The 72089-nt window shown below is 42.2% G+C and overlaps 1 protein-coding gene across 1 annotated transcript; it reads right to left on the bottom strand.

The window, feature by feature from the left end:
* Positions 1-26812: 26812 nt before the first annotated feature.
* LOC127578999 (bactericidal permeability-increasing protein-like) lies at positions 26813-71669 on the bottom strand. The gene is made up of 16 exons (XM_052031620.1): positions 71285-71669; positions 70806-70947; positions 63914-64022; positions 54911-55039; positions 51731-51883; positions 49621-49684; positions 46914-46974; positions 46730-46821; positions 42326-42502; positions 39974-40033; positions 38365-38532; positions 37609-37676; positions 35902-35944; positions 35604-35667; positions 33528-33604; positions 26813-29244 (listed from the first exon to the last, which is right to left on the bottom strand). Exons 2-16 carry the CDS (start codon positions 70912-70914, stop codon positions 29203-29205), a joined length of 1416 nt encoding a protein of 471 aa, XP_051887580.1. The 5' UTR covers positions 70915-70947; positions 71285-71669; the 3' UTR covers positions 26813-29202.
* Between the last annotated feature and the right edge of the window lie 420 nt (positions 71670-72089).

The raw sequence follows: 72089 nt of genomic DNA, 5'->3' as shown, positions 1-72089 counted from the left end.
CTCCTGGGAATCTCTGACCTATGAACGTTCAAAGTGGAGGAGGAGCATTTGGGATGGTTCTGAGGCATCTGGTTTCCTTGGACTGGGTGCTTCTCATAACGAGTATCGGCACCTCCTGCACGATCTGTGGTCGGGTCTGCAGGTCTCCCATTGACTTCATCAGTCTCCTCAGAGCCCACAGAACCTGTCTTGTAGCAAGATCTCATCCTCAATCCCGAGGGACTACGGAACAAGAAAGATGACTTAGAGAAAGATACATCTGATTGAACAGTGGAGCAGGTTTCCATGATCATTAGGCTCGCCCTTGTTCTGTCCCTTACATCCTCTTAGGTTAAATTCATATGGATGGATTTTTTTAGATTCACAGTTTTGGATAAAGTGTGCGATGGGAATGATCATCAGGAGTTCAGGTGGGGGAAGTGTGCATGAAGGCAGGGAGTATCAGTGGGCTTCAGGAGATATTTCATTCATCAGCTTTAAGGCACAGCTTTAAGGCACAGGTTACACCTGACCTCATGATTCTGTCTCCCAACCATCCACTTCCAACCCCAGACTCCAGAGCTCTTAATACAGTTTCTTACTCTGACGCAGTGTGCCAGGAATATGGATTCATATCTACTTAATTGTTTGCTCCACTGTAACTGTAAACGGCAGCGACCTTGACGAAAACATTGTCAGAATGAGGATTTGGTTGATGAAGCAGGAAATACTGGCACAGTACAAGGAGCAACAAGGAAGGTGACGGGAGATGCTGGGAATGCCAAAACTAATGCCTGGAGGTTAGATTTCATCCTTTTTTGTGGCCAAGATCCGTGCTGTACATGGTGCTAACGGGCAGTTGGATTTGTGAAGTTGGGCATCAATGTTAAAAACAGCAGGACAGTGTTTTCCAACCAATGACCTGTGCTGAAACAGGGCCCATGCAGTTCTCGTTGGAAGCTGCTCGAAAACCTGCACTGATCACCAGACGAACTGTAACACCTGAAAGAAAATTTTCAGTGGGGTCACTTTTACAACAACAACTCTTCAAATTGAAAACCACATTGGCCACTAAATGGACACATTGCTCACTGTACCCTAATGCCTGATGACTCCCTCTCTCTGCAACACACACAAAGTGCTGGAGGAACCCAGCAGGTCAGGCAGCATCTATGAAGGGAGATGGACAGTCGACGTTTCGGGTCGAGACCCTTCATCAGGACTGGGAAGGAAGAGGGCAGAAGCCAGAATAAGAAGGTCAGGGGATTCTCCAGATTCCAGCATCTGCAGAATCTCTATTCTCTCTCCCTCTTTCTCTCTCACTTGATACTTTCTCTGTGGGAGGCACGGAATTGTCAACTGTCAGCACTGGTGCAGGGTTTCCCCCCACAGATGCTGCTCGACCTGCTGAGTTCCTCCAGCAGATTGTTTGTTGCTCCAGATACCAGCTGGACATCTGTAACTCTCTGCCTCTGTCTCTCTCAGCCGTCGATTTTTCTGCCCTCCTTCTGTTTGCCCCTCCCATTCGTGCCATCTCTCCCCAATGTCTCTCTCATCCTGGTTTCACCCTTCATCTCCCGTTTTCTCGCTCAGAGTCTTCAATCTTCTCTGTTTTCCTCCTTCATTTCTCAGCAGCCTCTGCTGCTCAGTGTTGTACACTCTCTCTGTCTCGCTCTTCATTTCCCCCACCCCTTTGTACGCTTGTTTCTCTCCCTCTCTCTCTCTCTCTCTCACATTTTCCCCTTCCTTTGCTTTCTATCTCCTTAATGACGTCTCTCCCTGTCCGTCCTTCTCTCCGTCTCATTTTTTGTCTCCCCCACTCTGATTCTCTCCCTTTTTTTTGCTTTCTAGCTTCCTCTCTGTGAACCTTTACCACACCCAGTCCGTGAAACTGTATATCATCCGTGCCTCCGTAACTGTACCACAATCTCTCTGTACTTGTCATGTATGTCTTTGCCCTCTTCTCTCACTCTGTATTTGTGTGTGTGTGTGCGCGTGTGTATGTGTGTGTATGTGTTTGTGTGCATACGCATGTGTGCGCACATGTGTGTGTGCATATGCATGTGTGCATGTGTGCGTGTGTGTTGTCACGAACCAGCAACAAAAGAAACACACTGAGCATGATTTAGTGTTAAAAACTATTTTATTAATCACTACTTATGATAATACGTAAAATAAAAGTAAAAATGTTAGTATGTTAGAATTCAAAAATGTTAAACCTCGAACGTTAACCCCAAAACTAAACTCTTCGTGTGTGTGTGTGACAAAGTCCCAAACTCTTCGTGTGTGTGTGTGTGTGACAAAGTCCCAAACTCCAAGTTCCGGAATGGTTCTTAAAGTTCAGTTCCGCAAGCCATAAGGTGAAACATGAGCAAGGGCTTCTTCAACAACCACCGTTGTCTGAAGATAAGATGTAGATGTAGAAAAACATAGAGAGAGTACATACGAAATCCAAATGTTCCACGATAGAACCCAAACGATACTCCAGTGTTTACTCGGTAGTGACTTCCTCACCCCGAAAAGCATCCGAACCGTGGTCGTCCACACACAAATACCTGTTTCCCTCTACAGGTCAGCAACAAAGTGAACTCCACCGGATTACTTCCAACTTCCATACATGGATTTCTATGGCAAACACAGTTATTGTTTCTCATCCATCGATAGAGAAAACAAGCAGGCTGGTGTCTCTCTCCCTTCTCTCTCTCTCCTTCTTCTTCTTCTTACTTCTTCAACAACGTCATTACGTCCTTTATCTTCTATTGACGTAAGCACGCCCCACACACACAAATACACACACTCTCTATCTTAAAGGGACTTTCACTGAGTCCGTAACACCTCCCACCTAAAAAAAAAATTTTCCCAAGAAAATTTTAACCGCGCATAGAGTTAGTAATGTTAATAATTATCACGCTACACAACTACAGATACATGTTTCCCATTTAACATCGGGAAAGACAATCAGCAATCACATTATCTTTGCCTTTAATGTGAGTTATCATGAGATCAAACTCTTGCAAAATTAAACTCCAGTTTAACAGCCTTCTGTTCTTGTTTTTGACTCGGCTCAGAAACACCAATGGGTTATGATCTGTATACACAGTCAATGGTTTCTGAGCGGTGCAAACATATACACTGAAATGTTGCAAGGCTAAAACAAGCGACAGTAATTCTTTCTCTATGGTGGAATAATTCTTTTGATGCTCATTAAATTTCTTTGAAAAGTAAGCTACAGGATGGTCAATATCATCAAGGTCACCCTTCTGCAACAACACAGCTCCTGCAGCTTCATCACTGGCATCTACTGCTAATGAAAATGGCTTTTCAAAGTCAGGTGTTCTGAGCACAGGATGGTAGCATAAAATGGCTTTCAGCTTCTCAAATGCTTCTTGACAAGAATCTGTCCAAACAAACTTTACTCCCTTCTTCTGAAGATTAGTTAGGGGAAGAGCAATATCAGCAAAATTTTTACAAAATTTTCGGTAATATCCAACCATTCCCAAAAATCTTCTAACAGTCCTCGTACCTGTGGGAATAGGGAACTCAGATATTGCTTGAACTTTTGCCTGAACAGGAGCTTGCTTGCCTTGACCTACAACATAACCAAGATACGTCACAGTGGCATGGCCAAATTCACTTTTAGCCAAGTTAACTGTAAGGTTAGCCTTGGAAAGTCTTTCAAACAACCTTTCTAACGCAGAGATGTGATCTTCCCAAGTATCATTCCCAGTCACTAAGTCGTCAATGTAGGCATCTGTATGTTTTAACCCATGAATCACTGAATTAATCATTCTTTGAAATGTTGCCGGAGCATTTTTCATTCCAAATGGCAAAACATTGTATTCATACAATCCAGAAGGGGTTACAAAGGCTGAAATTTCCCTTCCTCTTTCTGTTAATGGAACACACCAGTACCCTTTTAATAGGTCAATCTTTGTAAGAAATTTTGCCTTTCCCACTCTGTCTATGCAATCATCCACCCTAGGAATAGGGTAAGCATCTGACTTTGTTACAGCATTCACTTTCCTGTAATCTGTGCAAAATCTAACAGTTCCATCAGGTTTAGGTACAATAACACAGGGCGAACTCCAATTTGAAGTAGAATGTATAATAATATCATTTTCCAACATGTATATTATTTCCTGATCAACAAGTTTACTTTTTTCCACATTCATTCGATATGGGTGTTGTTTGATTGGTTTTGCATCCCCAACATCAACATCATGGGTAATTATCGATGTTCTGTTTGGAACATCTGGGAACAGATTTTTAAATTTTAAAATTAATTCTCTCATCTGTTGTTTTTGTGAAACTTGTAAATGGTCCAATTTCGTTTCAAGGTTCTCCATGATATTTTGGTTTTTTAGTTTCGATGGAACAATATTTGGTCTAAATTGGCCTTCCTCAACATCAACATCAGGCATTCTAGAAACAACCTTTACACCATCCACCAAGGCCACAACTGAATCCCTCTCATAATAAGGTTTTAGCATGTTTACATGACAGAGTTGTGTTTTCTTGCGTCTATCTGGTGTTTTGATTATATATGTTAGATCAGTCACTCGAGATTCAATAACATAGGGTCCAGAAAAACGAGCTTGCAAGGGATTATTTTGGCTAGGGAAAAATACCAACACCTTTTGCCCCACTGCGAATGTCCTAGGCCGAGCACGTCTATCAAAATATGTCTTCATTCTTATCTGGCTTGTTTTCAAATTCTCTCTCGCTAGCTGGCAGACTCTCTCCAACCGAGTTTTAAATTTTTGGACATAGTCCAACAGACTCAAGTGAACTTCCTCATTAACCCATTGCTCTCTTAACAACTCCAAAGGTCCTCTCACCCTATGTCCAAATACAAGCTCAAACGGACTAAATCCTATTGACTCCTGGATCGATTCTCTAACGGCAAACAAAAGTAAATGGATACCTTCGTCCCAATCCTTGGTGTTTTCAAAGCAATAAGTCTTCAGCATATTTTTTGAGAGTAGAATGAAATCTCTCCAGAGCTCCTTGAGATTCTGGGTGATATGCAGATGATACAATCTGCTTTGCTCCCAGCTCATAGACTATTTGTTGAAAAATTTTTGACATAAAATTACTACCTTGATCAGATTGGATTTCTTTTGGCAAACCAAACAAGGTAAAAAATTTTACAAGAGCCTTTGACACCGTCTTGGCCTTAATATTTCTAAGGGGTATTGCCTCTGGAAATCTAGAAGTGGCACACATGATGGTTAACAAATACTGATTTCCAGTCTTAGACTTTGGTAAGGGGCCAACACAGTCCACAATCACCTTCGAAAAGGGTTCACCAAAAGCAGGAATTGGTTTCAAAGGAGCCACAGGGGGTTTTTGATTTGGTTTACCTACCATCTGACATGTGTGGCAGGTTCGACAAAACATCACCACATCTTTTCTCAAACCAGGCCAATAGAATTGTTTCAAGATCTTCCCTACAGTTTTATTCACACCAAAATGACCACCCAAAGGCATACTGTGGGCCAGGTTTAAAATCTCATCCCTATAAACTTTTGGAACAACAACCTGATGAATAACTTCCCATTCCTCAGTAACAGGAACATGAGGAGGTCTCCATTTCCTCATTAACACTCCATTTTTGACATAGTATCCAGTTGGCACTTTTTCAATCTCCTCACATGAGAGAGCTTTTTCTTTCAATTCTGTCAACTCAGGGTCCTTTGTCTGTTCCACCATAAAATCCTTCCTCGACAAAGACAAATCTTTAAATTCAGGCTCACTATAAGGATGTTGATCCTCCAGTGAAGACAGAAAAGTCTCAGATAAGGCATCATAATTTTCTTCCTGTTTAGGACTGTCACAAGGAACCACATCAGACTGCATCGGACTGTCTGTCTTGGCTAATTCTTTAGCTCTAGCTCGAGTCACCGCACATGATGGGTAAACATCTGAATCATCCTCAGACTCATCAATCCTTGGTTTGGTTGTTAACCGTACCACAGGATCACTTTCTCCATTTGCAAGGTCATTTCCCAATAACAAAGAAACTCCTTCCACTGGCAAACTAGGTCTTATCCCTATCTCGACTGGTCCTTCTACGAACTTTGACTTTAAAATCACCCTGTGAAAAGGGACAGACATGGTCTCACCTGTAACGCCTCGTACTAGATTTACTTCACCAGTGTCACTTTCTTCACCAAAATTTAAAACACTGTCCAGCAAGAGAGATTGACTAGCCCCAGTATCTCTAAGAATTTTCACTGGCACCTGGGGTGACTCATCATTCAGTGAAACAAAACCCTCTGATACATACGAACGGAATTCTTTTCTCACCTCCTCCAACTTTTCCGCTTTTCCCTCTTGCAAGGACTGATCTTTAACAGCATCTCCTAAACCTTTTTGATTTTTAATTGCCTGAAAGCAAGCATTGGGCCCAGCTTCCTTCTTTTTCTTCAAAAGGGCACAATTAGATATCACGTGGCCAGGTTTCCTACAGTAATAACAAATACGCTCAACAGGTTTCTCCAGCCCTGGCTTCTTTTCATCCTTTCCTTTTTGATTACCTCCCAATTTAATCTCCGGTTTACCTGGATTGTCTTTGTAACTCTTTTGAAAGGTTTTAGGTTGTCCCCATTTGGATTTATGGGTTAAAGCATAATCATCTGCCAACCTAGCAGTTTCTTGTAAAGTTTCCACTGCCTTTTCATTTAAATATGTTGTTAATTCAGCTGGAACACATCTTTTAAAGTCTTCCACCAGTATCAATTCTGTCAATTTATCAAAATCCCCATCTACATTTTTAGCCAGGCACCATCGTTCAAAACATATTCTCTTTCCATTGGCAAATTCCATATAAGTCTGATCTGCAGATTTCCTCAAGTCTCTGAATTTTTGTCTATAAGCCTCAGGGACCAATTCATAGGCCTTCAAAATAGCTTGTTTTACCTTGGTATAATCAGCTGCATCCTCAACAGACAAAGCAGAATAAGCTTTTTGAGCTTTACCTTTAATCACACTCTGTACCATAAGAGCCCATCCTTTCCTTGGCCAGTTTGAACTCACAGCAACCTTTTCAAAATGTTGGAAATACTGATCAACCTGATCTTCTTCAAACGGAGGGACTAATCGAACCTCCCTGCTGGCTGAAAAACCATCATCAGAATCAGATTCCACACTCTTTTGCATCATTTGTAAATCATGCTGCCTCTGTTTCTCCTTCTCCTCACTATCCAGCTCCATCCTCTTCAATTCCATCTGCTTCATTGCTAGATCAGCCTCTATCTTCATCCGAGTTAGCTCTCGTTCAGCCTCTATCTTTAACTGGGTTTGCTCTCATTCAGCCTCTAATTTCTTTTGTCCCAACTTGAACTTCAGTCGTGTTTGTTCTAACTCCATCTTTGCCAGCTGCACCTGTGCCTCAGAAATTGCTATTTCACTGCCAGGAAACTGTTTTAACACTTCCTTCTCAAACACCTTCTTTTCCACATAATGGCCAGCTATCAATCTCTGAATATCTGCCTTTCTCATAGACTGCTTTACTTCTGTAAGGTTTAGCCTTGTAGCAATCTTTATCAAATCATCCTTTTTCGCCACCTCCAATCCCTTTTGGGTTGGTGACTCCAAAAATGCCTTAATATCCATTGCTGCTGGTTTCCACACACACAAGCCAATTAAAAAGAATTTATCAGACCTCCCTCAAAAATCTTTGGATTGAATCTCGAACAAATCTCGTCAATCTGGGGTACAATCCCAGACGACACTCGTTAACCTTGGGAACTATCCCGGACGAATCTCGTTAACCTTGGGAACTATCCCGGACGAGCCCCCAATTTTGTCACGAACCAGCAACAAAAGAAACACACTGAGCATGATTTAGTGTTAAAAACTATTTTATTAATCACTACTTATGATAATACGTAAAATAAAAGTAAAAATGTTAGTATGTTAGAATTCAAAAATGTTAAACCTCGAACGTTAACCCCAAAACTAAACTCTTCGTGTGTGTGTGTGACAAAGTCCCAAACTCTTCGTGTGTGTGTGGGTGTGACAAAGTCCCAAACTCCAAGTCCAGGAATGGTTCTTAAAGTTCAGTTCCGCAAGCCATAAGGTGAAACATGAGCAAGGGCTTCTTCAACAACCACCGTTGTCTGAAGATAAGATGTAGATGTAGAAAAACATAGAGAGAGTACATACGAAATCCAAATGTTCCACGATAGAACCCAAACGATACTCCAGTGTTTACTCGGTAGTGACTTCCTCACCCCGAAAAGCATCCGAACCGTGGTCGTCCACACACAAATACCTGTTTCCCTCTACAGGTCAGCAACAAAGTGAACTCCACCGGATTACTTCCAACTTTTCCATACATGGATTTCTATGGCAAACACAGTTATTGTTTCTCATCCATCGATAGAGAAAACAAGCAGGCTGGTGTCTCTCTCCCTTCTCTCTCTCTCCTTCTTCTTCTTCTTACTTCTTCAACAACGTCATTACGTCCTTTATCTTCTATTGACGTAAGCACGCCCCACACACACAAATACACACACTCTCTATCTTAAAGGGACTTTCACTGAGTCCGTAACAGTGTGTGTGTGTGTGTGTGCGTGTATACAGCACAGGAACACACCCTAGAGAAACAAAGGACTGCAGATGCTGGAATCTAGATGAAAAACACGCTGATGCTGGAGGAACTCAGCAGGCCAGGCAGCATCCGTGGAGAAAAGCAGGCGGTCAACGTTTCAGGTCAGGAGCCTTCTTCAGGACTGAAAATAGGAAAAGGGGAAGCCCGATGTAATGGAGGGAAAAGCAGAGCAGTGAGAGGTGGACAAAAGAGGGGAGGTGGGGGGGCACAGGGTGGTGATGGGTAGATGCAGGTAAGAGATGGTGATGGGCAGGTGCTGGGGAGGAGGGGAGAGCAGATCCACCGGGGGATGGGTCAAGGGTAAGGAGAGAGAGGATAAAAAAGGCAAGGAAAGGGAAGAAGAGAAGAAGCGTGGTGGGGGCGTGAGGGGGGGGGGTGTGGGGAAGGGGGTGGGGATTACCTAAAGTGGGAGAATTCAATGTTCCTGCCGTTAGGCTGCAAGGTTCCAAGAGGGAAAATGAGGTGCTGTTCCTCCAGCTTGTGCTTGGAACTCTCCTGGCAGTGGAGGAGGCCGAGGACTGACATATCAATGTTGTACCGAACTAATTAAGCTAGTGACACCTAGTCCCCTCTGCCTGCACATGGTCCATCTCCCTCCATTCTCTGCACATTCATGTGCCTATCTAAGAGTAAGAGGCTCTATCGTATCTGCCTCCACCACCACCCAAGGCAACACATTCCAGGCACCCACCACTCTCTGTGTAAAAAACTTGCCCCACACATCTCCTTGGAATGTAGCCCCTCTCACCTTAAATGCATGTCCTCTGGTATTAGACATTTTGACCCTGGGAGAGAGATACCGGCTGTCTACTCTATCTGTGCCTCTCATAATTTTATAAACTTCTACCAGATCTCCCCTCAACCTCCGCCGCTCCAGAGAAAACAGCCCTAATTTGTCCAATCATAGCACATGCCCTCTAATCCAGGCAGCATCCTGGTAAACCTCTTCTGCACCCTCTCCAAAGCCTCCACATCCTTCCTACGATGGGGCGACCTGAACTGAATGCAATATGCCAGACACGGCCTAACTACAGTTTTATAAAGCTGCAACGTAACTTCCTGACTCATGAACTCAATGCCTCGACTAATAAAGGCAAGCATACCATATGACTTCTTTACCACCCTATCAACCTGTGTAGAAAAAAGAGGGGAGGTGGGGTGGGCACAAGGTGGTGATAGGTAGATGCAGGTAAGAGATAGTGATCTATGAACATGGACCCCAAGATCCCTCTGTACATCAATGCTGTTAAGGGTCCTGTCATTAACTGTGTACTGTCCCTTTACATTTGATCTCCCAAAGTGCAACACCTCACACTTGACGGATTAAACTCCATCTGCCATTTCTCCGCCCATATCTGCAAATGATCGATATCACACTGCATCCTTTGGCAACCTTCTACGCTATCCACAGCACCACCAATCCTTGTATCATCTGCAAACTTACCAACTCAATCATCCACATTTTCATCCAGGTCATTTATATATATATATATATCACAAACAGAGGTCCCAGTTCGGATTCCTGCGGAACACCACTAGTCATTGGTCAATACCTTCTGGTCTTCTACGGGCAAGCCAATTCCGAATCCAAATGGCCAAGTCCGATGCATCCTAATCTTCTGGATGAGCCTCCCATGAGGCACCTTGTTGAACGCCATACTGAAGTCCATGTAGACAACATCCACAGCTCTACCTTCATTGATCACTGTCACCTCCTTGAAAAACTCATTCAAGTAAGTAAGACCACACAAAGCCATGCTGACTATCCCTAATTAGGCCATGTTTTTCCAAATGCTCATAAATCCTATCCCTAAAAATCCTCTCCAGTAGCTTCCCCACCACTGACATGAGAGTCACCGGCCTATAGTTTCCAGGATTATCCCTACTTCCCTTCTTGAACAAAGGAGGAAATCTTCAAACCTTTCCTCTAGGCTTCCTCTGTTTTGGCAAGCTTGACCACTTGCACCCCTGTTACAGACCTTCTGTGTTTTCAGTTCCCCTTTCCACATCTCCAGAAGTGACTCCATACTTCTTGCCTCTATCTTCAGAAATTTTCACCAAACCCACATAGTGAGAGAGACTTCTGGAATCTCCATCATCTAAAACACAATTCTTAATGAAGACACATCACTTTGAAATGAAATGTCATCTGACCTGCAGTGCAAGCACGGTGAACGAAAGTAAAAGTTAGACTGAAGGGAGATGTGAACAAAAATAACACAAGCCTTTGTTATCGAAATATGCAAAGTATGGCCAAATGGCCGAAATATTGACAGGGAGAACATAATATATGAAAATAAAAGATAACAACAGAATGTAAAAGCTTCGAGAGGTATGTAAAGATAGGAAGATTATGAGGACAAAAGAAAAGAAGAATGGAAATTTGCATTTGTCAAAGAAGTAGAAAATACAAAAGCATTTTGGAAAGAATGGGGAACCAAGAATTTATTTAGAACAAAGAACTTTATGAAACGAGGATTTGCAGATAATTATTTCAGTAAGAAATGGAATTGAAACTTATCAAGTTCAAGTTTATTGACACGGGCACACACACACAAGGGTGTAAATGCCATTAAAATTAGCTTTCTGCAGCAGCGACACAGCACATTACAAACATGGCAAACATAAATTACATAAACTTAAATTATTCTTAACTTACACGACAAAATAAACAGGTCAACACTAGTGCAAGTTGAGACAAGGAGAAATCTAGTCCGAGGTAGTGTTAGGGATACTCATGCATCTTGAGGAACCTGACAGCAGTGGGGAAGAAACTGTTGTTGAACCTTGAGGTTGTGGGTCTTCAGGCTCCTGTACCTCCTGCCTGATGGCAGCAGATGGCAGCATTGAGAAGAAGGCATGGCACAGATGGTGGGGATCCTTGATGATGGATGTCATCTTCCTGAGACATCGCCTCTTGTAGATGTCCTCGATGGCGGGAAGAGCTGTACCTGTGATGGAGCTGGCTGAGTCCATCACCCTCTGCAGCCTCTTGCGATCCTGTGCGTTGGAGTATCCATACCAGGCCGTGATGTAACCAGTCTGAATGCTCTCCACAGTCTATCAGTGGAAGTTTGTCAGAGCTTTCGAAGACTTGCCGAATCTCCTTAAACTTCTAAATAAGTAGAGATGCTGGTGAAACAACAACAAGATGCTGGAGGAACTCAGCAGGCCGGGCAGCATCCGTGGAGAAAAGCAGGCGGTCAACGTTTCGGGTCAGGACCTTCTTCAGGACTGAAGATAGGAAAAGGGGAAGCCCAATATACAGGAGGGAACAGCAGAGCAGTGATAGGTGGACAAAAGAGGGGAGGTGGGGGGGCACAGGGTGGTGATGGGTAGATGCAGGTAAGAGATGGTGATAGGCAGGTGCGGGGGAGGAGGGGAGAGCAGATCCACCGGGGGATGGGTCGAGGGTGTGGAGGCAGGCACCTGTGGGGGAAGAGGAGGAGAAGAGAGGAAAAGGAGAGAAAATTGGTGAGGAGAAAAAGTACTTAGTAATAGTGATAGTGTGGGAGGGGGAGTTGAGGTGACTGGCAATGGGGAGATGCAGATCACAGTTATGGATGTAACTGTAAAGGTGTGCTACCAAACAGTCACCTAGTCTGCATTTGGTCTCACCAATGTCGAGGAAGCCACCCCGCCTCCCCTTTTTTTTTGTCCACCTATCACTGTTCTGCTTTTCCCTCCTATATACTGGGCTTCCCCTTTTCCTATCTTCAGTCCTGAAGAAGGCTCCTGACCCGAAACGTTGACCGCCTGCTTTTCTCCACGGATGCTGCCTGGCCTGCTGAGTTCCTCCAGCATCTTGTTGTTTTTTCATCTAGATTCCAGCATCTGCAGACCTTTGTTTCCCCAGAGATGCTGACAAAATTCATAGTTGAAGAAGATAGGATAGGCCCTCTGAGATGTTGACACCCAGGAACTTGAAGCTGCTCACCATTCCCACCACAGACCCTTCAATGAGGCTGGTCTGTGTTTGCCTGATTCCTCTTTCTAAAGTCCACAATCAGTTCCTTGGTCTTGCTGACGTTGAGCACAAGGTTGTTGTTATGACACCACTCAACCAGCTGACCCATCTCACCCTTGTACACCTCCTCGTCACCACGTGTGGTTCTGTTGGCACTTGAACTATGTGCCACACAGTCGTAAGTATAGAGAGAGTAGAGCAGAGGCTAAGCACGCAGCCCTGAGGTGTGCCTGTGTTGACGGTCAGTGAGGAGATGAGGTTTCTGATCCACACAGACTGTGGTCTCCCAGTGAGGAAGTCGAGGATCCAATTGCAGAGGGAGCTACAGAGGCCCAGGTCTTGGAACTTGACGATGAGTTTTGAGGGGATGTTGGTGTTGAGTGCTGAGCTGTAGTCAATGAACAACACCGTGATGTATGTGTTTCAGTTGTGCAGGTGGTCCAGAGCAGAGTGGAGAACCAGCGACATAGCATCTGCTGTAGGCAAAGGTGCTAAACAAATAGAAGCAGCTCCAGGTCCTTACTGAGGCAGGAGTTGATTCGAGCCATAACCAACCTGTCAAGGCACTTCATTACAGTGGATGTAAGTGTTACCGGATGGTAAATGACTGAGGCAGGTCACCATGCTCTTCTTGGGCTCTGGTACAATAGGTGCTATCTTGAAGCAGCTGGGAAGCTCAGATCGCAGAAGCGAGAAGTTGAAGACGACCCTGAACACTGCAGCCAGTTGGTCTGCACAGGTTTTCAGCACTCAGCCACGTCCACCGTCAGTACCTGACGGCGTGCGAGGGTTCACCCTCCTGGAGGGTGTTTTAACATCAGCCTCCGAGACTAGGATCACACGCACGCACACACACGAGCTCATTGGGTGCTATGTGGACTCATGCAGGTGTCTCATTTTTCTCTCTCTCAAAGCGTGCATAAAAGGCATTAAACTCGCCGGGGAGTGATGCGTCATTGCCGATTGCACTATTCGATTTTGTCTTGTAGGAGGTGATGGTGTGCAAGCCCCGCCACAGCTGTCTCCAGCTTCATCCGGAATTGCCTCTCTGCCCTGACGATAGCCTTCCAGAGGTCGTACCTGGACTTCTTGTGGGTCTCCGGATTGCCTTCACAATGGTCTCTATCCTGGGAGTTCAGACACATTGGTTCCAATGGTTCTAACCTTCCATTGATTATGGAAAATAATTCTTGAACTGAAAGGTGACAAATACAAGCCTGTCATTTAACAAAGTTGGGAGAGAGGGAAGGGAATCTGTGCATCAGTTAGCCTGACATCAGTGTGAGGGAAAATGCTGGAATTTATCATCATGGACCTTCGATCAGGACAATTAGAAAATCCAAAGTAAATGGACGTCAAACAGAAAACTGCAGATGCTGGAAATCTGAAATAAAAACAAAGTCAGACCTTTTGTGTCAGTCTCACACTGAATAACTTCCCTGAGAAAATCAGAACGTGATTGTGAAGACGCATCTGTTGTAGGTAAAGGAGGAGCAAGTGGATTTACAAATAGGGTTCAATAAGCTGTCATCCAGGAGGCTCTTATTCAAAATGTGGGTTCCTGGGATTGGACGTTATAGGTTATCTCTTGAGGACTGAATAACTGAATGTGGAGAGGAAGGGGATAAAAGGGTTCACCCTGGCGGTCTGTAGTCAGTGTGGTTGTCCAAATCCGTGTTCCCTTATGTAGAGAAACAAAGGGCTGCCAATGCTGGAATCTGGATGGCAAACACGATGATGCTGGAGGGACTCAGCAGGCCAGGCAGCGTCCGTGGAGAAAAGCAGGCTGTTAACATTTCGGGTCAGGACCCTTCTTCAGGACTGAAGATAGGAAAAGGGGAAGCCCAATATAAAGAAGGGAAAAGCAGAGCAGTGATAGATGCCCACCCCGCCTCCCCTCTTTTGTCCACCTATCACTGCTCTGCTTTTCCCTCCTATATACTGGGCTTCCCGTTTTCCTATCTTCAGTCCTGAAGAAGGGTCCTGACCCGAAACGTTGACCGCCTGCTTTTCTCCACGAATGCTGCCTGGCCTGCTGAGTTTCTCCAGCATCGCAGTGTGTTTCCTTATGTATGTTTGTGTTTGTCTGTGTCCCTGTGTCCATGTCTGCATAGCACGCATGCACATGTGCGTTTGTCTGAATGTGTGTCCATGTGTGTGTCTGTGTGTTCGTCTGTGTGTGTGTGTGTGTGTGCATCTTTGTGTGTGTGTGTGTGTGTGTGTGTGTGACTGTGTGTGTGTGTATATGTGTCTGTGTATGGGTGTGTGTTTGTGTGTTTGTGTGTCTGTGTGTCGGTGTGCATGTGTGTGTGCATGTGTGTGTGTGCATGTGTGTGTGTGCATGTGTGTGTGTGTGCGTGCATGCGCGTGCGTGCGTGCGTGTGTGCGTGCGTGTGTGTGTGTGCGTGTGTGTGTGTGCGTGCGTGCGTGTGTGTGTGCGTGTGCGTGCGTGTGCGTGTGTGTGCGTGCGTGTGTGCGTGTGTGTGTGTGCATGTGTGTGTGTGTGTGTGTGTGCATGTGTGTGTGTGTGTGCGTGTGCGTGTGTGTGTGTGTGTGTGTGTGTGTGTGTGTGTGGGTTTGTGCCCAGATCTGAAGGTTTCCTCTGCTCACCTCCACATTGACCCAACCCGCCCTCCCACTGATCACATCCCCACCCCTTACAGCCCTTCCTCCTGAGCCCACATTCCAGCTTCCAGTTCCCATTCCCTGCCACACCCTGACCCAGTTCCTGGCCACGTTGGCAATGATGTTCCATCCATATCCCTGATCCTGTCCACATCCCGACCATTTCCCACCCTCGCTGCAGCCCTTTTCCCCGGTGGGAGCCACACTTGGGTCTGGATTGGGCACCATCATTGGCTGCTGGTCTTAGGAATGAGAAACTCTCCCCATGGCAACCACAGGACATCCGTGTGACAGGCTGCCATGGACATGAGGGAGGGGAAGACATGTGAGAGGGGAATCGGCAACACCCTCTCCGTCTAGGCATCCGCAAGTGACGGTCGACCCCACCCAAGTCCTGGGCAACGAGCAGCCCCATATGGCTGCAAGGTGTGGAGCCATCAGCGGGCAGCAGTCCCTGCACAGAGAGGCTGTGAACAGGGACTGAACAGTGACAAGGTGCAGCTCCCATTGTCGGGAGCATCGAACACTGAAGCTGGCAGCCGCTATGTGCAAGGCCTCGAGTCACATTGTGGGTCTTTTTATTTCACTAGAAAGAAGGAAATAGGACCAGGAGTTGGCCGTTCATCCGTCAGTTACTTCACCATTCAACAACGTAATGGGCGATCTTTTAACAAAACGCTATTTTAGAACATGGAATATAGACACTACAGCACAGCACGGTCCCTTCGGCCCACAATGTTGCACCGACACTTTATCCTAAGATCTATCTCACCCTTCCCTCCCACATAGCCCTCCATTTCTCTATCATTCATGTGTCCATCTAAGGGTCTCTTAAATATCCCTAATGTATCTGCCCCCACACCTCTGCCGGCAGTGCGTTCCACACACCCACCACTCTCTGTGTAAAAAATTTACCCCTGACATCCCCCTTATACCTTCCTCCAATCACCTTAAAACTATGCCCCCTCATTTTAGCCATTGTCGCTCTGTGAAAAAGTCTCTGACTGTCCACTCGATCTATGCCTCTTATCATCTTGTACACCTCTATCAAGTCACCTCTCATCCTCCTTCTCTCCAAAGAGAAAAGCCCCAGCTCGCTCAACCTATCCTCATAAGACATGCTCTCCAATCCAGGCAGGATCCTCGTAAGTAAGTCTCCTCTGCACTGTCTCTAAAGCTTCCACATCCTTCCTGTAATTTTCCTGTTCTGTTCCCAAATCCTTTGATTCCTTCAATGTCCAGAAATCTATCATCTGCCCACAGATATGGGCAGAGAAGTGGCAGATGGAGTTTAATCCTGGCAAGTGTGACGTGTTGCACTTTGGGCAGTCAGATGAAAGGAGGAAGTACACAGTTAAATGGTATACCCCTTAATAGCACTGAAGTACAGAGGTAGCTTGGGGTCCAGGTCCATAGTTCACTGAAAGTGGCTGAGTAACTGGATAAGGTGGTAAAGAAGGCATATGGAATTGATGGGGTTTTGCGTACAAGAGTCAGGAAGTCATGCTGCAGCTGTATAAAACTTTAGTCAGACCACACTTGGGGTATTGTGTGCAGTTCTGGTTGTCCCGTTACAGGAAGGATGTGGAGACTATGGAGAGGGTGCTGAAGAGGTTCACCAGGATGCTGCCTGGATTAGAGGGTGTGAGCTATAAGGAGAGGTTGGACAAACTTGGGTTGTTCTCCCCAGAGCTTCGGAGGCTGAGGGGAGACCTGATGGAGGTTTTTAAAATTATGAGAGGCATAGATCGGGTAGACAGTCAGAATCTGTTCCCCAGGGTAGAAATGTCAAACACCAGAGGTGTTTTAAGGTTAGAGGGGGGACTTTAAAGGTGACGCGAAGGGCAGGTTTTTTACGCAGAGGGTGGTAGGTGCCTGGAATGGGTCACCAGGGGTAGCAGTGGAAGCAGGCAGCTTGGTGGAGTTTAAGAGGCTTTTAGACAGACCCATGAATATGAAGGGAATGGGGGGATGTGGATGATACACAGGAGGAGGACATTTAATATAAATGGGCATCAAGATCGGCACAAGATTGTGGGCCAAATGGCCTATCCAGTGCTGGACTGTTCGATGTTCTGTGTTCGATGATCTCTGTTTTGAATGCAAACAGTGACTGAACCTCCAATATGGAGACTTCCAAAGAGCGGGTGAAGAGGTTTCTCTGTCTCTCAGCCCTAGATGGCCTGGCTCTTGCTGAGGCTGTGACCACCGATTCTAGACTGCTTAGCCCAGGGGAAACATCCTGTCCACATCTCCCCTGTTGAGCCCTCTAAGAAGTTTGTATGTTTCGGTGAGGTCTCCTCTTCCTCGTCAAAACTCCAGAGAATGGAGGCCTAATCTACTCAACCTCTCCTCGCACACTTTCATAATGTTGACTCTGCTCGATCAAGTTGTTTCTTGATACGACATCCTCTCTAATAGATACCAGCATTTGCATTACCCATCCCCTGTGAAATATTTAGCTTCTGTGTGAGTGTTAAGCAAAGGTCATAGGTTGCAGCTCAAAATCTCAATTTATGCTGACAGGAGGATGGCTTGTGATGTCAGTCGGTAATCTGAGAGATCACGAGCCGCATTAAGGTGAATCACACAATTGAAATACACAGAGAGATTCCTTATGAGTACGATTTCATCTAAAAGTGATTGCTAGTGTTATCTAGCCTGGCTTTGAGTGTGATTTACATGTGGAAATGTGAACAAGTGGATCCAATTACTGCACTGATTATAAATGGCATGACTTTGATACATCATTGCACCAGACACCTGATGTTAGTTCATTACCTTTCATTCAGCTGAATAGTCTGCCTCTATTCCTTTGTTTCTAAACTTATTGAGGTTGCACTTTTTCATCAGCTCGTTTCAAAATGACTTAAAACATTGTCCGTTACTGCAGTCACTGTGGCTGCAGATTTCAGCTTTAAAAGGTGAGAACAGGAATATTTTAGTGTTCCCCGGGAGCTGGCTGCAAAATGTCACCACTCTCCAGTGCCATCACCTGATTATCCCATCACCTAACGCTACCGAGGACTAGATTTCTTTTTCTCTCTCTCTACTTGCACTAACATCATTATGTTTATTTTGTCATGTAAATTATGTATAATTTAAGTTTATTTTAACGTGGTTATCATATCGATAATGTTCTGTGTTGCTGCTGCAAAAAGCTAATTTTCATGGCATTTATACCCTCTGCCTCTAACAATAAACTTGAACTTCATGGCACCCTGGTGTGAACCGCACCATCAAATTGCAAAGAGATGCAGTCTTGTACCTCAGTTGCAATGTGTTACAACCCATCCATGTGCAGCTTAGACCAGGGAAACAGGTTCTACTGTAAGGAAGCTAACTGGTTGAAAGTCGTGTTGAGTAATCACCAAATTGGCTTATCGGTAGGCAGGTTTTTCTGCCTTCCTTTTGGTTGCTGGAAATGTGTCACTTGGAGGCTTCAGCCTGACTTCTGGGAACCATGTACAGAGGGGAGGGGAATGTTCTGCATAACAATGCTAGGCATGTTCTGCTTGAAGTTATTTTCTGTTTGTACATTAGACACACAAGTAGGTAAATACTGATACTGTGAGGTTTATCAATTAGAAGTATCAATGTTATTTATTTTTCAGGATATGGCTATCACTGGCAACGCCAACATTTATTTTCCATCTTTCATGGTGCTTTGAACCACAATATTGAACTGCTGCATTCTTTCTGGTGAAGATACTCCGACAGGGCTGGAGTGAAGGGATTCAGACCTGTTGATGATACACTTTTAAGTCAGGGTGGTGGACGGGAAGCTGTGGGTAGTGATATTCCCCTGCACCGGAAGCCCTCATCACTCTTGATGGTAGAGCTCGCGAGCTTGGGAGAGGTTGTAAAAGTAGCCTAAGCGAGTAACTGCGGTGCGTTTTGTAAACGGCACAATTGTCATGGAGCCCGTGATGTTCGATGGATTACCAGTCATGCTGTTGGCTTTGTTCTGCACGGGGTCAAGGTTTTTGAGTGACAAGTGACCCAGAGTGAGACCCTCAGTGGAGACCCAGACCCTCAGTGGAGAGTATTCCATCACACTCCTGATGGAAAGGCTTGGGAATGTCAAGGGGTGAGGCATTCACTCCAGGATGCCCAACCTCTGACCTGCAGAACTTATGTGACTGATCCAGCTGAATTCCTGCTCAGTGGTGATCCTCAAGGTGTTGACAGTGGGTGACATGGCCATGGTGATAACATTGAATAGAAAATTTGTGCCACAAAGTGCCAAGCAATAGGTGTATCGATCAAGAGAGATTCTAAACTCCTACCCTTGACATTTAACAGCGGAGTCAAATAAAGGCTCATCACACCTTACGCTCCAGCCACCGTGGACATACATTGTTGTGGATACTGCAGCAACAAACCCTTCCTTGTACTTTATTGATACCCACCCTGCCCTATCCAAATCTCCTTCCACATCCATTCTTCCTGCACCTTCTAAGCTAATCTATACACGATAATGCTCTCCCCTGCCTCCTGGTGAGCATCTAACATCTCACTAGCCTCCATTACAAATACATAGAATGTAGAGCAGAACAGCACAAGAACAGGCCCTTCAGCCCACCATGTCTGTGCCGACCATGATGCCAATTTAAACTGATCCCTTCTGCCTGCACCTGATCTATATCCCCCCTTCCCTGCCTGATCATGTGTCTGTCTGAATGCCTCTTAAATATTGCTGTTGTATCTGCTTCCACCTCTTCCCCTGGCAGTACAATCCAGGCACCCACCACTCTTGGTGTATAAAAAAAGACTTGCCTCCTAAATCTCCTTTAAACTTCCTCCTCCTCACCGTAAAGCTACGCCTTCACCCCCGGGGGAAAGAAAAACTCTGACTATCTACCCTGTCGACGCCTCTGATAATTTCATGCACCTCTGTCATGTTGTCCCTCTGCCTCCGACGCTCCAGCAAACTCAGCCTAAGTCTGTCCATCCTCTCCTTGTGGCTAATACGGCTAATACACCCCAATTTCAGAAACATCCTGGTAAACCTCTTCTGTTCTGTCTCCAAGGCCTCCACATCCTTCTTTTATGCGTGACCAGAACTACACACAATATCCCTAATGTGGCCTAACTAAAGTCTTATACAGCTGCTACATGACTTCCCGACTTTTATACACAACACTTCTACCAATGAAGGCAAGCATGCCCTATTGACTTGTATTGTCACTTTCAGGGAGCTATGGATTTGTACTCCAAGATCCCTCTGTTAATTAATGCCCCCAGAGGCCCTGCCATTTACTGTATACTTTTCTCTTACTTTTGGTCTCCCAAAGTACGACACCTCACACTTGTTTGGATTAAACTCCGTCGGCCATTCCTCTGACAGTATTTCCAACTGATCTATATCCTGTTGTATCCTTTCTCAGCCTTCCCCACGATCCTCAGCTCTGCCAATGTCTGTGTTGTCTGCAGACTTACTCATCAGCCCATTTTCATCCAAGTTATTTATGGATGTCACAAAGAACAGGGGTCCCAGAACTGATCCCTGCACAACACCACAAATCCCACCCCTCCACCACTACTCTCTGCCTTCCATGGCCAAGCCAATTTTGAATCCAATCTACCAAGTCACCGTGGATCCCATGTACCTTGCTGTGTCCTCTACAGTAAGTACCTCTCTGGGCTGGGATCTGAGGCAGCTCTAGGACCTGTTTTTATTAAATGCACACACACACATACACACGCACACACACATACGGACACACATACACACGCACACACACATACACACACACATACACATGCACACGTGCACGCATGCACGCACACACCCTGCTCTGCAATTCTCCCCAAATGAGTGTTCATCCTCCGTCAACCTCTGCTTGTTTCACCAGCTGTGCCAAGCATTTCCTGACTGGATGCTACCACAATTACACCAGTTGTTGTGGATTAACGCCATGTGGAGACTGGGGTGAGAAGTGTGCCAAGCCTCTGTTCTCTATCAAGCCAATCAAATGCAGAGGACTTCACCTGGAATGATTCCAAGAATCAGAATACAGGGCGTATCACATAGTTTTGATGCAAAGAGAATGATTGGCAATCCATTGGAGGAACCATGACTACATTTTGGTGAGGCGAGTGGACAGGTCACCACCGGTCCATTCCATTGTGTCATGTATAAGTTTGAGAAAATAAACCTCCAAGGATAATTCCCTGAAGAACCATCATCCTGAATGCCCTTATTTGTACAAGAATTCTGTCTCTGATGTCTGCTCTAAGGTGTGAGCAGGAATAGGTCACTTGGCCCTTTGAGCCCGTTCTTCCATTCACCAAGATCCTGGCTGATCTTTTTCCCTCAGTGCCATGTTCCTGAACTCTCTCCATATCACTTGATTCCCTTAATGGCCAGAAATCTATAGATCTCAGACTTAAGTGAACATAATGGCTGAGCCTCCGGAGCTTTCCAGGGTTCACTACTCTGCATGGAGAAATTTCTGGTCTAAACACTCTTATTATGAACTTTGTTCTGAGACAGTGATCTCTGGTTCTAGACTGCTCAGCCAAGGGAGACAGGAGGCCAGCATCGAGTCTATCGAGCCGTGTAAAAAATGTTTATGTTTCAATTAGGTCTCTTCTCATTCCTCTAGAGGACATAGAGCTCATTTATCCAATCTGCTTTCAGGTGGCAAACTGACCATCCCTGGAATAAGTCTGGCAAATTTTCATTGGTATTGGTATTTGTATATTATTGTCACTTGTACCGAGGTACAGTGAAAAGCTTGCCTTACAAACCAATGGTACAGGTCAATTCATTACACAGTGCAGTTACATTGAGTCAGTACAGAGTGCATTGATGTAGTACAGGTAAAAACAATAACAGTACAGAGTAAAGTGTCACAGCTACAGAGAAAGTGCAGTGCAATAACGGGCTGTGTCTACAACTCTCTGCAGTTTCTTGCAGTCCTGGGCAGAGCAGTTGCCATGCCAAGCCGTGATACATCTAGATTGGATGCTTTCTATGGTGCATCTGTAAATGTTGGTGAGAGTCAAAGGGGACAAACCAAATTTCTTTAGCCTCCTGAGGAAGTAGAGGCACTGGTGAGCTTTCTTGGCTGTGGCTTCTACGTGATTTGACCAGGACAGGCTGTTGGTGATGTTCACTCCCAGGAACTTGAAGCTCTCAACCCTCTTGACCTCAGCACCATTGATGTAGACAAGTGCATGTACACTGCCCCCTTGCCTGAAGTCACTGACCAGCTCTTTTGTTTTGTTGACATTGAGGGAAAGGTTGTTGTCATGACACCATTCCACTAAGCTCTCTATCTCCTTCCTGTACTCCGACTCATCGCTGTTTGAGATACGACCTACAACGGTGGTATCATCTGCAAACTTGTAGATGGAGTTAGATCAAAATCTGGCCACACAGTCGTGAGTGTATAGGGAGTAGAGTACAGGGCTGAGGCTGCAGCCTTGTGGGGCACCAGTGTTGAGAATAATTGTGCCAGAGGTATTGCTGCCTATCCTCACTGATTGCGGTCTGTTTGTTCGAAAGTCAGGGATCCAGTTACAGAGGGAGGTGTTGAGTCCTAGGTCTCGGAGTTTGGTGACAAGCTTGCTTGAGATTATTGTATTGAAGGCAGAGCTGTAGTCAATAAACAATAGTTACACTCCTCCTGTGGCATTTATATCCTTTACTGGGAGAAGGAGATCAAAACTGTATAGAATACTACAGGTCTCATCAAGAATCTATATAATTGCAACAAAACATTCCTACTATGCTTAATCCTCATAATAAAGGCCACATCATCAGCTTTCCTAATCACTGACTGCATTCGCATGTCAACATTCAGTAATCTGAGTCCCTTTGAACTTCAGCATTACCCAATCACTCGCCATTTACAAAAGTGTGCTGTTCTTCTTTGTCCACCCGGGTGGGGATCATCTCATTTTCCGCATTATATTTCATCCGCCATACTCTTGCCCACATACTCGTCTTGTCTTCCTTCCCATGAAGCCTCTTTGCACCCTCCTGTCTACTCACGTTCCCACCTGGTTCGTTGCAGCAGCAAACTTGGAACTACGACATGCACTCCCCACAGCCAAGTTGTTGATCTAAACGATGAACAACTGGGAACCAAGCACTAATTGGTCCCACTAATTAATTGCCTGCCAACTATTTATCTTCCCACTCTTTGCTGTTGATAACCATTTCTCAATCCATGTCAGTATATTACTCTCAGTTCTGTGTATCTAATCTTGTCGATCAACCTCCCATGTGAAAAAGCCTTCTGAAAATCACATCTAGTATCTATTCTACTAGTTACATCCTTAAAGAACTCTGGTTGAATAGTCAAAACTGATTTCCCTTTCGTAAATCTGTGCTGACTCTGCACAGTCCTACTGTTCTTCTCAAGGCATTCTTTATTAGTCATTCGTTACAGATTTGGGCACCTTCCCTTCTTGTAGCTTAAAGACCAGAGTTTCCCTATTTGTTCCCTCCTTCCTTTCTTAAATAGCAGGATCACCATTTGCTACTGTTCAATCCACAGGGAGAATTCCCAAACCTATAACACTTTGGAAGTTGATATCCAGATCATTTGCACTCTCTATAGCCACCTCTTTCAAAACTCTGGGGTGCAGATCATTGTGTCCTTAGGATGTAAGGATGTATTGGCTTTTAGTTTTACTAGTATTTGTAGTACTTCTCCAATGATTTTTATTATTATTTCCCTCTTCAATTCTTCATTCTCATTGAACCCTCTGGTATTTTAGGCAGTTTTTTTTATGGTCTTCTTTGAAGATAGACATAAAGTAGTTCTTTAATTCCCTTTTCCTTATTTCCCATTAAAAATTCTCCCATCTTTTTGCAAGGGACCAACATTTGCCCTTTGCATCCTGGTTCTTCCCTTTGTACCAGCCTCTTACAGTCAAGTTTTGTTTCTTGTCACAGTGCACTCTCGCATTCTCTTCTCTTCCTTTTTCTATTTCTTGGTCCTCCTTTACTGAGTTCTAAAATGCTCCCCATACTCAGGCATTTTCTGGCAACTTTATAAGCCTCTTCCTTAGACGTAACATAATCTTTAGTTCCTCTTGTCTACAGATGGACTGCCCTTCCTGATGGGCTTTTGTGCTTTAAAGTAATATATGTTTCTGCAAATTATGCTTTATTTCTTCAAATGCTAATCACTGCCCCTGCCTGTATTTTTCCATGTAACCACAGCCAACATCCCTCTCATACCTTCATAGGTTCTTTTGTTTAGATTCAAGACCCTAGTTTTGGACTGAACCGCATCATTTCCAAACTTAGTGTAAATTTCCATCTTATTACAATCATTTTTCCTGAAAGGAATCGGTATTGGAATTGGTTTATTATTGTCACATGCACTGAGGTACAGTGAAAAACTTGTCTTGCGTATCGTCCATACAGATCAATTCATTACACAACGCATTGAGGTAGTACAGGGTAAAGCAATAACAGAATGCAGAATAAAGTGTTACAGTTACAGAGAAAGTGCAGTGCAGGTAGACAATAAGGTGCAAGGTCATAACAAGGTAGATTGTGAGGTCAAGAATCCATCTTATCGTACTAGGGGACCGTTCAATAGTCTTATTACAGCAGGATAGAAGCTGTCCTTGAGCCTGGTGGTACATGCTTTCAGGCTTTTGTATCTTCTATCTGATGGGAGAGGAGAGAAGGGAGAACGTACCTTGTCTACTTCCTATCAATGTCTGCTCATAGCTATCTGGTACTTCTTTCAACCATTCACAATTCATTCATCTATTGCCCCCTAAATCTTATTTTACCGATGTTCCTGGTTCTAAGAATTCCCATGTGCCTCACAAGATGCTGCCATGCATTTGTGTCAGCTAAGCTTTCCGTCTTCTCTGCCTGAGCTGATAGTGGTCCAACGTTGCTCTGAGCAGTTCTTCACTTGTAATTTCATTTGCCGCTTCTGCTGTAAGGTCGTAGTTTTCAGTGGCAGTGCAAGGGAATGAAGGATGGTGCCTCATTATTACTGAATCAACCATTGGTAGCACCTCCACTACCAAACTACAGACTCCATTTCTCTCTGCCCAGACAAGGAGGGTGGATTAATCACTCCTAACACCACTATCATGGACAGAGGTACCAGTCATAGTTAGACTGGCGAGGGTGAGATTGGTTCATTCATTAACAGTTCAATCTGATGTGATGGCTGTGTCCTTCAGGACTCAGTCACTCGGTCAGTGTTGGTGCTGGCACGTCATACTTGGTTATGGATATTGCCACTTCTCCAATCTGCGCCATTGCTACTTTCAGTGTTTCGTCTGACTATTCAACATTGAACTCCGATTCGTCAGCTGAGGGATGACGGCATGTAACGATTGGTCCTTATCCATGGTTTTGACTTGTGCCGTGACACTATGGGCGGACTGAAGTCAATGCTGAGAACTCCCAGGGTTATCCTGCTGGTGGGACAGGACATCCAGGGATTGTAATGGAGGGATTGGGATATTGTCAGGAATGAGTCTGTAGCATGGCCATGGCAGGCTGTGGCTTCACCATTCGTGGGACAGGCCTCTCAATCAAGACACCTGTCCCCAGGTGTCCGTGAAGAGGACATTGCAAGGTTGACCAGGGCAAGATGTGGCTTTGCTGGATTCGGTGACCACGTGGATCCCAGGTGGTCTTATTGTTTCACTATTTCAACCCAGCAACCATGGTTGAACACCACATTAGTGAGTCTGGAGTCACGTGTGGCAAGACCAGGTAAGGGTCTTGAAGAACATTAGCAAATCAGATGGATTGTTACCAACAATCCAATCGTTCTGAGTTTTGTGGTGAATTATTAATGGTTTTTATAAATATAAAAAGTCAAGATTATTCATTGAATTCAAATCCGACAGCTACCACACTGAGGTTTGAACTTGGGTGTATGGATTGTTCAGCCTGTATTCTGAAGTACCAGTGCAGTAACTTAAACACTGCACTCATACTTTTGAATTCCTGGTGATGAAATCTTCCCAGACGAGCACTGGGCTCTGTAACTGAGCAGCAGGACCAGTTATTTTCTGCTGGAGGATGGATGGTGTTTCCCTTTCAGCTGTGGCTTGTTGTGTTACATGTCCCCAGTTCAGTAATTCCTCGTCATTCCTCAAGATTTTGTGTTCAGCTTACTGAACTTTTGGAGGATCAATCCTTTGGATGAATCCTAGAACAAAATCCCCATTTGCCCCCCACCCATTTGATCAAAAAGGAGCTGGGGAATTTTTCTCAATCTCCTGGGTAACAGCTGGCTGTCATGCCACTACAATAATATCTGATTCTCGTGACATTATTGGTTGTGTGACCCGACTGTGCCCAAACTTGCTGCCACATTGTCTTGCCGGTCCACTTCCAAATCACGTGTTGTCCCAATTACGAAATATTTCCCTGATCCTTCAGCATTGCTGGTCCAAAATCCTGGAATGTCCTACCCAGCGCCACTGTGGGAGGACTTTCAGTGGAAAAAGTTCGGAATTTCAAAGTTGCATGCACTGGGATTAGTCTGCCACCATCTACCGATGGGCGAATAAGCAAAGTCACTTCTGACCATATAAAGGATTGAGTAATAAACAGTAAAAAGTTGCATTTTATCGTTATCTGTATATAAATAAAATGGAGAATATGGGAGATGACATTATATTGTCTCATTAATTTTATTCCTTAATACAATGTTCATTCGATTTCATAGACCAAAAGGAAAGAAATATGTATAAATCCAAAATTATCACAATCAATCAAAAAACATACTTGCCACTACCTCAACTTTAAATGTATTGTAGATTTTAAGACTTCTTAATGCTTATGAACTGGACCATGACCTGGATCTTAGGACGGATGTATGCTTGCAGTAAGCTGAGTGGAGAATTGTTGGTGATGAAAGGGCAATGAGAGTGTTACAATGTGATATATCAAAACCAAAAATCCTTCAGTAGCCTCAAAGGCATTTAAAACTGACTACTGATCTCTTGCTAAGGTCGAAGAATTGGGTAGAGAAGTGGGAGGGAGAATGCAGAACAAGGCATGAGTTTGCTGACCATTGAGCGGGCAGAGTATTACCTTAACGTTTCTTTAAGGCATGATGCAGTTTTGGTGCTTACATGAAATACTGAGGCCGTCATTGGTTGGACCCCATTGATCAACACTGTAGCATTTTAGTAAAAAATTGTGTTTAATGACTGTGCAAACCATGATTGTCCCAGATCTATGTCCTAGCCCAGTACCTGCCTTTCCATTGATGCACACTATCACAATATCTATTTCATTAGATTCTACTTTTGATTATTTTTATGCATGCAGATAGTGAAGAGTGAGAAATGTTAATTTTCCTCTACGCTGCCTTAAAATGTTGACTGGTTTGCAGTGACTTACTTTCTGGTATCTACTTTAATCCTAGAATCATTTAGCTCAGAAAAGGCCCTTTCAACTCACTGAGACTGCGCTGAGCATCAAGCACCCACTTACACTAAACCATTTTATGCTCCCCTCAAATTCTATCACTCCCCTCCACAGTAGAAGTAATTTATAGGGGCCAATTAACTTATCAACTCTCATGTCTTTGGGAAGTGGGAGAGAATGCATGTCACTGGAGCTACAAGGCAACAATTCTACCAGATGCCCCATGGTGTCACCAAAGTGGCAACTTTATTTGTTTGTGTTTTCAGGATCTGGGTGTCACCTGCATTAATTGGCCATCCCTAAGTGCCCTTCAGAAGGTAGAGGTGAGCTGCTGCCTTGAACTGCTGCACTCCTTCCGGTGCAGATTTGCCAACAATGCTGTTGCGAAGGGAGATCCAATGTCTAGACCTAGTGAAGAAGAAATGGCGATATATTTCCAAGTCAGGATGTTGGGTGATTTGGAGGAGAACCTGCATGTGGTGGTATTCTTGTGAACCTCTGCCCTTGAGCTTCATATGTCTTGGATTTGGGAAGTACTGTTGGAGAAGTCCAGGTGAGTAACTGCAATGCATTTTGTAAATAGACTCCTTGGCCCTGATTGTGCTGAGCTTTTGGACAGTTGTTGGAGATACTAGGCCAGCGAAGAGTATTCTGTTGTGATCCTGACTTGTGCATTGTTGCTGGTGGAAAGGCTTTGGGATGTCAGGAGGAGAGTTGACCTGCTGTTGTAGCCACGGTACCAATGTGATTAATCCAATTGTGTCTCTGATCAACAGTGACCTCCTAGGATGTTGACAGTGGCAAACCTGATGATGATAACGCCATTGAATGTCAAGGTAGATAGTTATATTAATCTCCATCAGTAAACACTCTGGCTATCATAGCCAGGCTAGATCCTACCCTGACATGAAGCCAAAACACATGCAGGTGTGACCATTCGAGAAAAAAGGAGCAGGAGCTAATTTTCACTTCCCTACTCAGGAGCAACAAAGCCACTGGTCAAACCTCTACTGCTCTTCAATCAATGACTCAGAGACTCATACCTCAGCTACCTGCTGCATCTATTCATTTATAGATGTACCAAGACAGGAGGCTGTTCTGACTAACTTCCAAGCATTAATAGACGTATTTCTAGGCTTAGTTTTACAGTGCTAAATTATGTTAGTTTATAAACACTGTCAGTAGCAGTAGAACCAGTGGAGTCAGAGAGGGCCATCAGGCTAGGCTGCCTTGAACAGAGGATGCTGGCGAACACAAGGTCCATCAGCACAAGTTCAGCACCTATATTTCCAGGTCTTATATGCTGAAGCTTCCTAAGGCTTTGATGAGCTCATGCTATCGATATGTTGCATGTCATATATCGCAGGCATTGCATCAATGCTGCAGTGCAAGGCAAGGCCAGGGCGATCACAGAGATGGCAGTGTAGCTGGCTGAAATATGGGTTCAGGGCTGAGCAGGATAAAATGTCAGCACAACATTGTGGGCCGAAGGGCCTGTACTATGCTTGTAATGTTTTATATTGCCATTTAAATGAAGCATTGAGAAATAAGTAAATGTTATCTGGGTGACTGCAGGGAAATTTAATCAAATTTAGCAGTTCAGTATGATATATTGAGGTAAATTAGCTGTCAGTTTCCATACTGTATATCAGTTGTGATGAGTATTAAACCCTGTAAGATAAAACAGATAAATTATCAAATCAGAGTTGGTTTCATATCTTTTTAACCCAAATTGTTACAGGTTGAATGGAATTTATTTTCACATTTCCTCTCACATTTTTCAACAAGAGTGCAGGCGGGCAAACTGGTCTCTGCCAATATTTTCACCAATATTAGGAGCTGCTGTAAGATCACCACAAGCCAACTTCTAAAGTTCTTAAAGTTCCATCACGGAGGTTCTTCACCTCCATAACAGCAACTTCCTTTTCTCAGTCACAGTGTAGATGGAAACTCAGTGACTGGTGCGTTGCAGAAGTGAGCGCAAATATTTCTTTCCATGAAGCATTATATCATCCCATACATTATTAAAGATTATTTTGTTGCTGCAAAGTGTAACCTTCGTAATAAACCTAAAATCACAAAGTTTACTCTTTAATTACAATGACTTTCCATTTTGAATTAAATGCAAGTGTCAGTTTTCCAAATGTGCACTAAGGTTGGGGAACTTGGGAATCCAGAATGGTTCTGTCAGCAGGAGCTCCTGGGTTAAAGCTACAACCTTCACTGTTCACTCACAGTAAAACCAGCAGCACGTTGCACAGGCCTTGGGCACTGAGGTGAGAATTAAAGTGTCTGCACTCTCACATTTTGGCGTCCAATGCACAGCATCTCCCACCCCAGCCTCTGCATCCTAAGGTAAGCGTCATGGACGACAAATCAATGGAGCTCCCTTCATAGATTGCTGTCTTTTTTCCAAATTGATTGTGAACTGCATGCTGTGATCACTGGCCTTTGGATCAGACTGCATGTGACACCACCTTGGGACCACTCATGACATTCCCCTGGGTTTCAGTTGGCAAGACCATGGCATGGGAGGTGGGGCTGTTGCCCAGATGTACTGGAGAGTGTTGCACCCCCAACAGACCTCTGTACAGTTCCCCCACCTCCATGGCTTCCTTTCCTACAGCTGTACTGTGACTGCCATGAGAAGAGGAAACATGCCAATGAGGCAGCTGGTGTGAGCTCTGCATTCACCTCCCAGAGGGAACCATACACGTCCCATCAGCAGCACATGTTCAGCACATCGGGAGAGGGTGAAGCCCATTTTGTGGGGATCATTCCTCGTGGACTGTAGATCAGTTTAACATTGGCACCAACAAAGTTAATGGAAACTCTGCAACAGAAGGAAGCAGAAAGCTTCTAAAGCTCACAACTGTGATAATGAGAAACCGATCTGTATTGAAGAGGTGACAGAGAGAATCGACCAGGATAATGTAGTAGGTGGATTTCACCCTTTTTCATTGACTAATAGGCTAATGAACCAAGACTAGAACATGTAGAATCAAGGCAAAAATAGCACATGAATAGCTGCCTGGCTAAAAGACAGAAAGCAGAATAAATGGGTAATTGGCAGCTGTTCAGTGGCAAAAGGTTGTTAGTGGGTGCCATAAGGACACAGTTGTTCACAAGTTATTGTAACAATTTCACCTTTGGAACCATAAAGACAGGTTTCAAATTTGCAGAGGAGTTCAACAAATTATGACGAACAAAGAAAGGGCAAAACTTTGTATGGTGTGAGGTGCTATATCTTGGTAAGAAAAATCAAGGGATCATGTGTTATTTGGACGGTAAGGATCTAAGGTGGGTGGAGGACCAAATTATGCCATAAGGATGGAATTGAAAAGTAGAGGTTATTCTAAATCTATATTGAACCTTTGTTACACTGCAGTTCTGGTCAAACTTCATATAATATATTGAAGTACCAGGAAAGGTGCAAGAAAAGGTTTGCAAGGGTGTTATCAGAAATACAGGCTTATATACCCAACAATAAACAGATAAAAAGAGAAAATAGAGGGGGTAATCACTCTAAACGAACCAGTGGAGAAAATCTGCTATGGGATCTATGGGATTATCAGCTGCACAAATGATGCTGGGTAAATGTTAGCTGTATTAGTTAAATCTTACTGATTTCCCAGTGGTCCTGGGACTGATCACGAGTGTGCTCAAACAGAGGGAAAATTATTCTTATGCACAATTTACACACAAAAAAATGTATGAATGGATTCAATTTCCAGGCAACAAAATGACCTCTTCTTAAGCATTGATAAAACTTGCAGGTTGAGTCGGTAGTAAGGAAGGCAAATGTAATGCTAGCATTCATTTCAAGAGGACTAGAATATAAAAGCAAGGATGTAATGCTGAGGCTTTATAAGGGGTTGGTCAGACCACATTTGGAGTATTGTGAGCAGTTTTGGGCTCCATATCTAAGGAAGGATGTGCTGGCATTGGAGACGGTCCAGAGGAGGTTTACAAGAATGATCTCGGGGATGAAAGGGTTAATACGCGAGGAGCGTTTGATGGTTCTGGGCCTGTACTTGATGGAGTTCAGAAGGATGAGGGGGGATCTCATTGAAACCTACTGAATATTGAAAGGCCTGGATAGAGTGGACGTGGAGAGGATGTTTCCAGTAGTGGGAGAGTCCAGGACCAGAGGACACAGCCTCAGAATAGAAGGATGTCCCTTTAGAACAGAGATGAGGAGGAATTTCTTCAGCCAGAGGGTGGTGAATCTGTGGAGGCCAAGTCATTGGGTGTATTTAAAGCGGAGGTTGATAGGTTCTTGATTAGTGAGGGTGTGAAAGGTTACGGGGAGAAGGCAGGAGAATGGGGTTCAGAGGGAAAAATAAATCAGCCATGATCGAATGGCGGAGCAGACTCAATAGGCCGAATGGCCTAATTCTGCTCCTATGTCTTATGGTCTAAAATTTAGCTATCTGCAAATCCCATGGCGTTAACCTGGTTCCTAATGAATTATTAAAAATGTTTAATAGTGTCACTTCCATCACTAGCAATTCTTTTTAGGATGCACAGATGATAACTTAACCAGATAGAGAGATTCTTTAATTAGCTTATATATTTATGCACATTTACTTAAATTGTTGTTATATAATTTCTAGTTTCACTTAGAATGTTGTGTCAACCCAATCCACCTCCCTGGGAAATAGTGAAGCAAAGTCATCAGTTAATGTTTCTGCCATTTTCTATCATTGACTCTGATCTTATCCTGTTCATTCCTTAAATGCCTGTCCCTATCCTGCCTTTCCTTTTTATATTTATGTGCTGGAGAGTATTTCATATTCTTTGATTGTTTAATTTCACAGTTCATCTTTGGCTTCCCAACTGTGGTCTTGGGACTTTGCTCCTGATTGCTCAGGATTTCCCACCATGCTCCTTGTCTACTCTCAATGTGCTTATTTAGCATCTCTCCCCTTGGGGTCAGCTTTCCCAATTCCCCTCACCTACTAAAAGTGCCTGATCAATGTACAGTTCTTGCTCTTTTAGCAGAATAGCCACCTCCAGGACATCAAAACACACAGTGAAATACATCTTTGCATAGTGTGTTCTGGGGGCAGCCTGCAAGTGTCGCCACGATTCCGGCGCCAACATACCACACCCACAACTTCCTAACCCGTACATCTTTGGAATGTGAGAGGAAACCGGAGCTCCCGGAGGAAACCCATGCAGTCACGGGCAGAACGTACAAACTCCTTACAGACAGCGGCCAGAATTGAACCCGGGTCGCTGGCGCTGTAAAGCGTTATGCTAACCACTACACTACTGTGCCTGCCCTGAGATTGAGGGGTGACCTGACAGAGGTGTATAAGACCATGAGGGGCATAGACAGGGTGAAAGTACACAGTCTTTTTCCCAGGGAGGGGATGCTGGAAACAAGAGGGCGGAAGTTTAAGGTCAGAGGTGAGAGATTTAAAAGGGACATCAGGGGCAGCTTCTTCACACAAAGGGTGGTGCGTATTTGGAATGAGCTGCCAGAAATAGTGGGTGAAGTGGGCTCGTTAGCAATGTTTAAAGGCCATCTAGATAAGTCCATGGATAGGAAAGGTTTAGAGGGCTGTGGGCCCAAATGTGGGCAGATGGGACTAGCTCGCTGGGCAACACAGTCGGCACGGACGAGTTGGGCTGAAGGGCCTGTTTCCGTGCTGTGTGACTCTGTCCAACATCATTGCAATATGGTCCATTTTGTTTTCCCAGGTTCTGTCCCGGTTCCTTGAACCAACTTTCCTCCAATCTTTACCCAGGTTTCTGTCAAGCTTAACATTTAGAATGTCATTGACTCCCATACCACTGTGTAAAAGAAACAAAACCCGTACTTCAGCATGCTGTGGATGCACAACTTTTTGGATGACAAATGAACGTTAGTTTGAGTAAATGACAGCTGAGAACAATTCACATCTCGTTTTTCCTTAGGTCAACACAAACACAACGTACACCCTTACCTGGTCAATTTCAAGGAATGGATTCATCAACGATATCTTGTCTATTTTTGGTATGGGGAGTCCCTTCTTCAGTTTTGCTTTAAAAACATTTAGAAAACATTTAAATATTGGTAATAAGAGGAAAGTAATATTTTATGTAGCCAGATTCTGATATTGATATTAAGAAGGTACATCTATTTAAGAGGAAGTTTACCCATTAGCTTCTGGGGAAAAAGAAGTTTGTTAACAGCAACATGAATACAATTCAATACTTCTGAAGTTAATGTTGAGAAGGGTCTTGCCATCTCTCTACTTGGTTACTATTTCTCTCTTCACATATTGTAACAAATTAATCGTAGACAATCTTATATTGCTGCGAGAATGACCTGAGAGCACAAGCTAATGTCAGGAAATACAAAATAACTTTAGCAAGTGAAGTAAGACTGAGGCACAAAGAAGCCAAAACTACAAGAAACACACTATATCATTAACTGTATTGTTCAGAAAGGAGTAGAGTGTTCATGATCCAATTATGAACATCTGGATCCCACTAAGGTTACTGATAACGTTGATACCCTAAGGCACCAGTATCGTCAAGAGTGAATTCAGGCAGCAGGTGAATCGGATCAGAATCCATTGGCAGCCTGTACCAGACTGCTAAAACAGAGTATCAGAGCCACAACAAATGTAACACTGAGTCCAGGAATAACAGACCACGACACCACCAGCTCATCACAGAGAGGGATGTCTATGTCCAAATGGATATAGACAGGAAATACCTTCCCATCAGAGTGACAACATGAATGATGCTTCAAGAAGCAAGATAAGGGAAGAGTTTAAGCTTTAAAGCTTTAAGAAAATGAATAGATTCCCCCCCCCCCCCAAGAGAAAGATACAAGAATGAAAGGGGATTGTTATGGACACGGGCACACTATCTATGCTTAATATGGGACATTATATTCTGTGTAGAAAACACCCATTATATCTCTTGCCAGGACAAGCCTGTAGTCTGACAATAAACACAAAATGGCCATAAATTTGAGCCTTAAAGTGTGAATCAGAGCTCTGGAAACAACAGGACCACAGAATAATTGTAAGCACAACTGCAGGAAATTGCACATTGAATACAAATACAGTAATCCATCACCCATCTTGTAATTCCCAATATTTTGGACCTAATTTCTCATTCTAGAACTACTGGTGTCCCTCCACACATATAACAGCGGAGTTACTGGATACTTGAACATATAACATGACCTTCACTGGAAGACTGGTGTTAATTTTAGCCCCAGATTTTGACAGGTTGGAGTCAGCTGAGGTGCAAAATCATGAGGTATCTTACGTCTTTTTCAATTTGCTCACTTCTGGATTTAATGGCAGGGTAAAAGATGAGCAGCCAGACTGCTCCTGAGAGCCAGACTGGCCACGAAAATATTTTAACAAGATTGCCACATTGGCACCAGATCCCTTGCAGGTTTGGCACAGGTCCCAAGCCCTGGGGAAGCCTGGCAGCTCCAGGGAGGGGAGAGCAGCTCTGGGGAGATTATTAATGCTCTGACAAGAGTGACTAGCACAAGCAGGAGTGGTTGCTGCCATTCCTGTAAGAAATCTGCTTTTCTCTCTCTCACACACACACACACACACTTCCCAGTAAAACCCTGGGATCAGAACTCCATGCCCTCACCAGTGTAGTGGGATAGGCAGTCCTTCACCACACATCCTAACACTGTCCTGTTTGAATTAGTTACCGTTGGGTCCCCTCAACACTGAACACAACATCAGGTTTGGAGAGCAGGCACCCATGCCCCTGCTGCTACTGGTAGTTGCAGGACCCTTACCAGCAGTTGTGGCCTGTTACGGAGTGCTCCCTGGCTGACTGAAAGCCTAGCCTTTTAATCAGACTGATTACCAGGACAGAATCCTGTCACAGAAACAAAATATGCATAGTGTGAAGTTACAATTTCACAGTGTACAGATGAAGCCAATTGTTTGGATTTCATGACTGAAGTATTGCCTTCCGACCAGTCAACACTGGGGCCATCACAATGGTATAAATAAATTCTAAAGAGGCAGGTTTGCATCTTGAGGCAGACATACCATTTATCTTCGGAATCACCACCTTCTGTAACCCCATCCTCAGAAATGTTTCAAATAACTTTGTCTGGGAGCAAATTATAATGAAAATTAGTTTAGCAATGTTTTATCTATAAGCTTTATATTTTCTATATATAGTTCCCTTAAGACTGAGCAACTTCTAAGTATCGAATAAATAATAAAGTTACATGGGTTACTTTATTAAAATATCTTTTAATATATTCAGCAATTACATATCAGGTTGTAAAGTTAACAAACAGTAATTAACTCTACCACTTTTAAAGTGATTACAAGCACTTACTGGAATGGTTCCCACTTTAGATTCTTCCAGTACCAGGTCCACACTAATTTGAAAATTAGAAAGATACTTTTAAGAGTTTTATATGGATAAGTCACAAAATGGTAAACGGTTACAGCAAAGGGATTTCTTTAGAAAATTAAATGCAACTTCAATGGCCTGTAGAATAGAATGGTTATGCATTGGCTTAAGTCAACAGTACTCTATGACATGAAAGCCTCAGTTCTCTTATGGGGAAGGATATATTAATGCCTCTTATAGTGGCAATGGCAGCAGCCCAGAGACAAACATCCTGATAACCTTCAATTCTTGAAGGAATAAAAGCATTAGTAAGGAGGAATAAGAAACTTGCCTGAATAGGGGCTGTTCATAAATTGGACAATGCGTTGGGGATGGGGAGGTGGGCATAATATGGCCTCGATGCCCAACCACCATGTGCAATAGAGCAGGTCTTGCATCTTTTGTAGCCAAGAAGTCCTTTCCTCCATTCACTCTGCCACTGTGCATTGAGCAGAAGGACTCAGGTAAGTCACAGGCTGCAGGGGATTCAGGGTGGATAAAGTCCGGGGAGTGGGAGGGATGTTGGAGCTTCAGGCTGGGGGATCCCTGGGTGTAAGCAAGCTGTACGCCCAGAGCACCAGGAGGCATTTTGTCATTGTTTGGGAAATGTGTAATGTGTTTTATTTTACACAAAATTCCATCATGTGGCAAATACTAATTATGACAGGTAACTAAATTTGGTGCCAGGTGATCCTGGTCTGTTACAAATTAACTGTTTACCATTCTATTTGTGACCATAAAGATCGGACTACACCTTCAGACTCAATATGAAAATGACATGGTGGCATACGGGCTATGGTGTTAGACCAGCAATCATTTCTTTGCAGCAACTGGAGTAATGATCAGTCCTGCCTTCACTCTGAGGGTACTCCCCTTCATGTCGTGTGATACCAACACAAGGAAAGGAGAGACTGGTTAAAATCACTACGAGTAACACAAAGCTGCTAGCTATCTCTCCCACTTCTCACACCATCAAAGCAGGCTTCCGACAGCTAAGTTAATCATTGATCACTGCAGTGACATTTTTGCTTGCTCATAATCCAAGAGATTTCCCTCTAAGAGGACTGTGGCAGTAACTTCTACATGTGGTCTGGTACGGTTCAAAACCACAGGTCCCCACCACCTTCTTCAGCAAGTAGGGATGGACAATAGATACCACAAACAATCCTTGAGTTAATATAGGGTTATCTACCGGCATTATTTAATCAACATGAGATTTTTAGGGAATTGTAATTGATTGAGCCAACATCAGGGAATAAACAACTTGTCCCCATCCATTTCTGTCTCCTCAAGAAAACCTCTCATATCTTTGATTCAATTCAGAGAGATAAATGGAACTGAACATTTTGAAAACAAATAGATCCTTGAAGTTTACTGAAATATACTTCACCACTGAGAGGCAAAGGAAATTTGAAAAGGTCTCAGCCAGAAACATCGACTGTTTATTTCCCTCCATAGATGCTGCCTGACCCGCTGAGCTCCTCCAGCACTTCTTGTGTATTGCAAAGAGCCATCCGCTTTTATTGTTGTTTGTCCACAACTGCGCATTGTTTTCTGCACTGAGTTTGAAGTCAGTCTTGTGGTCTAAAACGATAAAGCTAGGGCCTGCTTACAAATAAAGAAAATGTTTTTCGCTGCTTTACTTCTCACCTGCTCAGAGACAATGATCCATGCAGTCCTTCCTCTGATATATGCACCTGCCCACACACACTGGCTGTCTGTGGTCGATACAAATTTTATTAGAACAGTATCAGCACATGACTCCTGCTTACAAGAAGAACAATGCAAATTCCCCTGCCTTTTACTTTTTGTAATGAACAAAGGTATTTTTACTGCACTGGATGCAGGCTGGTGGTATTTGGACCTACAGGATAGGTCTTCTGCAATTTGAAAAACTGACAAATTACTTGTGGAGTTGCAGCAATAACCAACAAAAATCCACCAGCAACCAACCAGTGAACTCTTTCAATAGCACTGGCAGGGGAGCCCTTCCTACCTGTTGAACTTGCATTCAGCCAAAAGCTAGGAAAAAAGTATTAGCTGAAACACTGAATCCCAAACTCTCAGTGCTGGCAAGAAATCAGCTGCCTGACATTGTGACCTACTTTGCAATGAATGGAATTGAACGTAGAGGTGACTGCAACTGAAGGGCAAACACTCCTGCCAAGTTTCTCCCAAATTATCCGGAGACTATCACTTTGAAATTTGTGGTTTCTTTCCGTGCACTAATCAGCTGCTATATTCCCTATATTATAATTCAAAAAATGCTTGAATGGCAATAAAGCACATGGTGATAACTTGGCGTAAAACCTGCTACTTAACTGCATACACTGTATAATTTCTCTTCTGATCTATTTCTTCCAAACTTTCCTTTTAACAGAACGATCTAATAAGAAAGGCACTTACAATACCCAACAGGAATAACTCTGCTAACGAATTGTTTGGAAGGATTGCAAATACTTCAGCGGCAGTAAATACATTGGAAGTGAATTTTCCTCGAACAAATTTCACAGTTGGTTGCTTTGTGGCACTCAAAACAATCTTCATCAGTAGGTTGGGGTACTCCTTTGCAACCTGCAGGAAGTCAAGGACACATTATAATGGACTAACAAGAGACAATGTTAGAGTTTGTTACTAAATCTATTCACTCATTATCCCCACAGAAAGACTCAAAGCACAAATCAGTTAACTTCCCTCTTGAAACTTCAAAGCAGTTCCAACTTATATAGTTTTCATTTTTATTTTTATTATTTTTTTATGAGCTAAAATATATATTTAATAATGGTCTGACTTTACTGTTGTAATTGGAATTAAAGCATCAATGAATGATTATAACATTCAATTTGCATTAAGGTAGAACTGACCTTGACTTTCAGGTGACCAACAAACAGAAAGTGTTAACATATCACATATAACCACAGTTATGTCAAAGAAGTGGCCATAGTTTAAATTAATTGGCTTTTTACGTTGTGGCCAAGAGTTTTGAGGTATCAAATGAGTGTCCCAATATGAATTGAAATCTCCCAATATCAGGCAGTCCTGGCTGCCATTGAAAGGTGAATGTAGTCTTAATTGTGAAGGATGAAAATCCTGGCACAGCAGAGACCCAGAGGAGAACATATTGTGTCTAGAAAGATTGTGGGCAGTGCGTGAATCAATTAGTTCAAGGTTAAAATGGGCATCAGAGTCCTAAGAAGGCCACTGACGGCATAGTGAGGCCATTATAGTTCCAGAAATGGAAACTGACCCCACCAATTCGCCACCAACCTATGATGAAAAGCATTGTTAGTTAATCTATCCTTGGCAGGATTATCTGAGGGAAGATAGTTGCCCAGGACATTGGGGAGGACTCTCTTCTCTTCTTTGATTAGAGATCCTTAATTGTTCTCACCAGGAAAACTAATGGTGTCATCCAAACAACTGCATCTCCAGTGATGCAGCAACCCTGAAAACATTTATATGCTATTATACTGACTGGACTTGAAACCATAAACATTTTGAATCATGGGCATGAGTGCTACAACTTGCCAACATAACACCTTCCTTTTCTTTGTTTTTTGTAATTAACTGGATTTTAATGTTCATTTCTAATTACTTCTTACAGCATTAAATTTCTGAAATGTTACAACTGGACCAATGCCGGTATCGCCTTTGCCAAAGTTAAATGCTAACCAACTGATTTCAGATTGGTTGTAACTGATAGCATTGCAGTAATTTTACAGGGAACAATGGAATGCCCATGTTACAGATCTAATAACAGAACAATTTCCTATGTTTGTAGTTTTAAATTCCCAGTTTTGCTAATTTACCAGTATAGAGAGAAATGGGGTCAAAACTGAAGGAAGGAACTTAAAAAAAGAAAGTGTCTAATATATGAACTGCTTGGACAATGTAATTCATCCTCTATATCAGTGGGATTCCTACATCCAGAAAAATATGACATATAGTGATGTCTTTGAATAGATGCAAAACTAAATAATTCACATAACCAGTCACATAAATTGATATTTCATACCTTGGGTAACAGAAGTTCCAAAGTGGAGGTGTTTAGGCGAAATGGTATATCCTTTGGAATCTGAAACGAGATGGAAAAACATTACATACAAATGAAGCATCAAATGTTTGATCATTCTTAAGGACTTCCTTTTGCCCTGATACTTAATCAGGGTTCTCAGTTATCAATCATCCTAATGGATGAAATGTTTTCTTTTGAAGCTAGCGGGTTATCGTGGAATAAAAAAATTACTAAAGTGGTGTAACATTAAGATGTTCGTGGCACTTTAGTTTGATGGTGCATTGTGTCAATGGACTATACCCTCAATGTAGTGATTCATCTGGGACAGGGTAAGATGAATTTCTGTATCACCAATATGATGGGTCACACTTAGATTAATAGATTCTTGGTTTGTAGTAGAAATATTTCTTTAAATGCTTCCAGCTTACCTCTGCAGGTACTCTTAACTAATCTTTTGAGTAAGTTGTTAATCTATAATTAATTTTACCATTAGATTTCCGGTAGATATTCTTTTCATGCTATTAGGTATTGATGCCAAAGTGCAACCTACAAACTGATATGGAACGAATACAGAAGCCTTGAAATTAGTCGCAAGCAAGGCTGCTAAGAAGTCGATTATTTACAGAAAAGCATAAAGTTCATGAAAAGGATAAAATGCAAAATAAAAACTGCAGATGCTGTAAGTCGTAAATAAAAACAGAAAACGCTGACTTCAATGTCAGGCAGCATCTGTGGAGGGAGAGACAGTCACTCTTTCTGATCAATGCTCCTCATTAGAGTTAGGAAAAAATTAGAAATGAAACATGTTTTAAGTTGCGTTCAGGGTGAAGAGGTGCTGAGAGAGAAGGAATGTCTGAGCTACTGCAGAAACCAGTGAATGGACAAAACAAGTGGTGGCAGGTGGCAGCTCGGCGGAGAAAGCATGAGGGCTTGTTAGTCACAGGTCACCTGTCCAGACAAGATGCAAGTAGAAGGAGGTGAATGAAAATAAGGTTAAAAAGGTGCTGGAGTTGTGAGATACAAAACACTACAGTTGCTGGAAAACTGAAATAAAAGGGAATGGTAAATATAGTCAGCAGGTCAGTCAGCCTCTGGGCAGAGAGAAAGACTGGATTGGATCTCACAGTGTCAAAGTGGCTTGTTCTAATACAAACTGGTAAAGCTGGGTAGCTGAAGTTGTTGAGTCCCAAAGGCTACAACATGGCTGGTGAAAAGACTGGAATGTTGTTCCTTGAGCTGAAATTGCAATAGTGCAGAAGCCAAAGTCACTAAGAGCCATAGAGTTGTAGGGCACAGACCATCAAGTCCATACCTCCTTTTTACCCATCTACAATCATCCCATTTGCCCGCATTAGACCTGTATCCTTGTATGCCCTGCCTACTGTAGTGTCTGTCTAAATGTCTCTTAAAAGTAGTGACTGTATCTGACTCCACCACCTCCTCTGGTAATAAGTTCCAGATGTCAACTGCTCTCTGTGTAAAAAAAAAACCTTCCTCCTCTCACCTTAAACCCATGCCTTCTTATTCTTGAAACCCCTACCCTGAGAAAAAGGACCTTGACTCCCTACCCCGTCTGTGCCTCTCATGTATACTCTTCATCTATCACCCACCTTTGCTCCAGGAAAACAAGCCCAACCTGTCCAATCTTTTCCCATAACTAAAAAGTCTTTCAATCCAGGCAATATCCTGGTGAATTTCCTCTGCACTTCATCCAACGAAGTAGCACCAAGAGATAGGTCACTTGCTACTTAACCCTTTGTGTGATTCTCCTGATCAGGTGTGCATTGAAACACAACAGAAAAATGCTTATGCAAATTCTCAACCCAAAAACTGACAACACCTTTCCCCCCAACAGACGCTGCTTGATCTGCTGAATTCCTCCAGCAGATTGTTTTTTGATAGGAAAGTGATGAGATGCTGCCCAGACTGCATCGTTTAGTAGAATGCACATATTTAAAGTGGTTAGAGTTTAATCTGTTACCGTGAATTCTCATCTTTGGTCCAGATGATGTTTTTCAGTGTTGTTGATAACTGTCTCTGCCAAATTAGATACGAAAGGATCCTTTGTTTTCATTTCTCTGCACAAGTGTCAGAGAGATCCATGTCAAGCCTATGCTTTTTTAAATTAATCATGTGGGAATATGGGCTAAATAATTTTCAGGGCCTTTCATAGATTAGCAATGGCTCTTTCAAACTACTTAGTAAAGAACTGACAAAATGCATTGACATAACTAAACACATTCCAAAAGCAAGTCATGGCTTGAAGTCTCAACTTGTATTTCCTGTTTGGGAGTGGGCAATCACAGTGATTTTCCTTCTGATCAGTATAATTTGAAGGCATGATTCACTTACCATGTCATCTGTAATGTTCATTCGCAGGGCTCCAGCCACAAGGTATGCAAAGCATCCTGTGTTAACAGTGTACTCAGACAGCCCAACCACTAACATTTGGTCTGTTGTGTTTGAGAGGTTAAACGATTGTGCAGTAAATGGAGCCTCTGTGTGGTGTCGAACATCGTATACTTCACCCTGAGGGACATTTGAGAAGATTATCAGTAATTTTTAAACAGATTAAGTATAAGTTCAATGGAGGGGCCTGCAGGAAAGGATGAAGTAGGTGAAAGAGACGTATCAACTAACTGAATCCCTGGCACTATGTTGCACATGGCAAATGCAATGATACACAAGAAGTATATTACAAAGAAGCATGGAATTGTCCCACATTGTTCAACACAATTGGCAGAGTACCTTTAAGTTAATCTTTTCATCACCATAGATAACCATCGATGCATATTCACATTCCATTGCACCATTATTATTATAATTTCTATGTTCTTGTCTGCTAAACATGTCCCAGTAAATCATGCAATACAACATTCCGCGGAGGATATAACATTAGCAACACATTACACAGATAAAAAAACGTAATCTGATTTTAACTGCTCATTAATTACTACATTATTTCATCCTATCGGAGAACTTTGTTCCACCCATCACCTACACCCACTTTCTTTGCTACCTAGTCTGAATTCTTTACCTCTTTCTCAGTTCTGATGAAGGGTCCTGGATGTGAAACGTTAACTGTTTCTCTTTCCATGGATGCTGCCTGGCCTGCTGAGTTTTTGCAGCATTCTCTGCTTTTATGAGGGAGTAACATTAAAATGTGGTCGGTCCTTAGCTGAACATTAGCTGGAACATTGTGAAGGATGTCACAGCCTTGGAAAAAGTACGGAGAAGGTCTATCAGGTGGTTTAGAATATCACATATATTATTGTTTGGAGTGAATGGAGAAGTTAGAAATGTTGCGAATTAAAACAGAAAGAGATATGACCTCACTGCTCTTTTATGTTCCATATCTTCACTAAGTAGATACAGTAGAAGTAGCAAAGTAGAAGATACAGGAGTCTGAGGGCACGTACCACCAGGCTCAAGGACAGCTTCTACTCCACTGTGATAAGACTATTGAAGGGTTCCCTTATACAATGAGATGGACTATGACCTCACGATCTACCTTGTTGTGACCTTGCACTGCACTTTCTCTGTAACTGTGACACTTTACTCTGTACTGTTATTGTTTTTACCTGTACTACATCAATGCACTCTGTACTAACTCAATTTAATTGTACAGGGTAATGAATTGACCTGTTCGATCGGTTTGCAAGACAAGTGTTTCACTGTACCTTGATACAAGTGACAATAATAAACCAATACCAATACCAATAATATTTTAGTCCAAAAGATACCCTGTGTAAAGTGGTGGAAAAAATAAGTTCCTTAATGAATGCCTTCACAAAACAAGAGCACAGTCCAGGCATTGTTCATAGAACAGAACAGCACAAAAAACAGGCCCTTCAGCCCACAATGTTGTACCGACCTTTAAACCTCTGTTTCAAAACACACTTTTCCTCTGAACCTTGTTGTTCAGAGGAAATGTGAAATGTCGGATGAGGTAAGCAGAGAGAGCATACAAAAAGGGATTTTGTATCTTGAAAAGCAAGTGGATCTTCAGGTTAAAATCAAATATATCCCACACTCTTCAAAGTTTCAAGGAGAAAAATAGTAGGTTGGGAGGATTTGAGAAGCATAAAGAAGTCAAAGGACCTCAGAGAGCAATTTCCTGCAGGCTGCAGAGCAAGTAGTGAGGGTGGTTCAACAGGCAGACGTGCCGTTCTCTCCTTTAGTCAAAAAGTAGAATATAAAGCACAGCAAAATTGTGGCAGGCATGATAGTGCAGCGGTTAGCGTACACTTTTACAGCGCCAGCGACCCAGGTTCAATTCCGGCCGCTGTCTGTAAGGAGTTTGTACGTTCTCCCCATGTCTGCGTGGGTTTCCTCCAGGTGCTCATTTCACTGTGTGTTTCGATGTACGTGACTAATAAAGATATCTTACCTTATCTTAGAACAGTACCAGATAATAGAGTACTGTATATAGTTCTGGTCACAGATTGCAGGAGGGATATGATATCATTAGAGAGGTTTCGAAGGAAATTTGATAGTTACAGAGAAGTTGATTACAAGGAAAGATTGGCTTAGGTATGACAGGAAAGTGAGGGGATATTTAATCAAATTATGAGACATCTAGGGTGAACAGGAATGACCAACTTCCCTCAATAGGTAAGCGGTATAATTAGGGTGATAGAGTGGTGGTTGTCCAGATCTCACTGCCAGAAAAGGTAATGGAGACAGAAGCCCTTAGTTCCTCTAAAAAAACACTTAAAAAGCATTTGAAATGTGCAATTTATCAGCTTGTGGACTAACTGCATCACGTGCGATTGTGCTGAGTGGCTCTGGTTTGAATGAAATGCAATGGCTTTGATGGCCAGAAATCATGATTTTCTATGACATCTTGTTACAGTGTTAAAAAGGAGAAACTATTTCCCTTTGCAAACTGACGAGCAGAGGTAAGATCTGAAAGAATTGTGTGCAAATTAGGAGCAAATTGAAGAGAACTGATTTCGCTGGGAGGGATGATGTACATAAAGAATCTGGCAGATTCAAAAAGAAATCTGAGAATACATTGGACATGTATTTCAAGAAAACTGCATTTTCAGTTCTCCTGAAATTCAGGGTCAGGGTATGAAGAGGAAGTAGGAGCTAAACTGAACAGCTCTTTCAGAGAAATGCCACAGGCACAATGATTCAATCAATAAAAATTCTGTAAAGCATTCGATATATGGAGGATTGGCACACACCCTGAGGGACCATTATGTGGTGTTCAAGTGACTCGCCAGGATTGTGTGTTTTTCAAACCATCAACATCAAATTCCGACAATTTAAAATAATAAGGGGGTTTTGCAATCATGAACTTTTTCCATGCACCAAAATTTCAATAGATGTATCATCAAAAGGCATGTTGCATGATTGAGTGAATTAACATGACACAGACAATGCAATGACTGAAAGATAGACACAGATTTCAGTAACTGCACTATTCACATTTAAGTTTCTGTGCACAATTTCCTTCTTTTAGTCTAAACCTAAATGCCATTTGAATTTTGCCATTCAAATCCTATTACCACTTACATTACAGGCAAAATCATATTAACATTGGCATAATTGTCATGTGGTTTGTTAAGGTGAAGAGGAGGGTGTAGACCTTTGAAGCAATGACACTTGTGCCTGGACTTACCAGGGTAATATCAAAAGACCCTTGAATACCTAATGATGTTTCCTACAGCTGTACCAATGAGCCTGCCATTGGGTTGGTGTCAGTGGGTGGACTCCTCATCGCCTGTGCTACTACAAATACTTCATAGTTTCCCACCATCCCCATCAGTGCCTTAAAGTCCAGGATTTATTACTGTTTGAAGGTGGTTGCACACTCCTTTCTCCTTCCCTGGAAAGATTAATTCTCCACTTTCTTCGATGTCCATTGTAATGGGGAATAAATAATTTAAATTGACTTGATCCTCAGGATTGAGCCTCCATCGCTAAACTGGATCTCCTCGGGAAGAGACACTTGAGTCAGCTTCTTGGGGGCTGATAACACCTGACACACAGGCTTTATCCCAGATCCCACTCTGGGAGTCTAAGCCCATGGTTAACCCCCATTTTGGGTCTCTGGGCTTTCGGAAGTATTGGTATTGGTTTATTATTGTCACTTGTACCGAGGTACAGTGAAAAACTTGTCTTACAAACCTATCGTACAGGTCAATTCATTACACAGTGCAGTTACATTGAGTTAGTACAGAGTGCATTGATGTAGTACAGGTAAAAACAATAACAGTACAGAGTAAAGTGTCACAGCTACAGAGAAAGTGCAGTGCAATAAGGTGCAAGGTCACAACAAAGTAGATCGTGAGGTCATAGTCCATCTCATTCTATAAAGGAACCATTCAATAGTCTTATCACAGTGGGGTAGAAGCGGTCCTTAAGTCTGGTGGTATGTGCCCTCAGGTAGATGATACACTCCAAGAGTGGGAGCCAGGGTTTGACACCATGAGACACTTCTCAGCCCTTTCTCTGCAATCTCAGAAAAGCCATGTTTTTCTAGCTCTTGCAATTACCCATGAATTGCTGTGGTCCGAGAAGGGGAGTTTTAAGGAATTAGAGTTACCCAGGTTGTGCTCACAAACCCAACTCATTTATAGCCGTTTTAGATGATCAAAGCCCTCTACCGAGAAAAAACAATAAAATACTAATCAAAATAAGCACCTTAGAAAATGCAAGCCTGGGGAAATGGAACCATACACACACACACACAAAAAAAATCATTCCATTATCAATGTATGACTTTTATCAGGGCAACAACTGTACCTTGATGGGAGACTCAATGAAATCAGTCGTAATCTTTGGTTCTCCAACCAAAGAAAAATCAAATTCCACGTACTTGTCCAATTGCCATGAAACTATAAGACAAAACAACAGAAGCTGTAATGTCCGCAGAAGATACCGCTGCCACACGTGACCACTTCCTACTGATGATGGGACGAGTACCTACCTTTTATTGTCTGGATGATGGCTTCAAGCTTTCCAACCATATCTCTGAATTCAGAACACACCTGTGTGATAAATAAATAACTAAAATGTTAAAGAGAAAAGTGCATGTAAAACTAGGTAAGGGCAGCAGGGTTCCTCTCTCCAGCAGACATTAATAAACCAGTTAGATACCTACGTCACCCTCCATAGCCATTAACTAGTTCCTGAATATTTCCAGACAGACTGAATTTGAATTTTCAATCTGGGATGGGATTTAAGATTATAAAATATGGGAAGTGGATGATTCTGCAGATCTTCCACTAGCTTCATCTTCCAAACAAGACTTCAGCTTCACAACAACCCCTGAAACCTAGCCATTTCCACCTTGGACGTACTTAATGGCTAAGTATTCACAGGGCCTTGGGGTAGATAATTCCAAAGGTCCATAGCCTTTTGAATAAGAAAATTTCACTCCATTTCACTGTCAACATTAGTTTTATTCTTTCTGGACAGAAGAAAGATCCTTTCAGCATCTATTCTGCCAAGTCCTTTAAAATTTTGCATATATGGGCATGGCTACAAAGTAAGGGGCTGGTCATTTAAAACGGAGGTGTGTAGCGACTTCTCTCAGAGGGGGTGAATCTCCGGAATTCCCTGCCCTCAAGGGCAGTGGAGACCGGCTCATTAGATATATTTAAGGTGGAGATTGATAAATATTTGAAACAGCAAGGAATTGAGGGTTACGGGGAATTGGCACAGAAGAGGATTTGAGGCCAGCATAGACCAGCCATGGTCATATTGAATGGTAGGACAAGTTTGATGGGCTGAGTGGTCTATTCCTGCTCCTATTTTATTGTGATCTTGATTAATGATTTTCTTCCTAGATTGGTAGTCCAAAGAATGTAACAGAATCTGACAGAAAATGATTTTACTCCAGGTTTGCCTATGAGACTGTAAGATGTGAGAAGGGGGTTTAGGGATATCCTAAATGGGCAAAGATGTTGCAGATGGAATATAATGTGGGAAGCTGTGAAATTATCCTCATTGATAGGAAAAATAGAAATGCAGATTTCCTTAAAAACAGTACTCCATGTACATTTTGTACATGTACAAAAATGTAACATGCATTACTAAAGTAAATTATGAAAGCAAATGGTATGTTAGTCTTTAATACAAAACTGCAAGGGTATCATAAAAAGATGATCTGCTGCAGTTACGTAGAATCTTGGTGAGGCCACAACAGGAGCTCTTTCTATACTTTTGGTCTTTTCTTCTTACCCAAGGGAAAAATTACACACCTTGGAGGAGTGCAACCACCATGCGTTAGATTAATTCCTGAGATGGGAAGGCTGTTCTCACAGGAGAAATTGAGTGCACCAGGTCAGTATTTCTTTGAGTTTGAACAAGCCTGACCTACCATTCAATATGACCATGGCTGGTCTACGCCAGCCTCAATTCCCCTTCTGTGCCAGTTCCCCATAACCCTCAATTCCTCATTTCTTCAAATATTTATCAATCTCCACCTTAAACATATCTAATGAGCTGCTCCCCTGCCCTCGGGGGCAGAAAATTCCAGAGATTCACCTCCTCTGGGAGAAGTCTCTACACACTGTTTTAAACGACCAGTCCCTTACTTTGTAGCCATGCCCACTTGTTTGATTCATGCACTAAATGATCATTTACTAACCAAATGAAAACTCTGTCTATAATAATTATAATCTTACATTCTTCAATAATAAACTTTGTCTGCAGTTTACCTGAATTTACAATGACTAAATCTCTTCACAATTTTTTTGAATATTACAACTTTAATCCTATTAACATCCAATATCAGATTAGTATTTTCATAGGAACTGAGCTAAATCAGGAGAGATGGAATGGTTGGGTTAACTGGTAATACCAGTGAGGGCTAAACCTATTCCTAGCAAATTGACCATCCACTTGACAAGATTTCCAGTCTCCTTTACCACTCCTGATAGTGGAAAAGAAAATCAAGTTTGACAAAAGGTCAGCTTATAAGAATAACCAGGAATTCTCGCACCTACTGAGTTCTCAACTGGGCTGATTGGGATCTAACTTTACTCAAAGATAAACCCAGCCAATCACAGCCTAGCACCAGAAAATGGTCACCAAAAGACTCAGATGATAGCATAGTAATAAAAAAAACAGTTGGTTCACTAATTGCCATCAGGAAGGATAGCCTTCCAAGCCTGCATGTTCTGGCCTACACTGGCTGATTACATGTAACTGGGTGATTACATGGAAATGGGTGATTGTTAGTGCCCATAGGACAAGGATTGCCTTGCTAATGTCACTTGTACACCAGGAACTTTTCCCTGGGTAACAACGCCACATTCTATTCATAACACATCACCACCCATTCCTACTTACCCCTTCTAGCCTTTGTAGCATTTTAAATTCCCACTATAAGATAACGTGTGGTCTTCACCTTAATTCAATTAGATTCATTTCTGATGCAAGGCCTCAACCTGAAAGGCTGACCATCGGTCTGCCTCCACAGATGCTGGCTGACCTGCTGAGTTCCTTTGCTATTTGCTCCAGATTCCAGCATCTGCAATCTCTTGTGACTCCTGTCTATATTAATTCCTTGTTGCATGCATAGGTGTATGAGCAACTACAACAGTTGTTAACAGTTAACTACAATGGCCCCCTCCACTGTTGATCAGCACTTTGAACTGGCTGAGAAAATTAAGAATCTCTGAGCTTACCTTCTGGGGAACAGTCTGTTGAATCATGTCTTTCACTTTACCAAGGAACTTCTTGTAAAACCAACTTTAAAAGGAAAGATGCTGGTATTATTAGGAGTAACGCGGCCCAGGTTATAACATCATAGATTTATCAGAAGGGATGGAACTGGTACCAAGTCCTAAAATGTTTATATAGATTGCAGTAAAGTCAAGCAACGCCTATCATCCAGTTTTTCAGTCGAGATAAAGGTGTCCCCAGCTATGTTCCCTGACTTCAGTCTAAGTATATATAGGAAGGAGAAAGTTCCAGAACTTAGGGCTTTGCCACCAAAAGCATGACAACTAAAGTCAGTTAGAACCAGAGGAGTACAAAGATCCTGCAGAGCTGTAGGCTTGGAGGATCTTACAGATTGAGGGAGAAGTGAGACCTTTCTGGGATTTCAAAATAAGGGTGAGAGTTTTAAAATGAAGCCACTACTTCACCAGGAACTAATGCCGGTCAGAAAGCATAGGTGGTGGCTTGAAGGCACGAGCAGCATCATTTTGGAAGTATGTTGTGGGATCGCAGTATGGATTCTATTCACCTGCAATGATCTCCACCACTCTAAGATGTTGTGGGTATTTAGATACCCTCCTCATTCCCCTCAGTAATCAGTAGAAATACAAGTTCTTTTATTCAGTCGCTTTATTCAAGCAAATGTACCCATAAGCAGAACATAAGAAATAGGAGCAGGAGGAGGCCATCCGGCCCGTCGAGCCTGCTCTGCTATTCAATAAGGTCATGGCTGATCTGGCCGTGGACTCAGATCCACCTACCTGCCTTTTCCCCAACTTAGTTCCCCTACTATGCAAACATCTATCTAACTGTGTCTTAAATATATTTAATGAGGTAGCCCCTACTGCTTCCCTGGACAGAGAATTCTACAGATACTCTCTGGGAAAAGCATCTCCTCCTCATCTCCGTTCTAAATCTACTCCCCCGAATCTTGAGGCTACGTCCTTTAGTTCTAGTCTCAACTACCAGGGGAAACAACCTTCCTGTCTCTACCTTATCTATCCCTTTCATAATTTTATGTTTCTATAAGATCCCCATGATCCTTCTAAATTCCAGTGCGTATAGTCCCAGGCAACTCCACGATGACTTAAACATCACAACTCATACAGTGAGTACTCTTAGTATTGATTACGTGACCTGTATCATGTGACACTAAAGTTACACATCATAGGTGAACATTTTATTGACTAATCTTTAAGCATTTAACTGTGACTTTTTGACCAACCAGACACAGACCCTTGCCCTAATCAGTACCCATGACCAGACATCCCTTTGATCCAACCCGTTACATTCCTTCAAAGGTCACTTATATCCAATAAGCTTGGTATTGGTAGATGAGTTTCTAAAGTTATCAGCTCTCCCCACATTCTTAGGAAAACTTTAAGCAGGTCAATTGTCCTTATACTGTATATGTCTATTAATGCAGCCAGCTTGCTGGTTTAAGAAGAAAATGCAAGAAGCAGGATCAACCACTGTGCAATTTATTTTATGACCTCACAAAAGCAGCAGGAACTTGGGATATCCTCCCCAAATCTGGCTGCTGGCAGAAACTCCTTTGTATCTTACATTTGCCTACTGATGGCATGCAAGCCATGATCTTAACCAACGGGTCCACAACAGATACAGCTTCAGTGCAGACTGGTGTCAAGCAGTCACCAGTCATCGTCCCAATGTCCCATTTAATTGCTGCACCTCACCTCCAACAAGCTTCTACTGGCACGTCCCCGAACTCAAGGGACTGCCTAAGGGGAGGAGATTTGAATGGTGTTTGTGGAGGGAAATCAGGAGATCAGTCAGGAGTTCATCGGAATGGCTAAGTCTGTAAACATGGATGCATGGATGATGGGAAGCGACTTATCTATATCACAAGGGACAGTCAGTCTAAAGTTACCAGTTCTCTACTCCTGTCAAACATGAATATTAACTCCCACTGTTTGAAGGAACTACAAAACACACATTCTTTTTAAAAATGTTGCTTGCTGTTTGCAATATGTGTACTTTGGGTGCTAACAATGTGTTTCACAACATGGATGTTTTTGCATTGTAGATACTTTCCTTACTTCATAAAGAACATACCTGCCCCCTCCATGCAGTTTAAGGTCGAAATTTACTAATCTTGCATCACAGCCTTTGTCAATTATCATTGGTCGAGAGCTGCTCAATGAAACACCAACAGCGAATACGGCTGAAAGATCATTAATATTCAGATCAAAGTTTCCTCCATCACGTCTAACAGAAAGCAAAACACATGAAATAATTATCGACACATCTGCCACAGTTTAAATTATAGTGCAATATACTCTTCCAACAGCTCCTGTGTCCAATATGAAGAACCTTTGCATATCTTAATGGTTAATAATTCTGCCACATATAATGATGACTTTATTACCTTACATAGTTTTCTTCATACTAAAATAATTACTAAACTTGCTAAATGTTGCCAGTTTTTTCTCTCCTTCTGAACTCAAATCTTCCTTGTACCCACTTGCCCCTTCCTGCATCTACACACCTACGTACCAGAGGTCTTTGATAAGAGATATAGTCAACAGCCTCACAAGTCCCTCTCATAAAACCAATTCCAGGGTTTGTCACATACTGCAAAATATTAGACACTGGATTCTGAAACAGATACAAAGCAGGAAAATAGAACAGGAAACAAAGCTTTTCAAGCTTCTTTTGCATTAGAGGGCAAATATGGATGGTTTATCAACAGGTCACATAATTAACTAAGTATCTTAATGCATAACCTCAGAGCAGGAATGAGATTAGCAGACAATATAACTATAATAACTAAAGTGATTTTATTAGCAGTTGTTTTAATGCAATGGTTAAATATCTGTGCATATAACTATAAACACAGAACATAAATCCTATAGATAAGAACTCACTGGTGGCAGTGAATCCTGCTTTAACTTCTATACTTGATTAGGTAGTACAGACTCTGACAGAAGCTCAGAACAAAGTGCCAAAGATTATATTGGCTCTTAAATTGCCAAAGACATGGTGTCACAGAGGTTCACTGTTCCTGACTGTAAACACAAAGCTAGGTTTGTAGAAGCAGGTTGTGCCTTGTTAGTTAAAAACACTTGTGCAAAGCTAAGGGTTTCATAAATTTGATTTTGCCCATAACGTTGCGGTGGCATTAGCAAGGGTGACAGCTCATCTCTGATCTTGGTCATATGCAGAAAGTTATAAAGGTAAGATATTTATTTATTGGTTACAGGTATATTGAAACACACAGTGAAATGCATCTTTTTGCATTACTGAGAATGTGCTGGGGGCAGCCCATAAGTGTCACCACGCTTCCGGCAGCAACATAGCATGCCCACAACTTCCTAACCCATACGTCTTTGGAATGTGGGAGGAAACCAGAGCACCCAGAGGAAACCCACAGACACAGGGAGAAAATACAAACTCCTTACAAACAGTGGCGTGAATTGAACCCGGGTCACTGGCGCTGTAATAGCGTTATGCTAACCGCTACACTACCGTGCCTGCCCCTAAAGGAAATGTAGACTCCTGACAGCGGTTAATGGAAATGAGCATCGTTACAAGTGTAAGGACAACACAAAGAAGGCAGGGTGTCCTATTCAGCTCAAAATTCATCTGACTAGTGCAATGATTCTCACATCACTTTCCTTATTACATTTTAGCAATTCCAGTGCTTTTTCCTTTATTACCAGGATTGGTTGATTATTTCAGGGACCTGTCTATCAGTTCTTTCTCTTGCTTCATAGAACTGTACAGCAAACAAACAGACCATTCTTTTATCGTAAAGCAACAATGAGACCAATTGTTGTAAGAGAGTTGCAGCCTTCTGTGAATAATTGCAAAGGTGTTGAATCTAATTTTCAACAGTAAAGGACAGTGGATCCCCAATGAAAGAAAAAGAAACAGCATGCACTTAGATAGCACCTTCCATGACCTCAGCAGGTAGTGATTTGGCTCCAAATGTTTCACAGTCATCAAGCACCATTGGCAATGTAATCACTTCTATAATGTGAGAAATGGAGCAGCTGATTTTCACACATCAAGGTCTCTCAAGCAGAAATTACTCTCTTATCTGTGTTTTTGCTGGTGTTGGTTGGAAGGGATAAATATATGCTGGGACACCAGGGAAAGCCTGTCTCTCCTCTTCAAAACAGCACTGGGGGAAATCCTTTATCTTATCCCTCTGAGAAGGTAGTTGGGGCCTTAGAGTAAAAGGCAGCACCTCCAACAGTGTGGCACTCCCCAAGTGCTCAGCCTAGATTTTGTGCTCTCAGATCCATAGCTTCCTTCTGCCTGATTTGGAGGTAAGGAGGCTATCAGAGCTGCAGATAACACACAATAATTATGGGGAACATCACTAAATTTGAGACAACCAATTTGACAGAAGGAACAATATGACTGTGCGTTGTGCATTAGTTTTAAGACACTTTGAAACAATGGTTGCAAATGTAATTGTAAATAATTCATTAAAATGAACGCACAGGAGCAAATACAATATCCTAGTGTTGGTCTATGGTATAAAGCAAATACAATATCCTAGTGTTGGTCTATGGTATAAAGCAAATACAATATCCTAGTGTTGGTCTATGGCATAAAGCAAATACAATATCCTAGTGTTGGTCTATGGCATAAAGCAAATACAATATCCTAGTGTTGGTCTATGGCATAAAGCAAATACAATATCCTAGTGTTGGTCTATGGCATAAAGCAAATACAATATCCTAGTGTTGGTCTATGGTATAAAGCAAATACAATATCCTAGTGTTGGTCTATGGCATAAAGCAAATACAATATCCTAGTGTTGGTCTATGGTATAAAGCAAATACAATATCCTAGTGTTGGTCTATGGCATAAAGCAAATAAAATATCCTAGTGTTGGTCTATGGCATAAAGCAAATACAATATCCTAGTGTTGGTCTATGGCATAAAGCAAATACAATATCCTAGTGTTGGTCTATGGTATAAAGCAAATAAAATATCCTAGTGTTGGTCTATGGCATAAAGCAAATAAAATATCCTAGTGTTGGTCTATGGCATAAAGCAAATAAAATATCCTAGTGTTGGTCTATGGTATAAAGCAAATACAATATCCTAGTGTTGGTCTATGGTATAAAGCAAATACAATAAGCTAATTGTTCCACACACTTGTTGACTAAAGAACATTATGAATTTTGATTGGAGATATTGCAATATTGCATTTGAATCTACTCTTTATGCATGACCCCATTCAACAACAGACTATAAGGAACATGATCAAAAACGTACATGAGTCCGTATTTTACATGCCAGTTCCCACTAATGGCAATGTGGGCTTTGTCCACTGAAAACTTGACACCAGTGTTGGGGATCAATCCAATATTGGAGACAGGCAATCCAAAACTCCTAATCCACATCCTGTGAATAGAAACAAGCATCAGTGTTGTAATTTCATGAACAAGAGTTGAAGACATTAACTTCAAAATTGGACCCAGTTGGCCCATTATCGTCAATATGGTGCCACCTGCAACACTCTGAGGGTGTTATAAAATGCACTTTGAGCATGCACCCAAAGAAAGTCCAGGGTGGGTGGATTAGAACATTGGTACGCAATGCAAGCTTGATGCCAATGCTGCCAGTTTGGAATTGAACCTCCCAAAAATGTCCCCTCCTAACCTTACACAACAAAACACATTTTCAGTACGAATTTCCTACTCCCACTTTCACAATCTGCTCATGATGAAATGACCCAAGTTGCCACCATTATCTGATACAATCTCCTCAAGAAGACAATGTGCGGCAAAAACGGATGAGTTTTTTTCTGCACTGTATTCAGTGATGATGCATAACTCCAAAAACATCACCATAATCCATTTTCAATGGCTATGGATCAACACCAGGAATGTGTACACACCTTTCTCACAGCAGTCTATGCGGACGTGCTGGAGAGGTCTTGGTGGTCATCTCCACAGTTGGAGCTGTGCCCACAGTGGCTGTGCACTTGCCAGCTGGCTGTTCCTGGTCTCCTTATCTACACCAGGCCACTACACCACAACTGAGCTGCTGCTTTCCTGTTAATATTGTCCAAGAATTCAGAGTGAAGTTCCCCCATTATTCTGCTTTGCAGTTCTTTGGGTATGTTGGATTAGGGTCCAGATTGTTGCTGTTCTTGTGGGGTTTTGTTTTTGTAGTTTTACCTTTCTTTACGCTTGCTTATATGTTGGTATAATCACCTATTTGTCTGTAAACTTTTAGTAACTTGTGGTTTTATTTGGCTCTATACCTCTGTGGTTTCTTTGTAAAACTGAAGTGTGACTCAGTCAGTACCTGTTCACAGGCTGTTATTAGAAGATTCCATTATCTAACCAGTTTAGACCGGTTTGCAGCGTAAAGACAGAGCATGAGGACAAGTTCTTTGTTACTTCTTTTTACTTGCCTTGCTTGCTGGTACAAGCTGTCTGACCTATACTTTGATGAACAGCTTATAAAGCGACTGTAACTATAAGATTTGTGCCTCATTGACTTCTGTAGAACCTTCTGGACAACACCATCTCCAGATCTAACAGGTATAACTACTCCACGGCTCTATTTGATGCACTCCTGCTTTGTGGACAACTCATAAGGCTTTATAATTCTCATATAACTGTCTGTCTGAATCAGTCCGGCCACACAAAGCACACTCACATACTTGCTTTAATCTTTTGCATCAATTTCACTGTCTCCCTTGATATTCACTATCTCCAGTGTGGTTACAGGACTATTATATTCTGCTCCTCTGCTGGCTGTGGAGAGTACAATGAATTCTCTATAAGTGTATCAGCATCTTTGTAAGGCAATCTTGATAATGCATCTGCTCTTGCATTTTGTTGAGGCTCAGTATTCAATATCAGTCATGTTGGTTCAAGGAGAAGGCCATCACTTCAATATCGAGGCCATCATTGTGGGAGTTAGGTCTAAGAACAGCAATGAAGGGTTGTGGTCGGTGAGCAACGTGAACAAAAACACTCAGCATTACGGGGAGCATCGACGGAAAGAGAAACAGTCAATGACAATTTGTCTGATGTTGCCTGCTGAGTGTTTCCAGCATTTTCTTTTTATTTCGGATTTCCAGTATCAAAAGTTCTTGATTTTCAAAATGAATAATTTACCCAACAAGAACCAGTGGAACCTTGAGATCCCCGAATCAATGATCAATGCCTATTTTTTGCTTTTTGAGCAAAGTTCATCCGACTCTGTTCACACGTGATGCAAAGGCTCTGTTCCTCACTACTACGGCTAATTACTCTTCAGTAGTTGATGCAGTGCTAATCAGTAGAGCTGCAAGAAGTAGTAGAAACCCAGCGTAATCTTTGACCTCATCCGGAAAAGGTTGAAGCTTGGTAACTTGGTCAGGTTTTCTATCCTTGACATTGGTCTTAACCTTTTAATTTGCCATTGTAAATTAGTTGTATCCTCCCTCAGGCTCAAATAAATCACTTGCTTGTGACTATCATAAATGGCATCGCTCATGACTTTAGTGCTCAGCATTTCACAGGTGGGCAATTTACTTCCTGCAAAAACCACATATGAGAAAGAAAGACTGGGGCAGATAGTCAGTGCATTGAAGCAATGATGCACTTCTACATATGTACTGTAGGAAGCATCCTGACTAGTTGCATCATGGTCTAGTATGCCAATTCGAATGCGCAGGAACATAAGAAGCTGCATAGAGTAGTGGACTCTGCACATCTCTCCCCACCATCGGGAGTATCTACAGGAAGTGCTGCCTCAAGAAGGCAACATCCATCATCAAAGATCCCCACCATCCGGGCCGTGCCATCTTCTCGCAGCTCCCATCGGGCAGGAGGTACAGAAGCCTGAAGTCCCACACCACCAGGTTCAGGAACAGCTACTTCCCTTCAACCATTCAGATCTTGGACCAACCTGTGTGACTCTGATCACTATCTCAGTTTAGCAACACTTTGAACTACAATGGACTATGGTTGTTTTTTGTTCTAATTATGATCTTTCTTGTAAAAATTGTGCATTATTTATGTTTAGTTTATGTTGTTCTTGTGAATGCTGCGTATCTGATGCTGTGTGCCTGTGATACTGCTACAAGTAAGTTTTTCATTGCACCTGCGCACACATGGACTTGTGCAGATCCAATAAACTCGACTTTGATGATCTCACTGTCTGGACTTCTGTGATTTACAAGAGTGTGAGGTAACCTCAACACCAGTGTTACCTGCAGACTGTAACAAGATGACCACATGTTATAAGCATACTGTATGAATGAAAGACTCACAACTGATGTGGAGGAAGTTGTGAATAAGTTGTCCTTTCCTTGTGCCAGACCCATGGACAACTGACATCAAGTCACACAGCGTGCTCTTCATCTGTTGGTATGTCACTCTCACAAAACTTTTACATTTTAGTTCTGCCACTCCATTTGAAATTATAAGCAAGCCACCCATATTTTTTTACATTTGACTATAATGCCAATACTATTTTGGCTCATGTCAAATTTCAGAAATGGTGAGTGATGAAAGTACATGCAGTTTCAATGATAACCACTGAGCGATGCAGCAGAATTTATTCTTTGATTGGGACTGGGGCTGGGGTGAGGGAATAAATCTTTATGTGGGCAATAACCTCTCTGCAGACTGCCAACCCTTTTATAGGCTCAGTCCAAATTTCATCCCACTGATATCAGCACAACATTCAATTGGGCCAAGTTCAACATCACTAAGAAAATAAAGTACTTCTAATGTCGAATCACTTTAGCTAGGTATGTTTCTCTTCCCAAATGTCTCCCCTTGGTGGCTGTGTATGGGCTGTGCCTAAAATGCTATGACCACAATATGGAGGAGGAAGAGGAGAAGGTGAATTGGCAGACTCCTCCACCCTACAGGTTAGTTCTTGAAACCACAGTGGCTATACATTTGTGAAAACTAAGATGAATCCCCATCAAATAACATCGCTGACGAGAAGACTAAATGCATTTGAGTGGCTTGTCTGGGAGGAATCAACAACCAATCAGACCTAAACCCTGATCTAAGCCTACTTCCCTTATGAACCAAAATAAATTCACAAGATCACAAGACAAGGGAGCAGAAGCAGGCCATTCGGCCCATCTAGTCTGCTCCAAGGAAAGGGAAATAGAAATGAGAAATGGGGAATGGGGGAAGAAGAAGAAGAAAAAAACCTATTCTAATCCCAATTTCCGGCCTTATCCCCATATCCCTTGATATCCTGACTATTTAGATATCTATCTATCTCCTCCTTGAACGCCCCCACTGATCTGGCCTCCACTGCTGTACATGGCAAGGAGTTCCACAAATTCACCACCCTCTGGCTAAAGAAATTTTTCCTCATCTCTGTTTTGAAACTGTACCCTCTAATTCTAAGATTGTGCCCTCTGGTCCTGGACTCACCCACCAAGGGAAACAGCCTAGCCACATCTACTCTGTCCTTTCCTATCAATATTTTAAATGTCGCTATGAGGTCCCCTCTCATTCTTCTGTACTCCAGCGAGTACAGTCCAAGAGCCGACAAACGCTCCTCATACGTAAGCCCTTTCATTCCTGGAATCATCCTCGTAAATCTCCTCTGAACCCTCTCCAACGTCAACACATCCTTCCTAAGATGTGGGGCCCAAAACGGCGCACAATATTCCAAATGAGGCCTCACTAGTGCCCCGTAGAGCCTCATTAACACTTCCTTACTTTTATACACTATACCTCTCGAAATGAATGTCAACATAGCATTCGTTTTCTTTACCACCGATCCAACCTGGTAGTTAACCTTTAAGGTATCCTGCACGAGTACCCCCAAGTCCCTTTGTACTTCCGTGCTTTGGATTTTCTCTCCTCCTAGATAATAATCTGCCCGCTTATTTCTGCTTCCAAAGTGTACAACTGCACATTTCCCTACATTGAATCTCATCTGCCATTTCCTTGCCCATTCTCCTAAACTGTCTAGGTCCCTCTGCAACCTTCCTATCTCTTCAATACTCCCTACTCCTCCCCCTATCTTGGTGTCATCCGCAAATTTAGCCACGAAACCATTTATTCCATCATCCAAATCATTAATGTACAAGGTAAAAAGGAGCGGTCCCAACACCGACCCCTGCGGCACACCACTAGTAACCGGTAACCAACCAGAACGAGATCCTTTTATTTCCACTCTTTGCTTCCTGTCAACCAGCCAATGCTCCACCCATTCTGTTATCCTACCCGTAATTCCATGACCTCTCATCTTATTAATCAGTCTCTTGTGAGGCACCTTATCAAAGGCCTTTTGAAAGTCTAAATACACAACATCTACCGCCTCTCCCTTATCCACCTTACCTGTGATTTCTTCAAAAAACTCCAATAGGTTGGTCAGGCAGGATCTTCCCTTCACAAAACCATGTTGGCTAGGACCTATCCTGCCCTGCGCCTCGAGGTATTCCATAACCCCGTCTTTGAGGATAGATTCCAATAACTTTCCCACCACTGACGTCAGACTAATAGGTCTGTAATTTCCTTTATGCTGCCTCCCACCTTTCTTATACAACAGAACTACATTTGCGACCCTCCAGTCCTCCGGAACCATGCCAGAATCTATCAATTTCTGGAAAATAATCGCCAATGCCTCCGCTATCTCTAAAGCCACCTCCTTCGGAACCCGGGGATGCACCTCATCCGGTCCGGGAGACTTATCAGTCTTTAGTCCATTTAGTTTTCCTAGCACCTTCTCCCTAGTAATCTTAACTGAACTCAATTCCATTTCGTGAGACTCCTGACTAACCGGCACATTGCTGATGTCCTCCACAGTGAAGACCGATGCAAAATATTCATTCAATTCCTCTGCCATTCTCTATCGTCCATTATAATAGCTCCTGCACCGTTATCAATTGGTCCTATATCAACCCGTGTCTCTCTTTTACACCTTATGTATTTTAAAAAACTCAGTATCCTTTCGAATGTTATCCGCCAACTTCCTTTCATAATTCATCTTTTCTTTCCTAATGACCTTCTTAGTTTCTCTCTGCAGGTTTTTAAAAGCTTCCCAGTCTTCTGTTTTCCCACTAATTTTTGCTTCTTTGTACGCCGCCCCTTTTGCTTTTATTTTAGCCTTCACCTCTCTCGTTATCCACATTTGTGCCTTTTTTCCATTAAAAACCTTCTTTTTTCTTGGAATATATCTATCCTGCAATTTCCTTATTTCCTGTAAAAATTCCTTCCATTTCTCCTCTGCCGTCCCTCCAGCCAGCTCACTCTTCCAATCAATTAGGGCCAACTCCTCTCTCGTACCACTGTAATTTCCTTTGTTCCATTGAAATATCGATACACCAGTTATCAGTTTCTCCTTCTCAAACTTGAAACTGAACTCAATCATATTGTGATCACTGGTTCCCAGTGGTTCCTTTACGTTTAGTTCCCTAATCACCTCCGGTTCATTACACAGCACCCAATCCAAAACAGCCGATCCCCTGGTGGGCTCACCGGACCAGATCACTGTGTGTAACGTAGTTATTGAAGCGTACACAAGCTGGCAGTGTGGAACATCAGGTAAAATCATAATCTGCTCAGGCAGTCTGTTGGCATCAAGGGGGATTTGCTTCTGAGGATGGTTGATGAGGCCAGTGTTGGAAGTGCAGACTCTTCCGTTCTGCAGATAGGGCTGCCGGTCCCTGGCAGCTTGGGGGGGTGGGTGGGTAGTTTGTGAAGTGGTGCACTTCTTTTGTTGCTGACACGAGGGTTCTGTGTGCTTGCTATGCAGTGCCTCGAGATTCTTAGTTCCAACTTGAATGCCGGTTTTCCACTTTGAGTGGCCGTGGGCCAGTGATTCCCAGGAGTCGGTGTGGATACTGCATTTCTTCAAGGAGGCTGTTCAAGTACACCATTGAATCTGTTCCTCTATTAATCTCTTCCCATCACCGACCGTCTGGTTTAGAAATTTGGTATTGGTCATGCAAACAATGTGGCCTGCCCAAAGCAGACGACTGGGGCCTCAATGATGGGGATGTTGGTGGACACTGATGTTGCTTTCTGTATTCCACCAGTGAATCTGGAGGATTTTGTGGAGACGGTGATGGAAGTCTCATTCTAGTACCTTGAGGTATCTGCTGTAGGTAGTCCAGCTCTCAAAAAACATGTAGGTGGGCAGGGTAGCGATGTCTGGTGGACCTTGAGTTTTGTGCTAGATCTGAGGTATTGACCTTCAAATACCATTTCCTCATTTGACCAAAAGCTGTGCCTTTGCATTGAAGGTGGTGGTGAATTTAATCATCAATGTTGGCTTTCGCTGACAGTTGGCCCTTGGGACATGGGGAAATGGTTCACATTTTCCAAGGTTCTGTGAACTTTTATTAGTGGAGGGCAGTTTGCTGCAGTGGGTACAGGTTGGTAGCGATCCTTTGCCTTGTGGATGTTGAGGGTAAGGCCCATTCTCTCATATGCTTCACCAATTGAGAAGGATGTTGGCACAATGATGGAGCTTTGTTTCACACGTATCATCACCGTAATGGCTCTGTTGTAATCCCATTGATTCGTATCCCAGCTTGAGCAACAGTTAAAATGAGCTGGATTTCCGTGGGTAGCTCAATTCGAGGAGTTGCTCCTGACTGATGGAATCAAAAGTTTTAGTGAGGTTGAAGTTGGCCATGCAAGGAGGCTGGTGTGGCTCCCTGAATTTTTCTTGGGAGTTTTTGCACGTTGAAGATCATATTTATTGTGTCTATTGAAGCATGGAATCCACACTGAGAGGAGGCCTGTTGAGAAGGACCCAGGTCATGACTGAATGCAGAGCTACTGCTGTCAGACATCTGCTTTTTTGAAGGTGGTCATTAGAGCATTTTTGAGGTCTGTTGGTATATACTCCCCTTCACAGATGTGGATGATGAGATTGTGGATTTGTGACTGAAGATCTTGGTTGCCAAGTTTTACAACTTAGTTCCCAGAGCATTCATGGCTATTGTTAGGACTCTTGTTGGCCACAGAATGCTTACATGCTCTTCTGTGGGTTCTTGTTCTCAAATTCTGTCAAAAACCAGTGAGCAAATGCTATTAATAGCTTCCTCTAATGCAAATGTCTTAGAGAACTCATCCAATTTACCACTGAAGGTGTCGGTGAATCTTACCATTAATGTTGGCCTTTGCTGAGAGGTCGTTCCAGGAATATGGGAAGTAATCCATATTTAGTAGCTTCCTCTAATGCAAATGCCTTCTACAAGTCATCCTATTTTCTCAAGTAATCTGTGCTCAGAGAGCAATATTCTATAGAAGACGATGTTGGCAATATAATAGGATGATAATGTAGAAAATAAATAACTAGACATCATGTCACATAGACAACCATGTGGACACCATGGCCAAGAAAGCGCACCAGTGCTCTACTTCCTCAGGAGGCTAAAGAAATTCATCATGTCCCCACTGACCCTCACTAATTTCTATAGATGCACCATAGAAAGCATCCCATCTGGATGCATCACAGCTTGATATAGCAACTGCTCTGCCCAGGACCGCAAGAAACTGCAGAGGGTTGTGGACACAGCTCAGCAATTCACAGAAACCAGCCTCCCCTCCATAGACTCTGTCTACACTTCTCGCTGCCTAGGTAAAGCAGCCAGCATAATCAAAGTCCCTACCCCAGACATTCTCTCTTCTCCTGCCTCCCAGCGGGCAGATACAAAAGCCTAAAAGCATGTATCACCAGGCTTAATGACAGCTTCTATCCTGCTGTTATGGGACTATTGAATGGTCTCCTCGTACAATAAGATAGGCTCTGGACCTCACAATCTACCACATCATGGCCTTGCACCTTATTGTCTGCCTGCACTGCACTCTCTCTAACTGTAACACTTTATTCTGCATTCTGTTAGTATTTTCCCCTGTACTACCTCAATGCACTGTTGTACTGAAATGATCTGTATGGATGGTATGCAAAACAAGTTTTTCACTGTACCTCAGTACATGTGACAATAACAAACCAATTTAACTAGAATTCAAAGAGTAGAAGAACAAAAATAATTTCCCAATAAGAACAACATTAACACCCTGGTGTGATAACCAATACTAGGATGAAAATAACTTTAGATCGAAACTGACAGGGCACTTTTTCCAGAGAGACAATTTTCCTTGTTGGTTGTTTTACTGTACATTCTGATTTGTGGCTTGAAAGGAGCTGCAGAGGTAAACTAAAATCAGTCAGTGTTTCATCATTTCCTACAGCACAGTCAGTGACCTTACAATGCAGCTCAACAAGCTGTAATACAACAAAAGGTGTGAGTATGATAAGAATTTCTCTCCAACTTGCTACACCTACCCATCGATGTGGTATTTTAGTGAGCCAAGCAAGTGTACCTTCCCACTTATTTCTGGTAGATGGAGCTCCTTAATCTTCTCCTCAGCAACAGTCATGGCAATTTGTTTACCTAATCATATCAACACAGGAACATAATACATAAAGCGTTAAACCCAAGTAAAAATAAATCAAGTTTAACATTTTCTGGTGGCAGTGGATGAAAATAAAATCGGTGATCCAACATCAGAAGGCTGTCTGGTAAACTGTGAGTGAGTGCAATAAAAATTGTTGGTCACTAGGCTGATTAGAAGGCAGCATCGCTGGAGAACATACATCCAACAGACATTAGAAATCTACACATGATATTAAAAATAGCAAATCTTTTCAGACAGTATGCTCATGAGGCAATATCAGGTGGAATTTTTGAAACCCTGAAACTTCAATCCCAACATTTACCTAATAGCTAATCATTCTTTTCTGTGGACCTTTATGGCAAGAGGATTTGAGAACAAGAGTAAAATCTTCCTCTAGATCGATAGCATTCTGGTGAGACTGCACCTGGCATGTTGTATACAGATTTGTTCTCCCTGCCCTTAGAGAGATAAACTTGCAATAGAATTAGTGCAACAAAGGCTGGCTCTTTCTTATATAGGAGATTCAATATGCAGGGTTAAGATCAGAGGCATAGGTTTAAGATCAGAGGCGAGAGATTTAAAAGGGACATCAGGGGCAGCTTCTTCACATAAAGGGTGGTGCGTATTTGGAATGAGCTGCCAGAAATAGTGGTTGAGGCGGGCGCATAAGCAACATTTAAAAGCTATCTAGATAAGTCCATGGGTAGGAGAGGTTTAGAGGGCTGTGGGCCAAATGCGGGCAGATGGGACCAGCTCGCTGGGCAACACAGTCGGCACGGACGGGTTGGGTTGAAGGGCCTGTTTCCGTGCTGTGTGACTCTATCCAACATCACTGCAATATGGTCCATTTTGTTTTCCCAGGTTCTGTCCCGGTTCCTTGAATCAACTTTCCTCCAATCTTTACCCTGGTTTCTGGACCTCACAGCTCCAGTGACCTGGATTCAATCCTGACCTACAGTGCTGGTTGCGTGAGGTTTGCGCATTCTCCCTGTGACAGCATGGGTTTCCTCCCAGATCACAAAGACCATTCAATTTGGTAGGTCAGATCATTCCAGTGAATTACCCCTTGTGTAGTTAGGTAGGTGGGTGCGAGAAGAATTAATGAATACGTGAGGGAAAGGGAAATTAGGGGAGGGGGGAAGATGGAATGGAGTAGAATTAATGGGATTGCTCCAAGGGCCAGCATAGATTCAATGGGCTGTGTTGACTTTGTCTAATCCCATTGATATTTTCTGAGTGTCCTTTTATAACATCCTTTGCATTGTACTCCAGCAGTCTCTTTACTAATATTATAATCAATCTGCCGTTCCTTTATCCTCTATTTCCATGGCCACCCCGATTTGTACTCTACGTGGAGACACAGAGTGCTCAGGTGCTGAGGATCTGCCAGCTTTGGTCCCATTCATTTCTTCAGCACTACTGCTTTACTGCTACTAATTCTGCTTAATTCCTCCGTTTCATTAAACTGCTAGATCCCTAGCATCCCATATGTTCATACAGTTCAATTATATGTTGGAACTTTATATAAAAGATCTTTTGCTGACACTTTATGGACTGTAATCACATCTTTCTTTCTCCCTCACTTTCCTCTCTGTACAGTACCTGTTTTTGACACTGAAATCAATATTCTGTTTGACATTTCTGGATTCAATCTCAGACCTCAGTAAAAGATCTGCAGGCTTATTGTTTAAGTGGATACCTTAACCCAGAACCTACAGTGCATCCTAAGTGGGGACAATATCGTAAGACAATGATTGTTTTTGTCATTGCAGTGCAACGTCAGATTTCACTTGCAGTTGAGATGTGTTGGTTGAATATGTGCTCTCCCTCTACACACACACACACATCCACCTCCACACACCCCCACACACATCTCCACATCCACAGCCACATCCATGTACACACGCGCACACACACACACACATATCCACACACACACACAGTTACAGGTCAACCTAACCTGTGGGAGGGAGGCCAGTGATGGGTGGCCTTGGGTCAGCCTCACCAGCACCGATGGCAGTCTGGTGCTGCTTTTGTCTATTTGTTGGGGGAGGGATGGTGTGGATGAGGGTTGAGGAGTGGAGGTAAGCAGAGGAAAGAGGGAGAGGCAAAAGAGGGAGGAAGAAGCGGGAAGGACCTAAGGCAGTGCTGCTTGGAGAAGGGATTGGAAATACTTCCTGTGGTCAGGAGTGAGGAGTGGTGTTTGAGCCAGCATTTGGGGGGCAACAGATGGGATTCGAAATACTTTCCGTGGCCAGGAGTGGGTGGGATTGCCAGGGGTAGATTTGGCGAGCGTTTCTGTCCAGGGTGATGAGGAACAGGGTTGTTGCTTCATAAAAGGATTGTGGTAATTTACCTACTGATAGGGCATCTTTAAACATTTTACCTAACCAGGGAGAGAGAAGATCAGAAAATGACTTAAAATATTCAACAGTATACCCATCGGGACCAGGTGTTTTACCCGAATTCATTGAAGAAATTGTTTTCTTTATTTCTTCCTCCGAAATGGGTGCATCTAATATTAAACGTTCATTAAGTGATAATTTCAGAGTCTTAAAGTTCCTTAAAAATTCATGCATTGATGTAGAATCCTCAGGAAATTCTGATTGATATAAAGAAGTATAAAATTCTTGAAGAGATTTATTAATTTGATCATGGCCCACCATGTAATTACCATCTCGTTACAAACTTTAATAATCTGTCATTTAGTTGAAGCAGCTTTCAGTTGGTTGGCCAACAATTTACCAGATTTATCACCATGTATATAAAACTGACTCCTGGTTTTGAGTAATTAATTTTCAACTGGAAATGTTAATAATAAACTGTGTTGTAATTGAAGTTCAGTTCTCTTTTTATAGAGCTCCAAATTAGGAGCATCAGAGTATTTTTTTTTAATTGATTTCTTAAAAAGGATAAAGATCCTACTGAATGTGCATCTTTCAGACCTATTTCTTTATTGAATGTGGATTCCAAAATTTTTTCCAAAATATTGGCTTCTAGACTGGAAAAGGTACTTCCACAAATTATTTCTGATGACCAGACAGGATTTATTAAGAATTGTTATTTGCATTTTAATATTAGGACATTAATGAATATTGTATATACCCCTTCATCTATAATTCCAGAACGTGTTATCTCGCTAGGTGCCGAGAAGGCGTTTGATAGAGTCGAATGGGAATATTTATTCAACACACTTGAGAAAATTAATTTTAGCCCAAATTTTATATCCACGATTAAACTGATTTACCATACACCTATGGCTTCAATACTTATTAATAATCAGAGATCCCCCTTTCTCAGGCTTTTTTGAGGCACTAGGCAGGGCTACCCTTTAAGTCCTTTATTATTTGATATTTGCCTTGGAACCCTTGGCAATTGCCCTTCGGGACTCTTCTAACATATTTGGTATTACTCGTGGAAAGGTGACCCATAAGATATCATTGTATGCAGATGACCTGTTACTCTCTCTCTCTAACCCAGAGAAATCTATCCCTGCAGCATTACCACTGCTTGTTCAGTTTAGTATTTTCTCTGGTTATTGATTAGATCTTAATAATAGTGAACTTTCCTCATTAAATATGCAAGTCCCAATTTATAGGCAATTACCATTTAGGTTAGTGACTGACTATTTTACGTACCTGGGTGTTAAAATTACCAAGAAGCACAAGGACTTATTCAAAGTTAACTTTTTACCTTTAATTGATCATGTTAAACAATTGTTTACTAAATGGTCCCCATTGTATCTATCATTGATTGGCTGAATTAATGTGGTTAAGATGACTATTTTACCAAAATTTTTGTATTTATTTCAGGCGGTTCCAACTTTCATCTTGAAATCCTTTTTCAATACTATTGATTCTAAAATTCTTTCATATATATGGCAGAATAAAAACCCAAGGTTAAGTAAAAAATATTTTCAAAAATTAAAAAAGGATGGTGGTATGGCTTTGCCTAACTTTAGATTTTACTATTGGGCAATTAATGTTAGATGTTTAATTTTCAGGGCACAAGATTTAGATGTAATTCAATATCCTCAGTGGGTGTATCTTGAGTATGAATCAGTGCAAGGATTTTCATTAGTTTCTATTTTAGGAGCCTCACTCCCTTTTGCACTTATTAAATTGAGTAAACAAATGACTAACCCCATAGTTAAGCATACAATACGAATATGGTTTCAATTTTTTGGATTGAATAAATTCATTTTATCAAGTCCTATCCAATCTAATTTTTTCTTTCAACCATCCAGAATTGATGTAGCTTTTTCTTTATGGAAAATGAAGGGAATAACATGCTTTCGTGATATATTCATTGAAAACTGTTTTATGTCTTTTGAACCACTGTCTAATAAATACAATTTGCCTAGATCACATTTTTTTCGATATTTACAGATTAGAAACTTTTTAAAAGTCACTTTACCTTCTTTTCCGATACTATATAAAACTGAAATTATGGGAAAAATATTAGGTTTTAATCCTTATTAGAAGGGCTTGATAGCGATAATTTATGATCTGATTATGAAAATACATCTAGAGACACGTGATAAAATTAAGAATGAATGGAAAGAGACCTCCAGATACTCTTACCTACAGAGACATGGAAGAAAATTCTCCAATTAGTTAATACATCTTCAATGTGTGCTAGACACTCTTTGATACAGTTTAAGGTGGTTCACAGGACCCATATGTCGAAGGACAAGTTAGCCCGTTTTATCACCATATAAATCCTACATGTGACAGATGTAATTCGGAGGTGGCTTCCCTGACATATGTTTTGGTCCTGTCCTCTTTTGGAAAAATATTGGAAAGACATTTTTAATATTATTTCAACTGTATTGAATATTGATCTACAACCCCATCCTATTACCGCAATTTTTGGGTTACCAGTGATGGATTCTGGCCATTTATCCGCTTCTGCTTGTTGTATGATTGCATTTGTTACATTAATGGCCAAGAGATCCATTCTATTTAAATGGAAGGATCCTATACCCCCTACCACATTCCAATGGTCTTCTCAAACTATAACATGTTTAAACTTAGAAAAAATTAGGAGTGGCACTGTTGATCCTTCGCTTAAATTTGAGGAAATGTGGAGTCCATTTATTCAATATTTCCATATGATATAAGCAGAACTTTTTCGAATCCTTTTCAATAACCTTTTAATATAGAGGAGCGGAGCTAATGAAATAATAATGTTTTTTTTAACCGAAGAAATATCAGTCCAGTTTTGTTTTTGAAGTTTTTGGTTTGCTTTTATTATTATACTTTTTTTTGATTTGGGGGTTTTCTTTTCATATAATCAAATTTCTTTTCAATTTCTTTTTTTTTGTATCATGTTCACTTAGCAAGAGAGCGGGAGGTCCAGATTACATATTTTACTCCTCGTGAGTATATATTAACTGTCATTATTGTCACCCCGATCTCTTCGCACCATACGTATAATTATTAATGTTAAGTATATTAATTTGAATTAATTTGAAATTCAATATAAAGATTGAAAAAGAAAGATGAGGAACAGGGTCAGATGATGATTGGGATAGCAGAATAATATAGAATGCGCCATGAGGGTTGACTTGACATGGATCGTGGAGGAGGGGATACCAGGCGATATAGTGCTTGGGGAGGCGGGGGGCGGGGGGTGGTCTGAGGATTAGGGTAGGAATTTTATCACTGTGTTGCCTCCCAAATCAGCACTGAAGGATTGCCCTTGTGTTCTCTAGGGACTGCACAATGTTGGGGTCTCCTAGGTCAACGATACTCAATCTTCCTGATGGATGAGGACTTACAGCCTCATGTGCATTCCTCAGCTGAAATTGCATTGGGCTCAAACGACAGTAAAGATCTAGTCAAGTTTCTTGATTGGAATGATTTTATCTGGAAATACTGTAATCAATTTTGAATCTCACAGTGCTGAGAGAAAAGCATTATATATTCTAGTTTCTAGACAACACTTGCTTTCCTTGTTTGCATGGGCCCCCAATCCTTTTAGGAGATGCTGCACTGGGCTTCTGAAACACTAAGTTCCAGTGCAAAAGCTCCCAGAAATTCTATTGACAAGTGTCAACGTAACAAAGGGCTGGAACAGCTGGACTTTCATTGACTGCAGCATCTAAGCTCTATGTTCTTTCTCAATTCCAAGAGAAAGACAAACGTGAGTCCTAACTCAGTTTCAACCACCTTCTTTGGAGCCACATATGCTTGTGCTGTGCAATCACATCAAATGAGATCGACTTGCACTAAATGTTCGTCAATACCTAAGAGGAGATGTCCTGACTCCATTGGTAAACATTGCCCAATGTCACCTGCTTCAGAGATAGGTTTTCATCTCTCAAGACCACTGTTCATGTCCTTTACCTAGTAAAATTTTCACTTTTCCCATTCTGTTCAGTATCTATTCAACCCCCCCACCCCCGCCCCCCCATAAAAAGTTACTGGTCTGACTTTCTGAGCTTAGTCTTAAAATCTGCAACATCGATACTTAAAATAGACTACCCTCTATTAAATGAAGCCTGCAACTTGTGGTTTCACCCGAGCCACATCTTACACTCCTACATGATCTTCCAGTTACTGTTAGTGACCTACTTTTCTTCCTGCCCATTTCACTTCACCATGATATTATTTATTTAATTATAGATTTCTAATCTAAGTTTCAAACGGTCACACTCTCTTATTGCACCCAGTTAAATTTTAAATAAAAGCAATGACAAATTCTACAATGACTCAAGGTGAAAGATACCAGGAAATGTTGAGACTTTTTAATAAATGCATTCATACTATTCTTACCATAATCCAAACCTTTCTGTGTTATTTTGCTTTTTATTCCTGGATTGAAGTTATTCTCTCCAAGTGCAGTTCCAATCAGAATAAATGTAACACAGGCTAATGGATACATTTTTGCTGCGTTGTTTGGTTCAGAACAACATAGCTGTAATGTATTAAAGAAAAAAATTACCTCTTACTACATTGATTCCTTAAGGTTTTCACAGATCACATTTATCAGTAACATTAAAAAGTGTCCATATATTCTGGTTCCTGCTATTTTACTAACTTCGTGATTTTATTATATTGTTAAGTCAATAGTGAAACTCAGAGTAAATCATGCTTAAAGCCAGGTTCTGTATTACATAACCTACTCTTTGAAACAATTATACTTAGTCAGATCTATATTTGTACAATATCATCATAATTTTAATGATTACTCTAATAAAATGTCTAAAATAAACATATCACAGATAAGAATCTTTTAATGACGATAGGCTTACCTTCTCTGTAGAGTCAGTACTGCTGGGTTCAATCGTAGCCACTTAGTACTGAAAGCAAAACTTACTTCTACAAAGTATTTTTATTTCATTTGAACAGAAACAGGAAGAAATGTCAGTTGAAGCTTAGAGCGGATACCATTGTGTTAACCACAGTGTTTAACCCAATCAAGAGCTATACAGAACAAACATCAATCCACTATGTTAGTTTTTACAGTTGATCTTAATCCCAATATGTCAGCATCAAACACCAGTTTTAAGTTAGAACACAGCTGCGAACTTTGCATGCAACACTATTCTTTTTGTGTTAGTATATAAACAATGCTCTGCTTGACAAGTTTTTGAGAACAGCATGTGGACAACTGCCTCACTTCTCAAATGTCACCAAATGGAAAATGCAATGATTAGTTACAGTTAAACCCACAGTCATCTATGATATGAAACAATTAATAAGGCAGCTCTGGACTTGAAAAACTGCCCAAGGAGCTAGGCAGGAACATTGTCAAACAACATTCAACACTGAGTCATAAAGAGATATTAGGGCTGATGAGGAAAAGCTTGGTTAAAGGGACAGATTTTTAAAAAAGGTAGCAGGGCAGAGAGTATTAGTGCCTTGGTAACTGAAGGCACAGCTGCCGACAATGCAGCAATTAAATGTTGGGGGTGACCAAGAGGAGAGAAGCCTCAGAAGGCTGCACGAGTGGGGGGAGATTACACAAAGTGGCTAAGGGGAGGTTACAGGATTTAAAAACAACAGTCAGTATTTTAAAATTATTTAACTGTGATGCTTTGTGGGTCAGAAAGAGAC

This window comes from Pristis pectinata, chromosome 16 (genome assembly GCF_009764475.1).
Source record: "Pristis pectinata isolate sPriPec2 chromosome 16, sPriPec2.1.pri, whole genome shotgun sequence".
Classification (NCBI taxonomy): Eukaryota; Metazoa; Chordata; class Chondrichthyes; order Rhinopristiformes; family Pristidae; genus Pristis; species Pristis pectinata.
Note: the sequence above shows the minus strand (reverse complement) of the source record. Positions and strands in the feature narration are given on the sequence as shown.

Excerpts from the sequence above, each read along its gene's own strand:
- LOC127578999 (XM_052031620.1), bottom strand. The coding sequence starts at position 70,914 with ATGTATCCATTAGCCTGTGTTACATTTATTCTGATTGGAACTGCACTT. Across the intron at positions 46,822-46,913 it reads CATCATCCAGACAATAAAAG|TTTCATGGCAATTGGACAAG; the intron begins GTAGGTACTCGT and ends TTTGTCTTATAG. Across the intron at positions 40,034-42,325 it reads TGAACATTACAGATGACATG|ATTCCAAAGGATATACCATT; the intron begins GTAAGTGAATCA and ends ATCTCGTTTCAG.